Source organism: Mauremys reevesii, linkage group 15, assembly GCF_016161935.1.
Source record: "Mauremys reevesii isolate NIE-2019 linkage group 15, ASM1616193v1, whole genome shotgun sequence".
NCBI classification, from domain to species: Eukaryota; Metazoa; Chordata; order Testudines; family Geoemydidae; genus Mauremys; species Mauremys reevesii.
Window position 1 is genome coordinate 13668464 of NC_052637.1, and position 71683 is coordinate 13740146.

General features: G+C 44.6%; 4 protein-coding genes and 1 long non-coding RNA gene across 5 annotated transcripts in view; 2 read left to right on the forward strand and 3 right to left on the reverse strand.

The window, feature by feature from the left end:
- LOC120383050 (L-amino-acid oxidase-like) overlaps nt 1–2173 on the reverse strand; it is a 14307-nt gene extending 12134 nt beyond the window's left edge. The window contains exon 1 of the mRNA XM_039500686.1: nt 2161–2173. Coding sequence (XP_039356620.1) covers nt 2161–2173 — 13 coding nt within the window. The remainder of the gene's footprint in view (nt 1–2160) is intronic.
- Nucleotides 2174–14852: 12679 nt separating this feature from the next.
- On the reverse strand, nt 14853–30313 carry LOC120383048 (L-amino-acid oxidase-like). The gene is made up of 7 exons (XM_039500684.1): nt 30289–30313; nt 25681–25904; nt 23453–23559; nt 20865–21066; nt 17355–17408; nt 16375–16508; nt 14853–15666 (listed from the first exon to the last, which is right to left on the reverse strand). The coding sequence occupies exons 1-7, from the start codon at nt 30311–30313 to the stop codon at nt 14853–14855; spliced, it is 1560 nt and encodes a 519-aa protein (XP_039356618.1).
- A 4916-nt stretch (nt 30314–35229) lies between these two features.
- Nucleotides 35230–51547, forward strand: LOC120383054. The gene is made up of 4 exons (XR_005588344.1): nt 35230–35278; nt 43483–43587; nt 50837–50903; nt 51363–51547. It is a non-coding gene; the product is annotated as an uncharacterized LOC120383054 (long non-coding RNA).
- On the reverse strand, nt 48193–49128 carry LOC120383051 (olfactory receptor 5A2-like). Its single transcript, XM_039500687.1, has one exon. It carries the CDS (start codon nt 49126–49128, stop codon nt 48193–48195), a length of 936 nt encoding a protein of 311 aa, XP_039356621.1.
- Nucleotides 51548–70930: 19383 nt separating the features above from the next.
- Nucleotides 70931–71683, forward strand: part of LOC120383094 (olfactory receptor 2G3-like) — a 1481-nt gene continuing 728 nt past the window's right edge. The window contains exons 1-2 of the mRNA XM_039500723.1: nt 70931–70985; nt 71446–71683. The exon at nt 71446–71683 is cut by the window's right edge and continues 728 nt beyond it. Of these exons, the coding sequence (XP_039356657.1) occupies nt 71449–71683 (235 nt within the window). The 5' untranslated portion in view covers nt 70931–70985; nt 71446–71448. The remainder of the gene's footprint in view (nt 70986–71445) is intronic.

Consider the following 71683-nt stretch of genomic DNA (forward strand, 5'->3'; position numbering starts at 1 on the left):
GCATACCCTTCCCCCTGTGGATTTCCTGGGAAACTCCCTTAACTTTAAACATTCACATTGTTTCAAATAGTCCTTTGAAGATCATAACACTTATCAAAGTTTCATTCGCCATGTATCCTCCCTAGAAATGTTCCCTACAATCCCACAACACTGTATAAACATTTACATTTTTAATACAATGAACTCCTAAAATATTGTTGCTTAATTCCATAAGGTTTGTCCAGGAGATTGCTATATTAGTCACACCTAGGTTCTTCTTACTCTGCAATTATCAGCACCCTTTTTCTTATCTTTTGTATGCGATAGGACTGACATGGAGATGATTGGGCTGGAGAGAAAAGTTCTGATGCCAGCAATATATTTGCTATTACACTGCAGAACTAGAGATGTCTGCCAGAGCTAAACACCAACCAGAGATTATTTAGCAGAGGTTATATCCATCAACAGGCAAGCAGGAGTACTTGCCTTCAGAGCTCAGGTGGGAACATAAAAACAATGTGGATGGAATTCATCCTGGTGGAGAATAAAGTCCTACACACCATGTGAGTTCCATGTTCACTTGCTGCTGAAACGAACAGCCATCTTGGGGATGGAATGGAGCCCTCTACACCATAAGATCTTCCTGGAGGAAGGGACATAAGGATGCGTGGGTTGGGAATGGTCACCATAATTTCAGTTTTGCTTTACTGATGGATTTGAAATTAGTGTGCAGGCAAGTGAAGCAAGTAGAAGAGGAAAGGAAAACAAATATAATGGCTTCGTCAGACCGCTAAGCATCCAGCAGCAATCTTTGACCTAAGCAACCACCTGCAATTTCTTTTATTATTTTTTCCAGTCATGTCCATCTCAATTCCATTGTGGGCAGTGATATACTGCTGAACAATTCCTACGTTTGCTTTTCCCAACCTACCAAAGCTATTTCTCTCTTATCTGAAATGAACCTCAAGCAGATAATTCTCATAAATGCCTTGATCTCCCGCAAGCATTGGATCATCAGGTTCACTGCATTGTCAAGGGTCAAATGAAAGGATGATTATCATCAACACATTATCATCAGCAAGTCCTACAAGTGCTGTATGTTCTCCCACTCCTCTGTAACCGTACACCATGAGTCTCTAATTGTCACAGCCTAATCATCCCCTCCAACTAAGTCTATACAAGTAATCTGACTCAAAGTGTGGATCTGGCATTGACCCCTCCCAAATCTCATGGAAATGTTCTGTTTTACTGACCAAAAACCAAGCCAAACCCCATGAAAATAATCATTTTTCAGTTTTTCCAAAATATTTCAATTTTTGAAAACAAACAGAAAACCCCAAAATTCAGCATTCAGTCTTTATTAAAAATGACTTTCTAAACAAATAAAAAAAATCCATGAACATTTTTTATTTGGAAATCAAATCAATATTCTGCTGAGTAATTCTTCATATGATACAGTTTCATCAGCTGTAAAATTAATTTAGATTTCCACATTTGCATTCGCAACTCATTCCCCTTCCTTGGTCAAAATCAAATCTAAGGGCTTGTCTACCCTTACCAGGGGATTGACAAGCGGTGATCAATGCATCGACCTTAGATTGCTCTCCTATGAACTCCTGTACTCCACCGGATTGAGAAGAGTAGGAGGAGTCGATGGGAGCACATCTTACGTTGACATCGTGTAGTGTGGATCCCATGGTAAGTAAGTCTAAGCTATGTCGATTTGAGTTACGCTATTCAAGTAACTCAAATTGCATAGCTTAGATCAAATTTCCCTTGTAGTGTAGACAAGGACTAGAAAAACTGCCCCCTACCCCAGATACTTCCTCCACCTTCTGAAACAAAAAATGGTTCCCAGTTTGGACAGAGCAGAGCTATTACGCCAGCGTACCACAATACAACTGATTTTGCTGTGTAACTGAGGCCAAGTGCGACCAAAAATATACCATTAGTGCTGTTATCTGCCACACTTAAAGAGAAGTAAATGATAATCGGAGAAAGAAAGAAAGAAAGAAAGAAAGAAAGAAAGAAAGAAAGAAAGAAAGAAAGACACCATAACAAGAGAACGAGAAAGATGTGAAACAGAAAAGTTAATTGAATATCATTGGTAGAGTAAAATGTTCCCAAAACGACGATCTATCCCCATCCATCTGCAAAAGTTTTAAGAGAAGTTTCACTCACAGAACTTGTCCATGTCTCAAGTGGAAGCTCAAGTGATCAAGGGAGCCCTCTGATTTTATACATACAACTAGCCTGGCTGATAAATAGCCTCTAGGGAACTGATGGCTCCATGTCTAATAAAGCTTGGAGATCAAAGGGCTTCCTCCTGTGATGTATTCACCACAGCTTGTGGGTTGAGTCAGCACGTTCCAGGTACATGGGACTCAGGATCAAAGAATGTGTGGGTGTTGAGAGGCTCTGCCCTTTCCTCAAGTCCCTCTGAATCTGGTAGCCCTCCATTCTTACCTGGAAAGCACCTTCTTTCCCCTTCATCTTCTTCTGCCCCCCTCCATAGCATGCCCACTGAACCCAATAGTGTATGTGATACTTTATAGCTTTTTTCATAGTCATATACTTTAATCACCATGCAAATTATGGCTTTGACTAGACCCATAACAAAGACACAAACTCCCCAGTCTTTATTTAGGGTCCAGTCCTGCAAATTGCTCAGGACACTCAGAACCTCACTGGATCAGACCTTATGGTTCTGGGTAGTACCCAGTTCTCTGAATTTCAAACGGCTCAGGTGTTTCCATATTCCAATTTTACCGTGCACCCAGATAATGGAATTGGAGCAAATCCACGTAAATAACTAGGATTAGTACAAGGAATATGCAGTGCATTTGGTATCAGAGACAATTATACATGACACAAGGAGCAAAGCTAATTGTCTGAGACACATAGTTGTTATATCCTACAGAGAAAGGAAGATGTTTGGCTGGCATTCTTATTCAGGCAGAACTAAAGTCATTTTGGTGCTTTTTTTGAAAAGCACAACTTCAAATCTTTATTTCCTCAGTTTCATAGACTCATAGACTTTAATATCAGAAGGGCCCATCATCATCATCTAGTCTGACTTCCTGCACATCACAGGACACAGAACCTTGCCCACCCACTCCTGTAACTGAAGTCCTCAAATTTTGATTTCAAGATTTCAAATTACAGAGAATCCACAGTTGATTCTAATTCAAACCAGGAAGTGAGTGCCTCATGTTGAACAGTAAGGCAAGAGAAAAACAAACACCTCAGGATCTCTGCCACTCTGACCTGGAGGAAAATTCCTTCCTGGTCCCAAGTATGGTGTTCATTTAGACCCTAAGTATGTGGGCTAAAGTGGGAAAGAATTCTTTATACTAACAGAGAGCCCTCCCTCTTCAGCACCCTATCTTCAGCCATTGGAGATATTCACTAATAGCAGTCACAGATGGGCCATATGCCACTGTAGGACACCTTATCATACCATCCCCTCGATAAACATATCAAGCTCAGTCTTGAAACAAGTTAGTTTCCCTTCTCCCTAATACTTTCTTTGGAAGACTGTTCTTGAATTTCATTCATATGATAGTTGTCTAATTTCAGGCCTTAACTTGCTGATGGCCAATTTATATCCATTTGTTCTTGTGCCAACATTGGCCCTTAACTTAAAGAATTTCTCTTCATCTTTGGTGTTTGTCCCTCTGATGTATTTATAGAGAGCAGTCCTATCTCCCCTCAACTTTCATTTTGTTAAACAAGCCAAACTTCTTAAGTCTTCTGTCATAAGGCAGGTTCTCCATTCCCCTGATCATCCTAGTAGCCTTTCTCTGCATGTGTTCTAATATGAATTCATCTTTCTTAAACATGGGAGACCAGAATGGCTCACAGTATTCCAGATGAGGTCTCACCAGCGTGTTGTACAATGGAAAGAACACTCCCCTGTCTCTACTGGAAATACCTTGCTAATGCATCTTAGGACTGCATTAGCCTTTTTACACAACCACATCACATTGGTAGCTCATAGTCATTTTATGATCAACCAGCAGACCCAGGTCTTTCTCCTCCTTTGTCACTTCCAACTGGTAAGTCTCCAGGTTATAGAAAAAATGCTTATTGTTGGCCCAAATGTGCATGACCTTGCACTTTGAACTACTAAATTTCATCCCATTTCTATTACTCCAGTTTTCAAGGTAATCCAGATCTTCTTGTATGATCTTCCTGTCTTCATCCACATTAGCAATACCTCCCAACTTGATGTAATTTGCAAATTTTATTAACACATTTCCACTTTTTATGTTAATGTCATTGAGGTAAGGTTAAATAAGATTGATTCCAGGACTGATCCTTGAGGAACTCCACTTGTAACCTTCCTCCAGCCTGACAGTTCACCTTTCAATATGACCCGCTGTAGTCTCCCCTTTATCCAGAACCTTACTCACCTTTCAATTCTTTATTAATCCCCAGCTTCTTCAAGTTAATGAAAATTTTCTCATGTGTAACTGTATCAAATGCTTTACTGAAATCAAGTTAAATTAGATCTACTGCATTCCCTTTGTCTAGAAAATAATTCTCTTCTCAAAGGAAGAATTCAGGTTGGTCTAGCATGATCTGCCTTTTGTAAAACCATGTAAAACCATGTTGTATTTTGTCCCTATTGCTATTTATCTTTTAAGCCTTTAATTACTTTCTCTTTCAAAATTTGTTCTAAGACGGTTGTTCCCAAATGTTTTCCCTGCATGACCCCATTTTCGGATATATTACTTCCTGTGACCCCAGATAGCATGGAGGATACCATTCAAAAATAGCGGCCTCCATGCAGCTTGGCTTCTCACGCACTGTACGTGCAAGGTCATGCCACATGGAGGACACCATGTTGCTTTAGAAAAATGGCATCCTCCACACAGTGTGAGCTTGCACACATCGGGTGTGTGCAAGGTGATGCTGCATGTTTTACTAAATAGCATCTTTCGCATAGTTGAGATTGCCACAACCCCATCTGCTCATGGAGTGACTCCATGTGAGGTCATGACCCACAGTTTGGGAACCACTGTTCTACCACCATGCATACTACTGAGGTCAAACTAACAAGCCTGTCATTTGCTGGATCACTTTGTTTTTTTTCTTAAATATAGGTACTATATTTGCAATTCTCCAGTCATAGGATACAACCCCCGAATTTACAGATTCATTAATTATCCTTGCTATTGGGCTTTCAATTTTATGTGCCAGTTCCTTTCTTATTCTTCAATGGAGATTGTCACTCTGTCTGGAGTGTTTCAAGCTGTGCATGCCTACCTCAGGGCAGACTGTGAAAAACAGGAAAGACGCTCCAAACTGGTGTTATGGTCCATAATTACATTTAACAAGCCAATAACCAATGTGAATTCCTAGATCACTGTAGCAGTTTTACTATGGAGTCACAGACAGTCCCCTGAAACTCTCCAGTCTATCTTGTTACCTAGGCAAACTGGACTTCGTGATAACTGGTCACTTACACCAAAAATCACACCACGTTCAAGTTGCTTCTGGTCCCAAGAGACCAGTCACTTACTCCAGATCAATTGGTACTGTAGATCTGACACCAAAGACAACACCAGTAGCCAATTCTGTAAAAAACTTTCTGAAGGTTTATTAACTAGAAAAAAGAAATAAGAGCATTATTTACAGGTTAAATCAAGCAAACATACACACAAAATAAGCTGCAATCTAAATCCTAAGAAAGACAGAGTTGTAATGTTCTGTTATTTCAAAATGTCTTTCAGAGCAGACCCAGGAGGTAGCCTCTTTGTCTGGCTTCAGTTTGGTACCTCTGGCCCTGTGACAGACCAAACAGCAAAGAGATGGAAAATGTTCCTCTGTCTTTGTTTGATTTTCTTCCTTCAGCTTCCAAGTCCACAGAACGAGCTTCCTTGCACGTAGCATTTCCAAGGTGTGATAGGGCCATTAATCAATCCTTTGTATTGCTGTATTCCTAATGGCCCATTTGATTTTGATAGTTCCTCTGGATGGGGGCCAGGGGAACACTCTTTCCATCTGGATTCACAAGTTTAGAGTAAACATTTTCAAAGTTGTAAAGCAAAGCTAACATATTTCCTGATAGCATGAAATACAGACATTATAAATAAGATTAATGCATGCAGCAACTTACAAACATTCTATAGAGTTTAAACACTGAATACAGTCTTATAAGACTAATACTCATTTTTAGCAACACTAACACGCAAGAGAACTGGTCTGATCTTCAGCTATGAGTTTGTCAGTTCTTAGCTAATGCTTGCAGCCTTGGCAAGCACTAGCCTCTGGCGTGCCAGCATCACAGAAATTATCTGGGCCCCCTAGTTTGGTCCAAACACACTGTTTGAGTCTGTGTTCCACCTCATAAGTGGTAATTTCTACTTCCATATTCTTGTTCCCATGTGTCACTCTGACCCTGCCCCCAAGCTCCTCATTACCCTTATTAAAAACTTAGGCAAAGCATTTAGGTGTGAGCCATACCTCAATTATCTTTAATCTCCACCCATCTTCAATGTTTAGCAGTCCCACTTCTTCTTTCCTGCTTTCTTTTTACTTAAATAGCTAAATAACCTTTCTTATTTGTTTTAATTTCCTTTGCAAGGTCCACCTCTGCTTGGCTTTTGGCAGTTGTCATTTTATCCATCCAGGTAGCTTTCTTTGTTGATCCATCCCTTCTTCCATTCCTTGTAAGCTTTCTGATTTCTCTTAATCACCTGTTTGAGATGCTTGGCCATCCATTTCAAAATATTTGAAATTTTATGTCATTTTGAACTCTAATGGTCTTGAAAGGTAATATGCACTCAACAATGAATGGTGAAATTTGCCTCATGTCTCACATTTTGAATTTAAAAAAATCATTTTGGCTTGTTTTTTTACCCATGAAAGCTTATGCCCAAATAAATCGGTTAGTCTCTAAAGTGCCACCGGACTCCTTCTTTTGGAAACTGAAAAAAAAAGTTTTCCTCTTTCAGTTTTCATTATTTTCCCAGTCTAAAGGAGGAAAGATAAAACATATGAGTAAGTAGGTTGAGAATTACTCTTTGTATTACGTCTTTACTGTATTCCAAATATAAGATTTGTTAGTTAAAACATTATTTTACATATTTTGGTTTTTCACCCTTTTCCACTTGGTAATAAATATGTAAAAAATGTTATTTCCTCTATTTTCCATTACTTTCTAAAACTCCTCCCCCACCCCCACCAGATTTGGGAGTTTTCCCTACTTTCTTTCACTTTTGTTCCTTTCCTACAATTTTTCCATTGGAAGGAGAGAGAAAAGGAAAAAAAGGCAAAGAAAAGTTGAGAAAGTAACAATATTGCAATAAAACAAAGAGAGGATACTGACATCATTAATTTTCCAAAACCAGAAAAAGACCCTGACATTTGGAGTCAAATCCTTGAAATATAAAGAATAGGGCCATTAATCAATCCTTTGTATTGCTGTATTCCTAATGGCCCTAAAAGAGTTTGGTTGACACATTTTGACCAGCTTTAGATAAAGTTTCCTTCCTCAACTCAATCTGAGCTAATATTTTTGGTTAGGCTGGAGCTATCTTCTGACATTCTGACTCTACAAGGTGGCTGTTCATGTATATATGTATGTAATTTCAGTGGTAGTATGGGAACTCCTAGCATTACCAGGAAAGGCTGGATTAAAGACTTTGACATTCTTGATAATTACTCTGTTCTTTTTATGCTGCAATTATCTTCATCTCCTTGCAAATGTTTGTAAGTGATATGCTAACAGAGACGCAAGGATGACTGGTCTGGAGAGAGGAATTGCCACCACAGATATTTTTGCAATCACACTGCAAATGTGGAAACGTTCCCTGTAGATTAACTTCCATGGATCTGAACACCAAGCATGGATTCATTTGCAGAAATTATGTCCAGCAACAGACAGGCAGGAGTACTTAACTCCATCTCCCAGCTGGGAGCACAACAATGATTTAGGGTGAACTTAACGGAAGGTTATGGATAGATTTTTATACCTCCATGAGAATAACAGGAGGCCAAGGGCACAAACATGTCAGAACCATAGAAGACCGTCATCATGGTGATGTGTGAGGTGCATGTGGAGAAGGCCTTGGAACTCCCCTCAGCTGGACAGATCCACAAGATGGCCATTAGGATGAAAGCTTTAGAAACCAAGATCAAGGAGAACTGAATCAGGAGCAGTATCAGCCCCTCAGTGAAGTCTACCACCTCACTAACCCATATGTCCATGCAGGCCAGCTTCAAAATGGCCAGCACCTCACAGAAGAAGTAGTCGATCTTGTTTAGGCTGCAATAGACCAGACTCATGGTGTGAAGCTGATGTGCCTTGTGGCAAAGAGGAAACCTCACATGCATGAGCCAGTTGCCATCCTAGTATTGATCAGCCTGCTCGTGATAAGGGTACAGCACAGAGAGTGGCAATTGGCCGAGTACCAGTTTTAGGCCATCATAGCATGGAGGGCACACTCGCTTATCCCCAGGAAGAGGAAGATGTACATCTGGGTGAGGCAGCCAGCACAGGAGATACTCTTCCTTCTGGAGAGGAGGTAGAGCAGTATCTGGATCATAGTGGTAATGGTGTAGCTGATGTCCAGGAATGACTGGTTAGCCAGTAAGAAGTATGTGGAGATAGTGTGATGTTACTGACATAACCTGTCACTGTATAGATCATTGTTGCAGCCACTGTTATATATTTGCAGCAAATATTGTACAAAGGTTGTCATGTAAGGTGTCTATGGAAAGGTTATGATTTGCTGATTATGATTATGCTATCTGTATGTGTGTATCATTTTTGTAACTGAAGTTATGAATATTGGCTAGGTACTTTTATCTCAATAAGTTTTGATTCTAAGGGCTTGGCTACACTTGAGAGATACAGCGCTGGTGGTGGCTTTACAGCGCTGTAACTTACTCCCCGTCCACACTTGCAAGGCTCATACAGCGCTGTATCTCCCTGGCTACAGCGCTGGCTGTACTCCACCTCGACGTGAGGAATAAAGAGAACAGCACTGCTCTTGCAGTGCTGGGGTGCCAGTGTAAACAGTGATTAATCTTACTATGCTGTAACTGACCTCTGGAACCTTCCCATAATGCTTTTTAAGTAAAGATAACACTCTTTGTTTTGTTGTGATGCCTCTCTTTGTTTTGTTGTGAACTCGGGGCTCCCAGAGCTGCTTATCTAAAAAACAAACATAGCTACTGTTTGCTATGAATGAGGCAGGCAGGAGGATGAATGTCCACAGCTAGTGTTTGCTTGACGAAAGAAGCAGCCTGGGGGGGGGTCCGTTTTGGAGCAGCTGCTTATCTGGTCTGAAGGCTATTTGCATTTAGTGAATGAAAGAGGGGTGGGGAAGGGGTTGAAACTTTTAAAATGATTGAAGGTTGGTGCTGTGTGTCTTCAAGTCCTTAGAACTTGCAAGGCAGGGAGCTGACACAGTGTCAGCTCCAAAAATCCACTCTCTCTGTCTCCCCCATGCTCCCTGTCACACTCCACCCCACCCACTTCTTTTGAAAAGCACATTGCAGCCACTTGAATGCTGGGATAGCTGCCCATAATGCACCACTTCCAACACCGCTGCAAATACTGCAAATGTGGCCACACTGCATCGCTGGTAGCTGTCATTGTGCTCACACTGCAGCGCTTTCCCTATGCAGCTGTACGAAGACAGCTTTAACTCCCAGCGCTGTACAGCTGCAAGTGTAACCAAACCCTAAGTAGCCTCAGTGAAGCATTTGGTCAGCTTCTTGAGAAGGGACTATTCTCAGTAAGTGCCCAATCAAGAAACACTTAACAGACAATGGACTTTGGAAGATGCCAATCCACATCTGAGCTCTCTGCTTGCTGTAATTTTCCACAGTAAGAACAAAGGTGTCCTACCACCTGGAAGGGACTATAAAAGGCAGCTGACTCATCTCCATCTTGTCTTCAATCCTGCTTCTTACTTCTGGAGGAACATTGCTACAAACTTCGGAGTAGTAGCCGTGTTAGTCTGTATCAGCAAAAAGAACGAGGAGTCCTTGTGGCACCTTAGAGACTAACATCCCCACCAAATTTGGGGTTTTCCCTACTCTCTTTCACTTTTGTACCTTTCCTACAATTTTTCCATTGGAAAGAAGAGATGTATGCATCCGATGACGTGGGGTTTAGCCCTGACATCTTATGCCCTAATAAATTTGTTAGTCTCTAAAAGGTGCCACAAGGACTCCTCGTTCTTATTGATACAAACTTAAGCTCTTCTCTGTTTGGCTGGTTTGGTTTGCCTTGGTGTGCAAAGGAACCCCAGCCTTGGGCTGTAACTGCCCAGCTTTAAGCAATTTGTCTTGAATTGATAGTCTCAGTTGGGTCCCACCAAAGCCAGCATCGTTATAGATGGGAGTCCCAAGGAGGTTCTTCAGGATGATGGCCTGGAAGTCCACAAACAGCAGCAGCTCCATCCTCCTATAGATGGAAAGAATCCCAGAAGGCTAAAATCTGACATGGAGCTTTTGCACTTGGAGCTGGCATCCAGGCAGGGTCTACATGGCTGTGCAGAAGGGCATGGAAAGCCGTACTTAGCTGCAGGGACAATATGAGCTATCTGATTATCCCATTGGAGGCTAAGTTTCTCTTGTCTGAGAACTCCAGGATATGGGATTAATGTCTCTGGCCAAACTCCTTCCTTTTGTACTCCCCAGAATAGGTGGGGTGAGCATTTGCAAGAACTTATTGACAAGGTCCATGGGTGGTGGGTGATGCTTCCCTTTGGGGAGGCTAGCCTCAGCTGGGACCACGGTGGAGCTCTCTGCCCTGCCTGGGGCACACCCATTTTGCCCTCAGCCCCATCCATGGTCCCACCACATTCTGGCCCCCACTTCGCCTCTCCCACCCAAGGCCTCTTCCCTGTGTGCCCCTTACCTCCTCCCCCGCTGTGACCCCCCAGACCGGAAAAGCTCTGTGCCCCTGAAGTGGCTTCAAAGCCATGATGGGGAGCGAGATCTCCTCCAGCTCTGGGACTTTGGTGGGGGAGATTTTTCAGGATGCCCCAAATCTGCTACTTCCCCTTTCCTCCCCAGTGTCATGGGGTTTGTGGAGGCTTAGCATCCCCGGCCTCCATTATGTGCTGCCCGTGACGAGGTCCCGCTGTCTATTTGCCAAGGGGCCTTTTGCAAGAGTCTCTACTGGTGTAAGCATAAATGGGGGTCAACTTTTATAAATTTGCCAGGTGCCCATTCAATTTTAAAGCCCAAATGTAACAAATAAGATTTGCCTCTTTGGGTAAATATTATAGCTCATATGTTTATGAAATTTAATAAAGCCCCCCCGCTAAATCCAGGGATGGTTCCCTTACTAATTTTCATGATAGGATCATCTCAGGACAACTTTTACCTTGGACAGTTCTTCTCGAATCAGGACATTTTGCAATTTTTTAAGCAAGAAAACAGTTTTATTAATTCACCATCAAGTCTATGGGTATACAGCCAACAGTTTAAAGAAGGATTGTAGATTAAGTTTGGATGCTAGCAGTTCCATGCGCTTCCTGAATACAACATACAGTTCTGAAAGCAATTGATATAGGCTAATGCTGGGGCCAAGCACAGAACACTCAAATTGTCTACAGTTCTTTCTTAAAACGGTTACTGTATAATAATCAGTTATCAATTCTTTAGAACTTCTAATACAATTAACGTATATAATATAACTTTTAAGGGAATGAAAGTTGCACTTTGTCTCCTGCTTTTGATGAATGTGCTTAATTCCTGCTGATTAGTTTGAGAGGGACTAGTTTAAAACATCAGAAGGAATCATATAAAAGTAGACCTACATGGGAATGGAATTTTCCATTTCATAATAAATCTTGTAAGAGTTCAGAAATGGTAGGTGGTTTTCCTGGCTGGCCAGGGGTCTCCGAGGCAGTCAGCCATACAGGTTGCTTCAGAACCAGGAGTCTCTGAGACCCTGACAGCTCACCTAGCATTTAGCTGGCTGGTGGGTGAGCTAGTTTTTGACCTATGTGTCTGCTATCATAGAAAATGGCAATGGAAGTAATACATTCCTGCAGAACATAGGTGCTGACTATGTAGGTACTCTGGGGCTGTAGCATCCATGGAAAAAAATAGTGGGTGCTCAGCACGCAACGGTGGCCCAACTGATCATCTCCTCTCCCTCCTCCCAGCTCCTCCTGCCCACTCAAAACCTCACCAATCAGCTCCTACTCCTTCCTCCCACTGCCTCCCCACTGCCGTGATCAGCTGTTCAGTGGCATGTAGAAGGCAGTGGGGGAAGGGGGAGGAGCAAGGGCAGGGCACGCTCAGGGGAGGGAGTGGAATGGGGTGGGAGGAGGGGAAGCAGGGGTGGAGGGCGAGTGGGGTCTGGAGAGCGGGGATCAGGCATCCCCGGGCAAATGAGGAAGCCAGCACCTATGCTGCAAAACATCTTGATTCCTTTGAACCAACATTTTCTGATAGAAATCTGTGCTGACCTACCCTGCCTAAAAGTTATTCTTTGAGATTTCCCAGTTTGGACATGTAAAGAATAAACCAGCATGTAGCATTACTCAATCAAAATCCTAAAATCCAGTTCTTCTAGGCGTAGTTAGAGAGCACAGACTCAGTGCAGCTAACTTTACAAGTACTTATATTTAATAAAGTAAAGAGAAATATAGTCTCTTGCCACTTCCTCTTAGTCCTGGTAACCATGGGAGGAGGAGAGAGGTTGTCCACACTGGTTGGTCTGAAGTATCCAGTCACATTTTTGGGGATGAGCAGCTATTTGGTGCATTCAGGAACTCAGACATTCCACTCAATGGTCTCATGTTTCATGCCCTTTCCTGCGGTCTTTGGAGAATGATGATCATCTTATTTTTATATGAAACTTACCATTGTTCTCTCACATTACAGCTCCTCCAGTTTCTCTGCTACTTCCTTCAGTAGCTGGAAGAAGGCATTCATGGCACTTATTAGATTTTTTTCTTGTCAAAAATTTTGTTTAGGTTTTATTCATTTCAGAGATTGTATTTCTCTGTTAGCCCCCACTATTATTTAGAATTTCCCCTTTTAAGTAATTCTTCTTAATAGTCAAAAGCCAACCATGTGAAGTATTTACATCTTTCACTGTTTGCTTTTCTTCTTCTTCTTCCGCACAATTCATAGATAATTTTTTTACATTTTTTGATTATATTTGATACATTTCCTTTCACCTTCTCTTAGGGTTTACAACAAAATAAAAGACATACTATTGGAGGAATAAAACAGATTAATCACCTGTAGAGAGATGGTATATCAATTTCATAAGGCAGAAAAACAGAGTACAAGTTTTCAGGATTTAATTTGTGGTGAAAGGCAGGTGGTTCATATTCTGGGGGTATCAAGACCTTCATCCTTCAGTTTTTTGGGGATGAACAACAAGGGTTTTTGTTTTTTGTTTTGTTTCCCTAGTTAGTTCAATCATGCAGTTTCCACTCACATATCTGGGACTTGATTCAATCAGTGGATGCAATGGGCCAATCTGTTTAGAAAATAAGGTTCTTACCCTTATTTTTCAATTTTTCAGGAGGGTGCTTCAGATAGCAATTTCAAATTGGGGTGGATTCCTTAGATAATGCGATTCATACCTTGAGATGTGGATTGATGTTCTCCTATAGTTTTAATTTTCTAGCTGGAGTTAAAAGTGGCAAGGCATGATTTTGGGGTAAACAGAACTGTGTGTAAGATTTTCCTGTGGCATTGAGAGGAAAATGAATTTGGATTTTACTCTTGCAAACTACAATGGCGTGTAGTTATTAACAATCTATCCAAGGGATAGTCAACATCTATATACATTACACCAGCTTCCATCCAAGTAGACCATTGAATGACCACGACTGTAATCAAGGCTGAAGATGAGCTAAATGGTTTCCCACTAGGCACCACATATCACCGATGGACAGATTGTGTCTTTGAGGCACAGACCTGAATGGCGTGGGGTGCAGCTCTATCTATCCCATCTCAGGTGGAGCCCTACGAGACAATTTTTCCTCAGGGATCTTCAATGCCATGCAGCAACTTTGCCACCCATTTGGAGATGAAGACTGCTCTGTGCAGCCATTCACTTCTGCACCTTGTCCACTTTGGGGAGTGCCGGGTGGGCTGATGGGATCGGCAAGGGTGCTGGAATTGTTGCTGGCTCCAGAAGTGGGAGGCAGAACAACCAGTTTCCATACAACCTAGACAGGAGGTTAGAATGTGGTTCAGATTATGTGCCTGATCAGGGAAAGCGGAGGGAGTAGAAACACCCTTTACACTCCTACATGGGCTACCCAGACCTTGGAGTAGGACACCTAGGAGTAACTGAGGGTACTTGCTCACAAATTGCGTTCCTGGAGCACGGGGGAGTTAGGGGACTGGGCACAACCTGGGTTTCACCCTTTGGTGGCTGAGCACAGTGACTGAGGCAGTGCAGAAGTGTGAGTGTAGGGGTATGTATACATTACCCACCGGATCAGCAGGTAGTGATTGATCTATCGGGGATGGATGTATCGCATCTTGTCTAGACGCGATACATTGATCCCCGAACGCACTACCCATTGACTCCGAAACTCCACCAGGGCAAAAGGCGGAAGCAGAGTCAATGGGGGAGCAGTGGCAAGGACGCAAAGTAAGTCAATCTAAGTCATTCTAAGATACGTCAACTTCAGCTATGCTATTCTCATAGCTGAAGTTGCGTATCTTAGATCGATCCCCCCGCCACCTAGTGTAGACCAGGCCTAGCAGTCTATTCCTGGTGCAGGAATCTTATGCACCCCTACTTCAGGGCTGCACATAAAGTCACAATCTAGTAATGCCTGGTGATTTGCGGTGCAATTTCTAATTCCCCAGTCAGTAGCTGATGCATCCCCAATCATCCTTATTATAATTATTATTACTATTAATTACAATTCATTTTCTTTCAGTTTCTTCTCCTGTTGCCAGGGCAATGCATTTATAGCACCATGGATGTTCCTGGCTGCTCTCACAGCAGATTTCATAGACGTTTCGATCCAGGCGTGAGGCTGGGCGGTGTGTTCTCCTGAAAAATGGACCCTCCCTTCATTCTGAAACAAAGCTTTAGAGTAGTCAACAAACTGGTACGGGGTGAAAGAAACATATCCTCCCATTGTATATTTGTCCAGGCCCCATTTCTTGATCACGTGTTTTTTGCAGATCTTCTGGATATAATTCTTGGGCACCTGGTGGATTTCTGCCAGGTCCTCCAGCACTACATCAACACACTTTTCGTCATCGAGGGGAATGAAAAATTCAGCATCATCCACCCAGGTGTAGGAAGCCAGGATCACCGCCGCCCCACTGGAGAAATTGTGGCTGGGGTAGTAGATGACTCTAGATGGGCGATCAGTGATTGACCTCCCATTATAGATGCCATCCTTCTGCCAAAATTTTTCAGAACAGATCAAAAATATCTTAGTGGCTCTTGCATAGTGAATGGAGCGCAGGGCATGCGTCTTCTTAGCAGAAAGAGGTGGAGAAAATTTAATGAGCCGTGTGGCTTTTGCCGTGGCTGTGACAAGGACATAGTCGGCTGTCACAGATAAGGGGAGTGAGGAGTGTGGTCTGCGGTAAAACACTTTCACTTGGTCATTGTCTTGTAGTATCTTCACTACTGGGGAGTTAAATGTAATGCTCCTGTGAATATCCTGGTAGAAAGCCTGTGGAAGCTGATCGAATCCCCCCGTGATCTCATCATAACTGAAAGAAAGGTGGGGAAAAGATGATAGTCAAACAGTTACAGCATCTGACCACAGTTATCTGAGAGAATGCCACAAGAGTAATAGGCAGAGCTTGCATAATAGGAGAGAGAATCTAGCCTCCATTGACTGTACAACTCTAGCTTGTTTTATTAGAGTGGAATGCTAGCTCTGCGGTAATTAAGCTTAAGGCTAGCTTTCAGTTTAAAGCTTGTTTCTTCTAAACCCTCTAAAATCCCCTTCTCAGATTGCCTTGGAAGTAGGTGTGCCTCATGGAGGTGCTGGGTGGAATTAGTGTGCCATGATTTGGGATCGTTTGACCAAGGGCTACAACACAGCTATGGTCCAATATGCCCCTAGCACATACTCACACTATTGAGTTAATTATTGAATGCCATCAGAACTCACTCGGTTAGTAGCTGTGTACACTTTCAGTAAAGCCAAACTCATTTCCTGTGAAAGTGTCCCCAGCCTTTCATGGCTATAAATCTATAGTAATGAGCACCTATGACAATTCAGACCATCAGTGCCTACTTCAGAGAAGGCAGCTAGCTGTACTGCTAAATGAGATGACAAAAGGATGAGATAGGCCGAGGTTGATAGACAGATGCATGTACTGAATAACGGATGGATACCTAGACAGGTCCTACCATAGACACATTGTGCTTCCACATACAAAGCAAGTAAATAAAGATGGTTTTCTACTCACGTCTTCTCAGAGAAGGTGGAAAAGACCATGACAGAGTAAAGAAATGACATGTGGAATAGACCATCTTCATTCATCACGTCACCAATCATGTCAATGGCTCCTCTACTTAAATTTCCTTCTTTAATCAAATACTCCTGGGTGGGGAAGAGCGGAGACGTGCATATTATATCCCCATTGAGAAATGACAGTCAAAGGGATATTTAATTTCAAATGAACACAGGAATTATTCAACATCAGTGAGGCAGGGGAGGTGTCAAACCCATTCACTACCCTCCAGTGTGATTTGTCTTCTTCCTCATTACCAATCCCTCATCCCTTTTGAGTCACCGGGTTAAAGCCTGACCCGAGTGAAGTCAATCAGAGCTTTGCCATTGACTTCAAAGGGGCCAGGATTTCACTCAAAGTGTCCCTATTGAGATATCATTGTCTTTGATTAAAGAACCATGGTCCAGCCCAAAATCACCTGTGGGGTCAAAATAATGATGGGTAGGGCCACAGAGGAAGGTTATCTGATAGAAATAACTGTGGATGAAGATTCATAGCTGGATGTCACACAGAAAGCTGGGGTGGGAAGAAGAGATGCCAAGCTGGTTGCACAGGACTGGAATAGGGTCATGTCTTCATGACACACACACTGGGAGTATGGGAGCACTGAGACCACTCACTTTCTATGGGTTGGAGTTTTGGGTAGGGAAACAGAGATAACATGGATCCATGTCCCTGCCCTCCTCATGCCACAAATCAGACCCAGGAAGACCCAAGGGGGAAGTATGCGGTGTCCCAGGAAGACCCATGAAGTGAGCATACAAACTCTGCCCAGCCAGGATCTTTAGGAGGGTTCTGATGTATTATCTCCTACCATGGACTGTGTACACCTGGCAAGATCTATCCCACGAGGAGTTCCATTGGCTAATGTGAGGAAAGATTTAGAAAATTGGCACCTTTAGATTTAAAGCTACTGGAATACCAACTTCAATTACCTTGGTGGAAAAGGAGTCATATTTCTCTTTCAGAGCACTGCAGTTTGTTGTCACCTGGGGAGCAAACAAGAAAACAGTTGTTTGTTTCATGCTGATGGCTTTACCTTTAAAGTTTATTATTTTCCCTGTATGTTACAATGTACTTATAGGCCATATCCTAGGGCACAGGCACAAGGGGGCAGGACATGACATGACTGCTCAGGTGAAAGAGCTGTTAACAAAATCTTTTTAATAGTGCTCTTGTTTTCCGCTCCTACAATTCTCCAGTTGACTGAACTGCTTTCGCTGAGACAGTCCAAACAACAAAAATAAATAGACTAAATGTAAAATTTTCAAAAGTGAATATAAGGCCTAACTCCCATTTCCAGAAGTGACTTAGGTACTTAAGGGCCAGATTTTCAAAGGTATTTAAACATCTAAAGATGCAGATAGGCAGCTACATGGATTTCCAAAGAACCTAAGTGCCTAAATCTCATGGAATATTATGGGCTAGGTTCACAATGGGACTTAGGAGTTGCAACACTAAGCATCACAACGTCTAACTTTCTTTGCCTGGAAAACTGCTGGGATTCACAAAGCCTGAGTCATGTGCTCAGGCTCTCTACAATCAATAGCGTGCTCTAAGCGCTGAAGAACAGAATCCACAAAAGCCAGCACACAGAACCACCTAAGCCAGCCAATGGGAGACACCAAGGAAAGTGATGTGTCTTAAGCCACACCCCCTCCATTTTAGGGAGTTCAGCACCTATCTCCGCTTTGGATTCTAAGCTGTAAACTCATAGCTTTTACCCCAGTGGTTAGGGGATTTCCACAATGTGGGAGACCACCAGTTCATGTTCCCCATCTAGCTGATAAGGAGGAGTCTCCCACCTCACAGGTGAGTGTCTCATGGGGGCCTCCCTTAGTCTCTCCTGTTAAAGCTGTTCCAGTTTGGATAAATAATCAGTGGAGCAGGGGGACTGGATTTGGGGTCTCCCACATGAATGTCCTACCCACTAGACCAGTGGCTCTTAACTTTTCCAGACTACCCTAGGTGCTGTGGGTGCTGCTGCACTCCCTGGCTTGAAATGGTTTCCATTATATAGAGGGTTTACAGTTTGGTTCTCATCCATCCATCTCCACAGAGGCTAGGAGAGGCTAGGACACCATTCTTACCCAATAGCCATTTATGGACTTAGCCACCATGAATTTAATTTATCCAGTCCAGTTACTTTCTAACAGTCTCTCCTTCCCCCCTCTCAGGTAGTAGTTCCAAGAAGTTGACTGCGTCTGCGTGAAGAAGAGAACTTTTTTTTTTTTTGTTTACCTGTTTTTCATTAATTTCATTTTGACCCTACCCCTAGTTCTTGTATTATGAGTATAAATATCCTTACCACTTTCTCAACATCACTCATGATTTCATGATTTTATATATGTCCCCCATCCCCCCCTCTTCTCTCTCTTTTCCCTGAAGAAGAGTCCTAGCCTCTTCCTTCTCATATACCCTCCTCCTCCTCTCTAAAACCCCTAATCATTTTTTTTGCTTTTCTTTCTTTTCTAGTAATATCTTTTTTTTTTTAGGAGGAGAGATCTGTATACCACACATTTCGAGGTGTGGGCGTGTACCCATTTCTATATAAGGGCAATATATATATTTCTCTCTATTCTCTCTATCCTTTTTAATGATTCCTAACATCCTGTTTTTTTTTTTGACCGCCTCTGCACACTGTGGGGCATCTCTTCAGAGAACTACGATAACTCACAAGATCTTTCTTTGACTCGTTTTTGCTAAATTAGCCCCCCATCATGTTGTATGTATAGTTGGAGTTATTTTTCCAATGTGCACAATGGCTCTCAGCACCCCCACTATACAAATTGTCCCAGCAACCCTGACTGTACTCCTTGCAGGAGGCTGATTTTTCTTGCATACCCCCACGTTTCACCTCACTTGAAAACAACTTGCTTACAAAATCAGACCTAAAAATACAAACGTGTCACAGCCACTATTACTGAACAAATGCTGACTTTCTCATTTTACCCAATAATTATAAAATAAATCAATTGAAATACAAATATTGCACTTACATTTCAGTGTGCAGTACATAGAGCAATATAAAAAAGTCATTGTCTGTATGAAATTTTAGTTTGTTCTGACTTTGCTAGTGCTTTTTATGTAGCCTGTTGTAAAACTAGGCAAATATTTAGATGAGTTGATGTGCCCTCTGGAAGACCTCTGCTTTCCCCCAGGGGTACATGTACCTAGGGTGGCCAGATAGCAAGTGTGAAAAATTGAGACGGGGGTGGGGGCTAATAAGCACCTGTATAAGACAAAGCCCCAAATATCAGGACTGTACCTTTAAAATTGAGACATCTGGTCACCCTAGTGCCCCTGGTTGAGAACCACTGCACTAGACTACAGAGTCATTCTCACTCTATCACTCTGGTGTAGGCTGACCAGATAGCAAGTGTGAAAAATCGGGACAGGTGTTGGGGGGTAATAGGAGAAGAAAAAAAACCCCAAATATTGGGACTGTCCCTATAAAATCAGGACATCTGGTCGCCCTACTCTGGTGGCATCTATGTCCCTTTGTGAATCTAGCCCCAGGTGCCTCTCTGCATTCTTTAGATGGTAAATACCTTTGAAAATTTGTCCTTTAGGAGTATGTCTACACTGCATTAAAACACCGGCAACTGGCCCGTATCAGCTGACTTGGGCTCACGTTGTTCAGGCTGCTGGGCTATAAAATTGCAGTGTAGATTTTTGGTCTTGGGTTAGAGCCTGGGCTCTGGGAACACATAATGCGGGAGGGTTCCCAGAGCCCAGGCTCCAGCCCAAGCCCAAAAATCTACACTGCAATTTTATATCTCCATGAGCCCAAGTCAGCAGACACTGGTGTTTTATTGCAGTGTAGACACACCCTGAGAGCCCAAGTCTCATGCATACAACTATAATTTAGCAATGTTGTGTGTGTGTGTAAATCAACAAAGAAAACTAGCGAAACTCCCAGAAGCGGGAAGCCACCACCTATTCAAATTAACAGTTCTCTAACAGTGGCTAACTTCAAATTTTCAACAACCAAAAAAATCGGCATCTGGTTAGCCTACCATGGGCATGAGCTGCCACACTCCAAAGACAAGGGACTGTCCCCTCAATGGTGCTACGTTCACCCATGTGTGTGCTAGGACTTTCAGAGGCTTGTTCCATGGTTTTCTGTGGTGCAGTAGGCAAAGCCACTTTATATTTCATCCCTGGAACTTGTTTGTCCTCCTGAGCACCAACACTCTGGGGGAATTGTGGGAAGGCACTGGAGGCCTATCAGCACTCAAGGGTTTTATCCTCCATCTTCACTGCACAGTAGGTGGGTTACTAGTGCAAGTGAAAGCAAAGTCCAGGCTCCAATGTGCCAGTGAGCTTGGGCTGAAAAGACCACTAAGTTTGAGGGGTTTAGGGCCAACACCCAAGAGACAATCCATTTAACACTTTAATGAGAACATACCCACATTCACGAATCCTTTCCACAACACACATACCTTAACCAGTGTCTGATTATAAAGCTGACTGGCAGATTTTCCTCTTTCTGTGGGAAGCACAGGGTATTGCAAGATATCAGGGTTTCGTTCTACCTCTCCAGCTCTTGCCTTGACATTGTTTACGAAATACCAGCCCTTGTCATTACTATTATAGAACGGGTTCAGTTTCAGTTTCAGTTTTTTAATAAATTCACGCACAAGCCTAAAGAAAAAGGAAAGGGGGGGGAAAGAGAAAATTTAAAAAATGTGAAAGAAAGTTATATGCTTGCATATGATCCTCTAACACAAATCCCACAATCCTACCTATGTAACTGAAATAATTTCTGTGTAATGACTCCAGATCCACACTTTACCAAAAGTCAATCATGCAACTAGTGCTGGTCACTTTTTTTAATTGTGAAAACCTTTTGAAATATGGAAGTTATTTCAGTTTGGCATCATTTGCATCAGACCCATTTTCACAAGCTTTTTAATACAAAATATCAAAAAGTTTATTTACTGCAAACCATGTTTTGCAGAAAATGAACCATGTTGGTAACCATTTCAGTAATGACTGTAAGTATGTTTACAATTTTAGTGAATACAAATTTTAGTGAAATGAAAAATTTTGCTCAAAACTGAAAAAAAGTTGAAAATTCACAAAATGATTTACATTTTGGAAAAATGTCATTTTTTTCAATGAAAACTACTTTTTGCTTGAGAAATTTAGACCATCTCTCCCAACATTGTCTGCTCCCTGAACAGTCCTATCAACTTCCAGGATAATCCATGATCAAGTATTACTTCTACGAATTGTAAAATCAGACTTTTCCTTGATTATTACAAGAGACATGATAGCAAAAGCTGCCCATTCCTAAAATTCTTAACAGGAAACAAACAAACAAACAGGCTGGTGATACAGATGCATCTTTAACAATGCTCCTAGTTAGTATAAATGCACAGACTGAATTTAGGGACCTGTGGATTTAAAACAAACCCCACTAGTACTTGTGCTAAAGAACCAGATGGAGCTGTCTGAAGGTAGTAGTAGAGTCATGTATAGAACTGATTGGACAAATGGGCATTTTATCCTGTGGGAAATGTCAAAATAACAGATTTTGACATTATTTCCTCCCCAAAGTGGAATGAAAAATGCCAAACAATGTCTATTTGGAAATGTCAAAACATATTTGTCTGAGTGGAGTTGTGACCTGGCTCATGGGGTTGCAGGGTCACTCACTCAGATTTGGCCTAATTGGACTCCCGTCGTCATGACAGCTGTACCAAACCTGAGTGGCACTGGGACCCCAGAGGTTGCAGTGTCTGGAGCAGGGAGGTGAGGTCAACCAGCCCCATGGGACAGGAGCTGCTACTTGACTTTTTGAAACATTCAAAAATGGTCTGGAACTTCAAGGTACATATACACCTCTTTCCTTTGACAATACACATGGGTGAATTCGGAACCAGATCTCCTCATATCACAGCCACAGCTCTATGATGCTTGTGAAACAAATCCCTCGGCCTTCTCAGGTCGCAATCACTACTTTTCCAACCTGCTCCAACATATTCCTCCACCATTGTGATACAGCTACACCTAACACAGTGAATGCAGCTGGCGTGAATGCAGGTACTGCCCAGTAAGTATTGCCAGTGGACAAGTTAAGTTTCTGTGGGCATTTACTTTGACTCTGTATTTTCTGGTTTCTAGATGGTTTTAGTTTTGTGGAACTCAATGTTTTGGGAGGGCATGAGCAATCACAGGGCAACGTCGATGCTGTGTTAACAAAACTTTTTGCTGTTTATTTCTAAAACTTATCCTGTGTCCCATTTTTTTCAATAAGCAACATGGGCCCAGAAAATTGGAGGACCTATGTGGTTACCAGCTGGTCAGTCTGAAACCCTGACTAGCTCCAACTAATAAATATTCAGAAAGCCCTTTGAAAAAATCCATAGTACAAAACCAGTACATTTACAAAGAAGGTATGAAAAAAATTGTGGCTGGAAGGTGGCAGGCTGGGGTCTCCATGGGGCCAGAGCATTGGTGGCTTGGTATTTTATATGATAAGGTCCAAACCTTCCAATATGTAGGTGGGGGGGTTTGTAAGCTCAACCTTAATTGTTGATTTCCTGGGTTATAAACAGTTGTTTTGCTGACTGAAGTGTTCTAGGTGGAGTTTTCCCTTTCATTTACTGATACATGCTCCCAGTCGTAACTTCACTTTAACGCTCCATTGTGGTGTAGTTGCATCGTCCAAGAACATACCTGAGACCTAATTATGAATCTAATATCCAGTTCCCCATTTGCTGTGGGGGTGGGGTGGGGAATTAATCTGGTCCAGACCTAAACCCTGTGTCATCTAGGCTGATTTAGCTACTTCTGCTCACCTGCTCTCAGCCCACTTATGCAGGAAAAGTGACAACTCCATGGATATTTCTTTCCCCTCTGCACACAGACTGACAACTTGATGTCATGGTAGTAAAGAGACATTTTAGCCTATTCAAATTTGAGCTTTTAATGAGTTCCCCACGCCCCCAGGAATTATGATAAAAGTTTTCAAAATAGGGCTTCCCCTATTCTGAACAAGATTAGTGGCTGAGGGGGGTATTACCTGTGATGTCCTGGCAAACGCATGGCTCCCAACTCCACATACCAATCTTGTTCTCTGTGGGTCAAGATGCGTCCTCCCAAGCGGTTACTGGCTTCCAGTATGAGAACCTGGGAACGAAATACATATTATGATTTTCAATCCCTTGCTGGTATCTGGTGACTGTATCAGAGGTTCTCAAACTGGGGGTCATGCACGGGCAGCGGGTATCATAGGCTGGGGGAGGCTGTGCCTCCCCAAACAGGTTGGTGTGGCCCCGTCCACCTTCCACCTCCAGTCCCCCTTCTGCAGTTCCCAGTGCTCTGCCCCAGCCCACACTGGCTGGGACTGGGGCTTGCTGGCCTGCCATGGGGACTCGGGGTGGCTGGCGTTGGGGCCGAGCTGGCTGCCTGGTGCTTGGACTGCGCTGTCCAGTGCTTCGGGGCTGGGGGTGCTGCTACCACATCACCTGGCCGCCCCAGGGCTGTGGTGGGGGTGCTCTGGGCTCCTGCTGGGGAGGTGGGCAAAAAAAGGAGGGGCAGGGCCTTGGACAGAAGGGTAGGAGCCGGGGCTAGCCTCCCCCAATGGCCAGGTCGCCAGCTGCCCATGGGGTCATGACCCTTCAGCGGGTCGCAAGGTGGTTACATGGAGGTTGCAAGCTGTCAGCTCTGTGGGGCTAACAGCCCCGAGCCCCATTAAATTAAATTAACCCCCTGTTTTTAAATTATAAGGGGAGGTCACACTCAGAGTCTTGATGTGCGAAAGGAGTCACAAATACAAAAAGTTTGAAAACCTCTACTGTATATTGCTCTCTTGAACAATGACGATTGATTTATCCCCTGTCATTTCTATTGCAAACAGTCACCACACAAAGAAAATCTTTATTTTATAAAAGTAATTTTGGACAATTTATGGACACACTCTATCCTTGATTTGGAAACCCGCATAAGCATGTGCTTAAGATGAATCTGAACTCCATGGGACTGAAGGATGTGCTTAAAGTTAAGAATGTACTCAAGCATTCTTCCTGAATAGAGATATATTCCAGAACTGGGATCTCAAGAAGCAGATTCTAATATGGAAGATATTATCCTTTCCCGTGTATTACAGAAAACAGGTTTTCAATGAGCGAGTCTTTAATGCAACAACTAAGCCCTTCTCATATAAGTGCCCAAACGATCTCTGTTGACTTTTGCAGCTCTGGGGGTTGTATTTCTTAGGTGATAGTGAGAGGGGAAGTAGCAGATATATGGGGTATGGGTAGGGATAACGGGTTCCAGACTTTCTCAAGGCCCACAGGCAAACCAAGAGAGTAGCACCTTTGATGGAAAAACAAAATAAAGAAAAAGAGCAAAGGGCAAAGTTAAGGTTGTTGTGAGATTGTGAATATGAATTTTCATGCATATAGAATTTTGTCAGAAATACATGAACCTTTGAGAATATTCCCTTAACTAATCACCATTTCCATTAAATGTAGGGATTGGGATTTTTTTTACCTGCAGCATTTTTGGTATTTAAGTTTTCTTATGGTAATGTTATTAATATTCTGACAACCTTAACTTTAAGTTAATTTTTTTCCCGTGGAAATGGCAATAATATACTGCACTATGCTTTCATGATTCCTTCCTTTCACAGTTAACTTACTTAAGTTCACCTTGTTTTATTCTTCAGCATTGTCTACTCTATGAAAAAGAAGTAATAAGACCATTTCAAGGGAGCACTTACTCCCTGGCCTGTCTCTGGTTCCTCTCAGTTAATAGAATTACCTGTGAGCAGTGGGTGAAGCTTCCTCTTGGGGAGGCTAGCCCCTGCCCCACCTTTTCTGGTTGAGGCCACAACCCCAGTCACTGCCTTTAACCCCCCCCGGCAGGGGTGGGGAGCAGCTCAGAGCTCAGCCCCAGCCAGGGTCAAGCTCTCAGCCCCAGCCAGGACTTCCTCTTCCCCCACAGCTCTGCCCCCACTCTGCGTCTTCCCCCGAGGGCCTGCACCCACTTGCTCCTTTCCGCATCCCCCAACCCCCTGTGATCCTGAGACCAAAAAAGCTCTGTGCTGCAGCGGGGAGCAAGAGCTTCTCCAGCCCTGGGGTTGTGGTGGGGGAAATTTTTCCAGTGGCCCTAAATTGGTTGGGGGCCCCTGGGCATGGGCCCTGTGGACCCATGTGGCAATCCACCGCTGCCCTCCCCCCCAATGATGCGAGGTTTGGGGAGTTTTAGCCTTTCCCAGCCTCCATTACATGCCGCCCATGGAATTACCTTACAACCAGCATCTTTCAACAGTTTGGCAGCTGTGAGTCCACTTATTCCTGCCCCAACGATCACCACCTTCTTTGAACGACACCCAGTTTCCAGTCCATTTTTGGCAATAGCCACCAGTTCTTCATAGTCAGGGTCAATGAAGCATTCTTCCCAACTCGTCTCTCTGCCAGGGAGAATCTGTAAACTTGGGACTACCACCAGGAGGAAGATCTGGAGGAGGACTAGAGAGAAAGAGATGGAAGGAAAACAGATGGCACAAATGGTGAAGCAAACTCATTCTCTGAGACCACAGAGCTCAGTAATGTCATTGATATGATCCATCTGAGCTGTAGAGAGAGGCTAAGAGTCTCAGCTGTGGAGCTCAGGTATATTAACAAGGAGTTTTATTATGATCAAATGCAGTGAGCATATAAATTGAAAGCAGCGAAGTGAATACTCAGATCCTCACAGTTGTCTTATAAACTGTAAAATATCATATGAACTGTTCAAACCACAATCTACCATTAAGGGTCCTGGCCCCACCCTCTCAGATGCACTTAGATCTGTGTTACCACAGGGATCTAACAGTCTGGGAGCTGGCCATTCTCAGAGGGAATGGTGCAGGAGAAAATCATGTATAGTGGACAATGTGACTCTGAATGAGGTCTTCAAGATTTGGCCTCATGAGCTGAATTGAGGGACCTAACCAGAGTCTGCTTTATGTCATTCAAAAACTCAGGTATGTTGCTCCTTTCCATTAGTCAAGAAAACTTTTTGTTTTTTCCATGATTCTCCCCTCATTGAGTGTGAAGGTGCTGTCTCTTCTGTTGAGCACAACTATGGAAGTGTCACATGAAGAACCATGTTGGTTCATCACATACTCAATTCCCACTCCACTTAGAGCTTTAAATGATCAATTTAACCATCTAAATTCTATTGTATGGTTCAGAGCAACCTTAGCAGCACCCACATCACCCTTCCTTCCCATGCTGACATGTAGCATTGCCTGGCAAAAAGGGGGTTAACTTTATATCCCGGAGATCTCTGACTTCCTCTGTGGGCCACTGGCTGCTGAAATAAATATATCTTGCAAGACATGGCATGAAATAGCTTGATTTTTGTAAGGCTTTTCACACAGTCCTACGTGACATTCTCATAAGAAAACTAGGGAAATGTGGTTTAGGAGAAATGAATATAAGGTGGGTGCACAACTGGTTAAAAAAACCCTATTCAAAGATCAGAGGGATAGCTGTGTTAGTCTGGATCTGTAAAAGCAACAAAGAGTCCTGTGGCACCTTATAGACTAACAGACGTATTGGAGCATGAAGTGAATACCCACTTCGTCGGATGCCGCATCCAATGAAGTGGGTATTCACTCACGAAAGCTCATGCTCCAATACGTCTGTTAGTCTATAAGGTGCCACAGGACTCTTTGCTGCTTTTACCTATTCAAAGAGTAGTTTATCAATGGTTTGATGTCAGTCTGAGAGGATGTATCTAGTGGTATCCGACAGAGGTCTATCCTGGGTCTAGTACTATGTAATATTTTCATCAAAGGTTTGTATGATGGAGTAGAGCATGTGGTTATGAAATTTGCAGGTGTCACTAAGCTGGGAGGGGTTGCAAGCACTTTGAGGACAGGATTGGAAACTGAAAATGATTTTGATAAATTGGAGAACTGGTCCAACATGAATAACAAGAATTCAACAAAGACAAATGCAAAGGAAACTTAGGAAGGAAAAATCAAATGCACAAACACAAAATGACTGACTAGGAAGTAGTCTTTCTTAAAAGGATCTGGGGGCTAATAGTGGATCATAAATTGTATGAGTCAACCATACCTGGTCCCAAGCCCGGCTGAAAAAGGAGGACAGTTAGTGTCATGCTGGCAGCTGGCATTAAAAACATGGCATAAATTGACAAGAAGGATAGGACTCGGAGAGCTGACCCTATTTGAAGGGACTATTGCAAGGAAAAAGAAGAATGTGATGCTGATGTGAAAAGGCAAATGCCATTAACTGGAGTGTTGCATGTGTGACACGGGAGGCAACTCCTCTGCTCTACTTGGCTCTGTGTCCTCAGCTGGAGTATGGTGTCCAGTCTGAGGTATTACACTCCATAGGAGAGCAATAACAATGATAAGAGGTTTAGGAAACATGAGCAAAGAACATAAAAATGGCCAGACTGGGTCATACCAAAGTTCCATCTAGCCCCATGGCCTGTTTTCTGACAGTGGCCAATGCCAGGTGGCCCGGAGGGAATGAACAGAGCAGGTGATCATCAAGTGATCCATCCCCTGTCACCCATTCCCAGCTCCTGGCAAATAGAGGCTAGGGACACCATCCCAGCCCATCCTGGCTAAGAGCCATTGATGGGACCTATCCTCCATGAACTTATCTAGTTCTTTTTTGAATCCTGTTATAGTCTTGGCCTTCACAACATCCTCTGGCAAGGAGTTCCACTGGTTGACTAGCTAAGAGGAAAGGTTGAAGGAATTGGGCATCTTTAGTCTAGAGACCAGAAGGCTGAAGGGGGACATGATAACCATCTTCAAATATGTAAAAGATTGTTATGAAGGGGATGATGAGCCATTGTTCTCCATGTCCACCAAGGGAAGAACAAGAAGTAATTAGCTTAATTTGTAGCAACTGAGATTTAGCTTAGATATTTGGGAAAATGTAACTGTAAGGATAGTTAAGAACTGGAACAGGTTAACTATGTGGAATCTCTGTCATTGGAGGTTTTTAAGAACAAGTTAGACAAACACCTGTCAGGGATGGTCTAGGTTTATTTGTTCCTGCCTCAGCACAGGAGGATGGACTAGATGACCTCTTGAGATCCCTTTCAGCCCTACTGTTCTATGATTTCTATGATAAAGTAGAGCATCTCTGAGCCTCCTTTAATTTGCACCAGTGACTGGTCTGGCAGACAGAGAGCCCCCAGATCAGGGACGCAAAATCTCCTTTTTCTCACACCCCTGACCAAGCTACACTCAATCCAAGCTTTGACTCAGTCCAAAAACTGAGCGCTAATGATATGGAGGCCTATGTTCCAAGTTAGGGGATATATTTCAGGTCCCATTTCCAGTACAAACAGATCTGGGAACAGATGTATTCTAACTTTGTTCCCAACATGGGAGTAACTGTAGTGTAGACACAGCCTTGTAGGTTGAGGGGAGAAATCCAAATTCCAAGAACCTTTCTGGAGAAATGAAATAATTTAAAAAGTACAAATTGTAATTTTTCCTGCTGTTGGAAGAATAAGACATTATTTTTTCCCTAAAATCCAGTACTGTCTGCCCTTTAAATTCCCAACTCTATCTGAGTCCAAAGCCATATATTTCAGAATCACTGAAAGTAACCTGAGTGCAATACTCATCCCATCTTTTGAAATCAGAAATTGTTTATGATCACCGCAACCAGAAATATGTTTATGTAATGCATTTTCATAGGTGAAACCAGGAAGGTGTAAATTGAAGGCATTGATGTTCTCAATAATTACTATGTTCTTCCTCTGTAATTAGCTACATCTTTAGCATGTTCTGTACGTGATATGCTAAGATTTCCAAAGAGATGCGTGGGCTGGAGATAGGAGTTGCCACACTTGCTGTTTTTGCAATTAAACTACAGAACAGGAAATACTGTCTATAGGTTAATTTCCATGGAGCTACATGCCAAATAGAGATTAATTTGCAGACGGTAGATCTAGCAACAGGCTAGCAAGGGTAATTACTTCCAAAGCTCATCTGGGGGCATGAAAACAATTAAGGGTGGAATTCATCCTGGTCAGAAAAGGTCCTACACACCACATGAGTTCCATGCTCCTGGTTCAGTTCCTGAAAACTACAGCTGTGTTGTAAAGGGTGTGGAACTCTCTGTACTGCATGGAACTTCTGCAGGAATCATAGACATGTAGGACTGGAAAGTGGCCTCAAGAGATCTTTTAGTCCAGTCCCCTGCACTCAAGGCAGGACTAAGTATTATCTAGACCATCCCTGAGAGGTGTTTGTCTAACCTGCTCTTAAAAATCTCCAATGATGGAGATTCTGCAACCTCCCTAGGCAATTTATTCTAGTGCTTAACCACCCTGACAGATAGGAAGTTTTTCCTAATATCCCACCTAAACAGCCCTTACTGCAATTTAAGACCATTGCTTCTTGTCCTATCCTCAGCAGTTAAAGAGAACATTTTTTCTCCCTCTCCCTTACAACAACTTTTGATGTACTTGGGATGTATGTTATACATTCATTTGGGATTTACTGATGGATTTGAAATTAATTTGCAGGCAAGTGGGAATGCTCACCCAAAGATGGAAAGAAATTTGTATCATGGTGATGGCTTCCTCCTGAGCACCCAGCAGCAATCTTTGATCAAACCAAACCCCCTAAAATTTATTTCAAATCATGCTCAGCCCCACACAATTGTGGTGGCTGATGTATGGCTCAGTAATTCTTCAAATTGCTTTCTCCAATCTACCAACATTATTTTGCTCATCTGAAGTGAATCTCAAGCAGCTAATCCTCATAAATTCCCTGCTCTCCAGCAAGCATTGGATGTTCAGTTCTACTACATTGCGAGGGGTAAATCAGAATTTTGACAAAGAACAAGATACTAGCACACTAAATACCTTGCAGCTCTTGCAGTCTCCCCATGTTCTTCCTCTCTAGTCTCCTTCATAACCATACATTGTGAGTCTCTCATTAACCAGCCCCACCAGCTAAATCCATGCAGTGTGGGTTTGGCATCAGTCCCATCCAAATTCCATGCCATGAAGTCATGTATTTTGGACTATGGAAGAGTAACAGAAAAAGTCATTTGACTGCTAGAATCTTCCATCTAACATACGTGAAGGCTTTGCAAGATAAAAATTCCCCAGTGAAGAAATAAAATGAACTAATACTGGACACAAAATGGTATTTGCCTTTTATTTTTTTTAAATGCACAGATTTCATTTTTTCCAAAAATTCTCATTTAAATTTTCTGTTTTATTGACTAAAAAGCAAGCAAAAAGTAACAAAAAACAAAAAGAAGACCCACAAATAATCATTTTTCTGCTGTTTACAAAATATTTCAGTTTTTGGAAAAAAAATCAGTACTCGTTTTTTTCATTAAAAATGATTTTTATAGAAATAAAAATTTTTCCATTAAAATCAATTTTCCCATGAATCATTTTTCATATGATACATTTACAGCACTGTAAAATTAACTTAGATTTCCACCTTCAGATTCTCAACCAGTTCCTCTCTATTAGTCTGAAGCAAATCTAAAACAGCTGCCCCACAAGTAACTTCGTCCATCTCCTGAAATCCTAATTTGTCCCCAACACATTCTCTGTACTGGAGCATTGGACAATAAAATTGATCTTAATGTGTAGCTGAATCCAAGTACAAACAAAAATACACCATTGGTGTTGTGTTTGCCAAATTACACACTTAAAAAGGAGTGAAGGATTCTGGGAGAAAATCAACTGTAAAAGAGGGAGACAAAGAAAAAGACAACGATGGTAATGAGAGGGAGAGAAAGATGTGAAATAATAAAGCTAATTGGATATCATTAGCTAACTGATAAAGTAAGATGGGCCCAAAAGGGCAAACTGTCCCATCCTTCTGTGTCCAGAATTGCAACCCATCCCATCCCACTGCAAAAGTTCTAAGACAAGAAGTTTCACTCACAGAACCTGTCCATGTTTCAGCTGGCAGCTCAAGTCATCAGTGAGCCCTGTCACTTTATACACTCCGCTAGTTCCTGGTAGGAACTGTTGGCTCTGAGCCTAATGACACTGAGATAGCTGTCATATGCACTCATAGGGCCGCTTCTTATGAGTTGCTCAGCACAGCTTGTGGGTTACTCTGGATTGAATCAGGACATTGGCCTCAGGAAAAAAAGATATGTTGGTATTGGGAGGCTCTGCCTCTGCAATCTTTTGCTACTGCACTCTGAATCTGATAGCTTCCCCCACATTGGAGGAACTGGAATTACTGGTGCAGGAGATCAGAGTTGATATTACAGGGATCATAGGAACATAGTGTAATAGCACTCAGGACTGGAATACAATATGAAAGTAAAATAAATTATATTGTAAAAATAAGAATGGATTAAAGAAATGCTGTATGCATTTAAGCAGAAATAAATGTGGAAATACAGGTGTCAGGAAAAGAAACATTAAGACAAACAATGAATCCACATGCTGAAACATTAGTTGGAGATTGGTAAAAGTTAGCAAGGAAATTAACTATGTGTGTCTAGCCTCCGGTGAACTTGTCAGTTCTGCTCCCTTTGCTATCTTGTCAAGTTTGCTCCTTTTTTAACTGTATAAATTGAGGTAGTGTGGCTATTGCATGGTGCTCACATTATCTGGGTGTTATTAGCAGAGTGCTGTGCTAATAAAACAGAGTGGTCTGACAAACTGTGAGTCCTGAGTCTAACTTTGACAACAGGCATTGAAGGGTGTGTGCTGTTTAGGAGAAATAGCAATAAAGGCAAAGTTGGTGGGATGACATTGTACATCCATGAAATGGTAAAATGTAAAGAAATACAAAATGATAGTGTGGACAAAACAGAAACTGTTTGGATCAAAACCTTTTTCTTGAAGGATTGTAAAAGAGGTTCTGTTGGGATAGCATTATGAGTTGGCTATAGAAGCCTGACTTGAAGTTGGTCCAATAAAGGATATTACCTTGCCCACCTTAAATCTCTTAGAACTCATGGGTCAGATTCCAATATGAATAGTGATCTCTTTAATATAATTAGAACAATAAATACTTTTTGGAATTGTGTCATAATGGGAAACTTTAACTTCCTAGATATAGATTGGAAAATACATCCAACTAATAATGGTAAGGCTCAGTTATTCCTGGATGTGACAGAGGACAGCTCTCTTCATCAAATTATCACTAAACCAACAAGACATGATGCAATTTTAGACTTCATTTTGGTGAGTAGTGAGTACATCACAGAAGAGCTGCCCATTGGAAATAACCTTGGATAAAGTACTCACAGGTTGATTCAGTTTAAATTAAATGGAAGGATAATCAAAGCCAGGTCATCAACTATGGTTTTTTATTTGGAAAGGGCAGATTTCAGGAAATTGAAGGTATTAGTCAAGAAAGCCAGCTGGCCTGAAGAGCTCAAGGACTTAACTGTGGAGAAGGCTTGGAATTTCTTTAAATTAGCTATTGTGCATCCCAGAAAGGGGGAAAAAACTTATAGGGAAAGGCCCAAGACCCATACGGATGAATAACCATCTCAAAAAAGTATCAGAGGGGTAGCCGTGTTAGTCTGGATCTGTAAAAGCAGCAAAGAGTCTTGTGGTACCTTATAGACTAACAGACGTATTGGAGCATGAGCTTTCATGGGTCAATACCCACTTTGTTGGATGCATATTGTAGTAAGAGGAGGCCCTGGGATATAAACCTTGGTATCAAGGCCCGGTATGAGGCCTAAGGCCTAAACTAAAGTAATGGTCAAGACTTTGCTAACATAAAGCAAAGTTAAGCTGTGAGCCAGAGGTAGGCCCTGCTCACAGAAGCTGGCAAGGAAAGGGCTGATGCTGCAAAAAGATACGTACCTAAAAGGTACTGAACACTAGATATCAGAACATTCACATACTTGCACATTCCACACAGATAACAAAGAACAGGCTGGCCCAGCCCAATGACAGAGGCAAAAGGGTAATATGATGGATAGAGTTGTTTTGATTGAACCAACATGTACAAGGTGAGAGGCGGCACCTTACTATGTAGAGGGGTTGTACCTTGTTACGTGGAAGGGCTGCACCTCAATACGTCTGGTGTGATGTGTAACTTGTTTGTACCTGTGTATAAGAATGCATCCCTGGGGCGGTGTCTTTGTCCAGCAGAGGGGGCAGTGGAAAGTCCCGAAACTGACTGAGCTGAGTCCATTGCCAAGAGGCACTTTCTCATAGTATGCCCTGAGTTAGGCTAAGAAACCTACAGGGAACTGCAATTGTGTCCAAGGTCGCAATAAACCTAGTCAATGTGACTTTGCATCTTACTAGATTCTGTGGTTACTGGGGGGTTCTCGTCGGGTCTGCTGTGTCAGCTATCTTCGAAGAGCTGGGGCAGCACACAGAGGAAACACACGCACGCAGCTGAGTGATATCAACATTGGAGAAAGCAGAGCACCACACCGGTAGCACTCTAATACATATCATGCTCCAATACGTCTGTTAGTCTATAAGGTGCCACAAGACTCTTTGCTGCATCTCAGAAAAATTATTAGGAGTAAGCAGAGTGCCTCAAGGGACTGGAAAAGGGGGTTGACCAGCAAAGAAAGCCACATCATGGATGTTATAAAATGTAGGCACAAAGTGAGAATTGCTATAAGCCATGCTGAATTTGCTCTTGCCAAGGAAATTAAAGTAAATAATAATAAGTTATTTAGTTATGTAAATAAAAAAAAAGAATAAGGAAGGATGAAGGTCGAGGTGCTATGCAGTATGGATGGGAAGGAGATTAAAGATATTCTAGAAATGGTCCAAAAACCAAATGAATACTTTGCCTTGGTTTTCAATAATATGGAAAATGTGCATGAAGGCAGTATGGCTGTTGGAAATGAGTGCCTACAACTGGACATGACCATATCTGAGATGCAAGAAAACCTTAAAGAGCTTAATGTGCTCAAATGGAGGGCAATGGATAATTTCCATGTTGGAATACTGAAAGAACTGGCACATGAATCTGGCAGCAAGGATGTTTAATAAATCTATCTATTCGGGGGCTGTATCTTATGACTGGACAATAGCTAACACTGTGCCTATGTAAGCAGAGTCAGGATGAGTTCTACCCTGACATCTGGTGGTGAATTATGGCGAGTGTGGAAAAGAATTTCAGGGGCTGATCTTGTTTGCATAGGCACACCCACCCCGCCTAGCATGAGTCCATGGCAGCCCAAAATGTTCACTTTGGCAGCTGTGGGATCCCCAATTTCTCTGTTATTGGGGCAGGAGGAATAAAGTGTAGTTACCCTGATTATGTGAATGAAGGACTATGAAACTGTTTTATGACAGAGGGTCTCACCATCAACTAAGTAGCACTTGATAGACAAGGGACATGGGTTCCGAAACCCAGTGAATTGAGAGAGGTTGGGGACTGTTTTTTTGAGGGCCTTGAACACCAATTGCACCTCGTCCTCTCTCCACTGTTGAAAAGCCGAGCTAATTTTGATTCCGTTAGGAATCCATCTAGAGGCTGCTGAGCTGAATTCACTTTGGGCCAATGGTGCACTAGCACTGGGGCTCCCCTACTACAAGCTGAAATCACTGAAAGAGCTAAAAGAGCTGAACTTACTGAGCTGAGTGCTGTGTTAACTAGGGGGGAAGCCTGAAGTTATATTGCTAAGCAGCTGGCAGAGCAAAGCAGTTTGCAGGACAGTTGGGCCAGCCCACAGAACAGTGAGTGGAGTTGAGCAGAGCTGAGCAGTTTGTGGGACGGTTGGCGTGGCCCACGGAACAGTGAGCGAGCAGAGCGGTTTGCGGGTACGGCTGGAGTGGCTCACAGGTTGGCTGGAGGAGCAGAGCGGCTGGTGGAGTGGAGCCATTCGTGGTGAAGGCTGCAGCAGAACTCCACGGAGAGTGGGGTCAGTCGGCCTCGGACCATGTAAGGTGCCCCTTAACACCCTGTGTGCCTCCTCCCATTTCCACCCAGGCTGTGGGGGGTAAAACTCTGCAGATAAACTTTTGAACTCTGGGGCGGCACAGACCAGGGACAGAGATTTTTGGGTTGTTGGACTTTAGGGTGATTGGACTTAAGACCCTAAGGGGAAAAGGACATTGCCAAAACTTACTTGGTGGGTCTTTTGCTCATGGTTTATGTTATGAATCTTGTTTGTGGTGTTTCCCCAATATGATGCCACATTGTTTCCTTCCTTTATTAAAAGGATTTTGCTACACTCAGACTCTGTGCTTACGAGAAGAGAAGTATTGCGTCCTAGAGGCACCCAGGAGGTGTATGTGTGTGGTATGTAATTGTCTCAGGTCACTGGGTGGGGGCTCAAGCCGGTTTTGCATTGAGTTATTGAAACAGAACCCCTGGATACTGAACCCGGCTCTTGTTGCTGCCAACTCAGAGGGGCAGAAGGGTTACACCTATATTTAAGAAAAGGAAAAAAAAGATCTAGACAGTTACAGACCTGTTAGTTTGAGCTCAGTAGTATGCAATTTTGAAGGACCAACTGTGAAGGAAAGAATAATTAAATTCATAGAGGTAAAGGGATGTAACACAACATGGGTTTAGAAAATGTAGACTAACCTAATTTCTTTCTTTGAGAAAATAACTGATTTTTTAGACAGGGAAGTGCAGTAGATCTAACATACTTGGACATCAGTAAAGCTTTTGACACTGTACTACATGGGAAATTATTAGTTAGGGAAAATGGAGATTAGTATAAGAATTGTAAGTAGGATAAGGAATTGATTAAAGGGGAGAAATGAACGGATTGTGTTGAAACGTGAATTATTGGACTGGAGGGGGGTTACTAGTGGAGTTCTTCAGGGATCTGTCTTTGGACCAGTCTTATCCCAAATGTTTGTTAATGACCTTGGCACAAAAAGTAGGAGTGTGCTAATGAAATTTGCTGGTGATGTATATTGGGAGGCATCATCAGTTCAGAGCAGAATCAGACTATTATACAGGAAGATTTGGATGACCCTGAAGACTGGAGTGACAGAAGTGGGCTGAAATTCAATAGTACAAAGTGTGAGCTCATGCACTTAGGCCTAATAATAAGATCATCCATTGGAAGTGACAGTGGAGGAGAGAGACTGGGTACATGGGCTGATCACAGAATGACTGTGAGCCCCCAGTGAGGTGGCTATGAAAAGGCAGATGCGGTCCTAGGATGCATTAGAGGAGGCATTTTCAGGAGAGAGAGAGAGAGAAAGAGAGAGAGAGGTATTAATGCCATTGTACAAAACACTGGCAAGACCTCATTTGGAATATAGTGTATAGTTCTAGTCATACATGTTCAACTTAAACTAGAACAGGTGCAGAGAAGATTTACTAGGATGATCAGGGGAATGGCAGGCCTATTTTATGAGACAAGACTGGAAGAGCTTGGCTTGTTTAGTCTAGCAAAAAGAGGGCTGAGAGGGCATGATTACTCTCTCTCTATATATATATTGGGGGATGGGGAAGGTAAATACCGGGGAGGGTGAAGAGTTATTTAAGCTAAAGGATGAAGAACAAATACATATCAATTGATCATGAAGAAATGCAGACTTGTAATAGAAGAAGGTTTCTAAATATCAAAGGGGTGAGGTTCTGGAACAGCCTCCCAATAGAAGTTGTGGGGGCAAACAATTTAACTGGTTTTAAGTGAGATCTGGCCAAATTTAAGAGTGCAGTTGTATGATGGGGTTGCATGTGATGGTGGGAGGCAGGGCTCAGCAAACCCAGGACTCGCTTCTGGTTTATGTCTTCTATTCCCAAAGCTCATGCTTCAGGGTTTCAGATGGCCACTGGCAGGGGTCAGGAAGAGACTTTTAAAAATCTCCTTCCTCTGAAGAATCAGAGATGGCCATGGCTGGAGATGAGGCCTTGAGTGGAGTGGGCCAGGGATCTGAATTGGCACTGAGCATTGTCTCTCTCTCAGGTGCTTGGCTGGCTGGTTCTTGTGAACAGGCTCAAGGTCTAACTGATCGCCATATGTGGGGTTGGAAAAGAATTTTCCCCCAGGTCAGGTTGGCAGAGACCCTGGGGTTTTTTCCACCTTCCTCGATAGCATGTGGGTGTGGGTCATAACCCAGGGTTACCAGAGTGTATCTCAATCATTTCCCTGCCTTTGCATTGGTGCACCTTGGTCCCTTTATTCTTTGCCTGTGGCACATAATAGTCAGGGGCGGCTCTAGCTTTTTGGCCGCCCCAAGCAGTCATGCGCGGGAGGCGCCCCGGAGCCGCGGGAGCAGCGGACCTCCCGCGGGCATGACTGCAGAGGTACCGCTGGTCCCGCATGGCTCGGCTGGAACTCCCGCGGCTGCGGACGGCTCGCGGGTCCGGTGGCTCCGCTTGAGCTGCCGCAGTCATGCCTGCGGGAGGTCCAGCCGAGCCGCGGGACAAGCGCCCCCTCCGCAGTCATGCCTGCGGGAGGTCCACTCGTCCCGGGGCTCCGGTGGACCTCCCGGAGGCATAACTGCGGCAGGTCCGCCGGCCCAGCCTGACGCCCCCCCCCGGCCGCAGGGGACGCCCCCTAGATTTTGCCGCCCTAGGCACCAGCTTGTTTTGGTGGTGCCTAGAGCCGCCCCTGATAATAGTCTAGTCTCCTGATGGCTGTAATACTTTGGTGTCATTTTGGTTGTTGGGGTTTAATGTGCGGGGGTAGGGTAGTGTTGGTGGCCTGAGATATACAGGAGGTCAGACTAGCTGATCTTGTGGGCCCGCCTGGCTTTAAATGCTGTAACTCTATGATTCTTCCCTGGAAATCACTCACATTTCCTGCCATCTCTTCCTACACCAATAGCCTCTCTGTCCTGCAAGTCATGCCTTCTTAACTGAATAGTGATTGTGGTGTTTTACAGCCTTCTTCACAGTACACACCATACAAATTACTGCTCAGACAAGCAGCATAACAAAGGCACACACTAAGTTTTATTTTGTTTCCTGTTGTACTCTAATGTTCTGGAAAGGTAATATGCAAGAACCATGAATGGTGAATTTTGAATAATGTACCACATTTTTGATTAAAATATAATTTTGTTTTGGATTTTGGAAACTGACCAAAAAAAATCCCCTTTCTCTCTTTTTTTTCCATTTTTTCAAAAGGAAGGACATGTTTAAAAAAATAGGTCAAAATACATCTACATCTTTACTGTTTTCCAAGTGAAAAGATGCGAATTTGTTTTTAATTTGTCGTCTTTTAAACCTTATTTAACTTATTATTTAAAAAATAACCTTTTTCATTTTTCCAATTGATAAAAAGAAAATGCTAAATGTATTTAAACCACTTTCTTATATTTTAAAAAAAATGTTTTCCAGACATTTGGGTTTATTCTTCCCTCTCTATTGTTTGTATTTTTTCCACAATCTTTCCATGGAGGGAGAGGGGAAGCAAGCAAGCAATTTAAAATCCAATCAAAACAAAGACAGAAAACTGAAAATTTTAGTTCCTAAAAGCCAAAACAAACTGAGAATTTAATCTAAATTCTTGAAATATTAAAAATGTTGACATGTTTAAAATGCCAATTGGAAATTAAAAGATATTTTTGTTTCATTCCATTTTGAATTTTTCAAAGGAAAAGTTGAAATATTTAGTAAAAAATGATAAACTTCATTTTCACCAAGCCCTTCTTTTTCCAGAGGGTTAACAAATTTTGACCATCCCAGTTTTAATTTGCAGCTCCATCTCAGTTTGAGTTCCATGCCAATATTTTTGTTCGTGCTGCAGCTACTGCAGGCAACTGGGCACAATGATGAATGTATGTTATGTATACGCAGTGGCACTGTGAGAACTCCAAGCAATTGAAGTAAAGGCTTTGATGTTCTCGACAATTACTGTCTTCTACTTACACTCTAATTATCTAAATCGTCTTGCATACCTTTGTACGTAATGTGCCAAGACTGACATGGGGATGTGTTGTAATAAATGCGTCTACACATTTACGGTGATTGTGAGCTCAACTGTGGAAAAGTGGATACAATTTTCCAAAATGTTCCAATCACATACATGTAGATGGAAAACAGTGTAAAAAGGGAGATGGAATGACTGAACTAGTCCAAATGAAAAGGCATACTGATACAACTCAAGAACTGTGTTAAGATCATTTCTGGTACACAAGAGAAATTTGGGACAGGAAATCAATGAACCAAAATTGGGGTGTCGGAAATTAGGCCCAATTGATGGATAAAGTAATGAGCTATTCCATCCACCATTCGCCTTCGGGGTCCTTAGAAAAAGAGACATTGGGAGGAAAACTAGAAGACAGGGTCTGGGATGCTGGTTGATTGAAAGATGTAACATCACTGGGCCACTGTCAGTCAGATCCTGTGAGATGTCCTGACCAGACTAGATTAGGGAGAGGGACCCAGATGACACCAACACTCTACCAGCTCCTGATAAATCCTGAAAACCATCTGTGTTTCCCCCACCAACAAAGTGGATATTTTCTGTAATATTTTTTATTAATCCTAGACATGCCTCAGTTTCCCCTGTGTTTTGCATGGTTTGCCTCAGTTTCCCCTGTGTTTTGCATGGTTTGCTCTCAGGACAGACTAAGAGACATAGGTATGAACGAGGCCTAGCTGTCTGAGACTGAAAGAATCATTGCAAAGGACTGGCCAAGGCCAACCCCGTGCCAATGGAGAATCTGAAAAGACAATGGCAAAGCCAGTCACCAGGACATTGACACTTTGCAGCCAAGGACCCAGAAGGAGATGGATTTCCCCACCTTTCAGCAAGGAAATGGAGCAACATCCCTCAGCTCAAGAACTGGGAGGGTGTGAGGTGAGAGGATGAATTGTCTGCTGGAAGGAGTTGGGGCTCTCCCCTGGGATCTGACCAAGGAGGTCAGACGAAGAGACAGACAGAGTTTGAAAAATGGGGTTCGCTACAGCTTGTCTGGGCTCTGAGTTAACCAGAATGGACTATGCTTTAATCAGTGCTTCATCTGTAATGAAAGAGGTGCCAGGACTCAAGCAATTTTTTTAAATTCATAACTGATGCAGCAATGCCAGTGGAGCCGGGGATATCAACTGCTAATCCGAGAGCTGCTGGGGCTCAGCAGGATAGGTCCATCAATGGCTATTAGCCAGGATGAGCAGGGATGGTGTCCCTAGTCTCTGTTTGCCAGAAGGTGGGAATGGTTGAAAGGGGATGGATCACTTGATAACCTCCCTGTTCTGTTCATTCCCACTGAAGCACCCAGCATTGGCCTCTCTCGAAAGAAAGGATATTGGGCTAGATGGACCTTTGATCTGACCAAGTATGGCCGTTCTTATGTTCTTCTTAGGTTCAGCCTTGGCACAAATTAAGCACTGGCTTAATTAATCTACGGACTTCCTAGGCTGTGTTCTAGTTTATTAATAAACCCGACTGTTTTGACACCACTGTGTGAGTGTCACTGCAAATGCTGGATGATGTGCATTAACCCCCAAAGAGTGGACAGGTCTCCATGAGGAGTCTGTCTCAGTTGGACTCACTGTACAGAGCTCACAGTGGGAAGCAGGAGGGCTGAAAATCAGAGGTTCTGTCAAGGGGGTAGTGAGGCTGCATGGCCTCCCCTGTGTGGGAGGAGTGAGAACCCTTTGGGGTCTGGCATACTGAAGGGATTCCTCCTAGAGACTGTTCCAAAGCTGGGGGTGTAGCACCAATCCTGTGGAACCATGACCACCCTCACTCCCGTGTGTCCTTTACCTTCTCCACCTCATTTCTTCTTTTTCCTACTCAGCTTTGGTCTCCTGTTTATAAAAAGTCTGGTTTAGCTGGCTTAGACAATATATTTTGCAATACTGCTGTCAAAAGTTAAAAGGCTGTTTAATAGTGTGTTTGCCATGGTGCTAAGCAAACTGAGGTCTTTATATACCAAACCCCAGACCTTGTTTGAAGCTGTTTAAAGTTGGACAGTTTTAGGGTCATGTTGACACCTTTGGCTCTTTGGATCCATTTATTCCATCGTCATTAATACAACAGGGGCCAGGTGCAGTGTACGTGCGATTTGGGAACAAACGTAGTGTAGGTGTTCCTACAAGGAAGTCCTAGTTGTGTGTCTGATGAAATATGGGGAATTGGCTGACACATTGAATCATTGGCATTATTTTAGGATGTGCTGAGCACAGGCCCGGGCTCGCTCTGAGTGGAGTCAACAACTTCCTGACACATGGGACTTGGGAACAAGGAAGTACGGGTGTGTGATGAATGTGGAAATGTTGGCAATATTTTTGTGAATTGTGTGACTCAGTTTCCTTCGGTGATTTTTACGGCTATGCACTGAGTGCAAAGGGAGGGGACAAGGTTGGACAGCTGATTGGAGACCAGAATAATCAGAAACCATAATATACGTCCATCTAGCTTGGCTGGACTTGCTGTAAAGAGACACAGAGGGAGACCTGGTGCAGCCATGACAGGTGTTGGGAGGCCCTGCCTCTTTCATCTGCCATCAGACACATCTGAATCTGGGTGCCCTCTATTCTTCCTTGAAAAGCATTCACTTTCCCCACCATTTCCTCATGCCCTCTAGTCTTTTACACCATTTTTGCTGAATTGAGTAATGATCATGGTGCTTTACGGCTTTTTTCTTAGCCCTAGTCTACAATATGGATTTATCTCGGTATAACCACATTGCTCAGGGGTGTGGATGCAGTTATACCTACCAAACTCCTGATGTAGACTGCACTAGGTCTGTGGGAGGGCTTCTCCCATCAACACAGCTATTGCCTCTCAGGGTCTGTCCTGGAGTTTCCAGGAATTAAAGGTGAAGCTTTAATTAAAGATAATGTCATGTGATGAAACCTCCAGGAATATGTCCAACCTAAATTGGTCAATCTAGGGAGGTGACATATGGGAGAAGCTCTCTTGTCTGCATAGTTAGCATCTTCACTAACCATTACAGTGACGCAGCTGAACCAGTGCAGCGCTGTACGTGTAGACAAGCTCACAGACATTGACAGTACACAGCATACAAGTGATTGCTTAGACAAGCAGCATAACAAAGGCACACACTACCCAGTCCTTATTAAAGTATCTGTCCTGCAAGGTGCTCATGACACAAAGTACCTCATTGCATCACACCTGGCACTGTGCTTCCAATTGTCTAAATGTCATATGAGGAAAAGCTAGATTGGCTCCACATACTGCTGATAATTCAGATCATGAAAGTGGAGCAAGTGCATGTAAATAACAAAGATTAGTGCAGTGAACATGCAGTACATTCAGCATGAGACAAGTTTATATTAAACAAGTAGCAAAGCCAATTTTCTGTTATACATACATTTTATATTCTACAAAGAAGAGAATGTAATCAGCAGGCATTTCTAGTGGGTCAGAATTTAGACAGTTTGGGTGCCTTGTTGGAGAAACACGACTTTAAAACTGCATTTCCTGAGTTTCTAAATATTTGATATTTTTTATTTTATTGTTAGCACGCATATTCTTGAAAGAGAATATGTGCTCCGCTGTGAATTTTGAATAATGTCCTACATTCTAAATTTGGAATTAAAAATATCATTTCATTTTGACTTTTGGAACCTGCCAAATTTTTGTTTTCTGTTTTCAGATTTTGAATTTTCATTTAATACAAGAACTAGGGGTCACCAAATGAAATTAATAGGTAGCAGGTTTAAAACAAATAAAAGGAAGTTCTTCACGCAGCGCACAGTCAACTTGTAGAACTCCTTACCTGAGGAGGTTGTGAAGGCTAGGACTATAATAGCGTTTGAAAGGGAACTGGATAAATTCCTAGTGGTTAAGTCCATAAATGGCTATTAGCCAGGATGGTTAAGGAATGGTGTCCCTAGCCTCTGTTCATGAGAGGATGGAGATGGATGGCAGGAGAGAGATCACTTGATTATTGCCTGTTAGGTTCACTCTCTCTGAGGCACCTGGCATTGGCCACTGTCAGTAGACAGGATACTGGGCTAGATGGACCTTTGGTCTCACCTGGTACGGCCGTTCTTATGTTCTTATTTTCCCCAAGCTCCTACCTTGCTTTTTTTTATTTCTTCAAAAGATAGAATATATAAAATATGTAAGAAAGTAGATCAACCATACTCCTTCACACTTTTATTTGTTCCAAATGGTAAATTGTAAAAAAGAAAAAAAATGGGTTACGTTTAAATTTTAAAAAAATATATTTTATTTTTCATATTGTGCTCAGACCCAGATGTCAGTGACTCAAGTAAACTCTGCAGTACAGATATGCCTGGGGAGAGATTTGAAGGGAGATCAGGAATTTTGAAGAAAATTTAAATGGAATTATTTGGTAAGTGTGGTGATAAATCAAAATTGTCCATCACTAGTAAATACTTGCAAAGTCATCTAATGTATTGAGCACTGAACTTAGTTTCAACAGCCATGGGTTCATAGAATCATAGAATCATAGAATCTCAGGGTTGGAAGGGACCTCAGGAGGTCATCTAGTCCAACCCCCTGCTCAAAGCAGGACTAAACCCAACTAAATCATCCCAGCCAGGGCTTTGTCAAGCCTGACCTTAAAAACCTCTAAGGAAGGAGATTCCACCACCTCCCTAGGTAACCCATTCCAGTTCTTCACCACCCTACTAGTGAAAAAGTTTTTCCTAATGTCCAACCTAAACCACCCCCTCTGCAACTTGAGACCATTACTCCTTGTTCTGTCATCTTCTACCACTGAGAACAGTCTAGATCCATCCTCTTTGGAACCCCCTTTCAGGTAGTTGAAAGCAGCTATCAAATCCCCCCTCATTCTTCTCTTCTGCAGACTAAACAATCCCAGTTCCCTCAGCCTCTCCTCATAAGTCATGTGTTCGAGCCCCCTAATCATTTTTGTTGCCCTCCGCTGGACTCTCTCCAATTTATCCACATCCTTCTTGTAGTGTGGGGCCCAAAACTGGACACAGTACTCCAGATGAGGCCTCACCAGTGCTGAATAGAGGGGAATGATCACATTCCTCGATCTGCTGGAAATGCCCCTACTTATACAACCCAAAATGCCATTAGCCTTCTTGGCAACAAGGGCACACTGTTGACTCATATTCAGCTTTTCGTCCACCGTAACCCCTAGATCCTTTTCTGCAGAACTGCTGCCCAGCCATTCGGTCCCTAGTCTGTAGCAGTGCATGGGATTCTTCCGTCCTAAGTGCAGGACTCTGCACTTGTCCTTGTTGAACCTCATCATATTTCTTTTGGCCCAATCCTCTAATTTGTCTAGGACCCTCTGTATCCTATCCCTACCCTCCAGCGTATCAACAACTCCTCCCAGTTTAGTATCATCTGCAAACTTGCTAAGGGTGCAGTCCACACCATCCTCCAGATCGTTAATGAAGATATTGAATAAAACCAGCCCCAGCACCGACCCTTGGGGCACCCCACTTGATACCAGCTGCCAACTAGACATGGAACCATTGATCACTACCCGTTGAGCCTGACCATCTAGCCAGTTTTCTATCCACCTTACCGTCCATTCATCCAGCCCAGACTTCTTTAACTTGCTGGCAAAATACTGTGGGAGACTGTATCATAAGCTTTGCTAAAGTCCAGAAATAGCACATCCACTGCTTTCCCCTCATCCACAGACCCGGTTATCTCATCATAGAAGGCAATTAGGTTAGTCAGGCATGACTTGCCCTTGGTGAATCCATGCTGACTGTTCCTGATCACTTTCCCCTCCTTTAAGTGGTTCAGAATTGATTCCTTGAAGACCTGTTCCATGATTTTTCCAGGGACTAAGGTGAGACTGACTGGCCTGTAGTTCCCTGGATCTTCCTTCTTCCCTTTTTTAAAGATGGGCACCACATTAGCCTTTTTCCAGTCATCCGGGACCTTCCCCGATCGCCATGATTTTTCAAAGATAATGGCCAATGGCTCTGCAATCTCATCGGCCAACTCCTTTAGCACCCTCGGATGCAGCGCATCCCACCCCATGGATTTGTGCTCGTCCAGCTTTTCTAAATAGTCCTGAACTACTTCTTTCCCCACAGAGAGCTGGTCACCTCCTCCCCATACCGTGTTGCAGAGTGCAGCTGTCTGGGAGCTGACCTTGTCTGTGAAGACAGAGGCAAAAAAAGCATTGAGTACACTAGCTTTCTCCACATCCTCTGTCACTAGGTTCCCTCCCTCATTCAGCAAGGGGCCCACACTTTCCTTGACTTTCTTCTTGTTGCTAACATACCTGAAGAAACCCTTTGTTCCTGCAACCTCAATAAGGTTTCTTTAAAATACAGCCAGCTTCCCTCGACTCCTTTCCCTGTCATGTATCAGAGGGGTAGCCGTGTTAGTCTGGATCTGTAAAAGCAACAAAGAATCCTGTGGCACCTTATAGACTAACAGACGTTCTGCAGCATGAGCTTTCGTGGGTGAATACCCACTTCTTCAGATGCAAGTGGTGAAATTTCCAGGGGCAGGTTTATATATGCAAGCAAGAAGCAAGCTAGAGATAACAAGGTTAGTTCAATCAGGGAGGATGAGGCCCTGTTCTAGCAGTTGAGGTGTGAAAACCAAGGGAGGAGAAACTGGTTCTGTAATTGGCAAGCCATTCACAGTCTTTGTTTAATCCTGAGCTGATGGTGTCAAATTTGCAGATGAACCGGAGCTCAGCAGTTTCTCTTTGAAGTCTGGTCCTGAAGTTTTTTTGCTGCAGGATGGCCACCTTAAGATCTGCTATTGTGTGGCCAGGGAGGTTGAAGTGTTCTCCTACAGGTTTTTTTATATTGCCATTCCTAATATCTGATTTGTGTCCATTTATCCTTTTCCTTAGAGACTGTCCAGTTTGGCCGATGTACATAGCAGAGGGGCATTGCTGGCATATGATGGCATATATTACATTGGTGGACGTGCAGGTGAATGAACCGGTGATGGTGTGGCTGATCTGGTTAGGTCCTGTGATGGTGTTACTGGTGTAGCTATGTGGGCAGAGTTGGCATCGAGGTTTGTTGCATGGGTTGGTTCCTGAGCTAGAGTTACTATGGTGCGGTGTGCAGTTACTGGTGAGAATATGCTTCAGGTTGGCAGGTTGTCTGTGAGCGAGGACTGGCCTGCCACCCAAGGCCTGTGAAAGTGTGGGATCATTCTCCAGGATGGGTTGTAGATCCCTGATGATGCGCTGGAGGGGTCAATCCTCCCTGATTGAACTAACCTCGTTATCTCTAGCTTGCTTCTTGCTTGCATATATAAACCTGCCCCTGGAAATTTCCGCCACTTGCATCTGAAGAAGTGGGTATTCACCCACGAAAGCTCATGCTGCAGAACGTCTGTTAGTCTATAAGGTGCCACAGGATTCTTTGTTGCTTTTCCCTGTCATGTTATTCTCCCAGGGGACCTTGCCCATCAGTTCCCTGAGGGAGTCGAAGTCTGCTTTTCTGAAGTCCAGGGTCTCTGTTCTACTGCTCTCCTTTCTTCCTTGTGTCAGGATCCTGAACTCGACCATCTCATGGTCACTGCCTCCCAGGTTCCCATCCACTATTGCTTCCTCTACTATTTCTTCCCTGTTTGTGAGCAGCTGGTCAAGAGCTTTTCCCCTAGTTGGTTCCTCCAGCACTTGCACCAGGAAATTGTCCCCTACTCTTCCAGAAACTTCCTGGATTGCCTGTGCACTGCTGTATTGCTCTCCCAGCAGATATCGGGGTGATTAAAGTCACCCATGAGAACCAGGGCTTGTGATCTAGCAACTTCTGTTAGTTGCTGGAAGAAAGCCTCATCCACCTCATCCCCCTGGTCCGGTGGTCTGTAGCAGACTCCCACCACGACAACACCCTTGTTGTTCATACTTCTAAATTTAATCCAGTTCTATTCCTGGCTATAGGACTGGTTGGTGGATTTGCCTATAGCTAGATACTGCAGGACCCTGTGCCTTCATTTTCCCATCTGTAAAAGGTGGCTAATAATAATTACCTGCTTTGACATGTAGGGATGAAAAAAAATCCCTATTGGAGCTAGTCATTGATATTAATTAATTACTTTTATTTATATAAAGTGTCTCAGTCTCTATATGCATATTTAACAAAAACATACAAACCAACAAACATAAGCTGGATTGGTCCATTGTTAATGAATGTGTCCCTGCCCATGCAATCCAGCCCTACTAATAACTGGCCCACTTATCCTCCACAAAATCAACCTTTTCCCAATGATTTGGGCTGAAACTCACAGACAAGCAAAGGACCAGGAAAATACCCATGCACCATTTATGTCCTATTTTGAGAGTTGAAGTTCAATGATGCTCTGATTGGCACATACTTTAATGAAGCATTTACTTCTGCAACTTTGTGTATTGACACCATTCTATTAAGTATACATCTGCCTTATAAACCAACATCAATGTGTCCACACAGGTATTTGCACCAGTTTTAAACCAATGCAAATTCTGATCTTTCATAGGTCTTCTGCTGGATCTTTACACAGGAGTGAATTTCATCTTAGGGAATAGATACACCTTGTATTGCCTTAAACCATCTAAGGATGTCAATCCACATGCAATGGATGGAGCAGTGATTTCAATAGTTAAGGAGCCTTCACTTAAAATGTAATAGAGGGCAGCTCTATTAACTTAAACAACTCAAAATTGAAAGGCAGTATGGCAGGCAGTCAGGGAGAGTCCTGGGTTTTGAACACAGCTCATTCCCTTTCTCTGTGCCTTACTTTCCCAGTGTCACACACTTTCCCAGTTATTCTGGACCACAGCCAGGGATAGAAATCAGGACTTGTGATACCTAGTGCCCACTGTTCTAACTCACTAAATCCCACTTCCCTCCCGGAATGGTGAATAGAACCCAGGAGTCCTGAGTCCCAGCCCTTCCCTGCTCCAGCCACTGAACACTTCTCCCCTCCTAAAGCTGGGGAAAGAACCCAGGAGTCCTGAACCACATGACAATTCTTCTTCCCCCTTGAAGGGTCATTTTTTACCCATCAATTTGACCAGAGTTCCTTTGACATCCTTGTTTCTCAGGCTGTAGATGAGAGGATTCAGGAGGGCAGACACCACACTGTAAAAGAAAGAGAAGTATTTGTCCCTCTCGGGTGAGTAGCTGGAGGCAGGACGCATGTACATGAACATGGCAGCGCCATAGAAGAGTGTCACCATGGTGATGTGTGCAGTGCAGGTGGAGAAGGCCTTTAACCTCCCCTCAGCTGAGGAGATCCTCAAGATGGCCACTAGGATGAACACGTAAGAAACCAGGATCAAGAAGACTGGGGTCATAAGCAGTATCACTCCCATCATGAAGACCACCACCTCGGTGACCCGTGTGTCTGCACAAGCCAGCTTCAAAATGGCTGGCACCTCACAGAAGAAGTGGTTGATCTCGTTTGGGCCACAGTAGGGCAGCCTCATGGCGACGCCGGTGTGCACCATGGCAAAAAAGAAACCACCCACCCAAGAGCTGGCAGCCATCTTGACACAGATCGACCTGCTCATGATGAGGGTGTAGTGCAGCGGGTGGCAAATGGCCACGTACCGGTCATAGGCCATCACAGCATAGAGGATGCACTCAGTTATCCCCAGGGAGAGGAAGATGTACATCTGGGTGATGCAGCCGATGTAAGAGATGTTCTTCTTTTTGGAGAGGAGGTGGAGCAGCATCTGTGGCACAGTGGTGGTGGTGTAGCTGATGTCCAGGAAAGAGAGGTTGGCCAGGAAAAAGTACATGGGCATGTGGAGATGAGAGTCGATCCTGATAAGGACAAAAATTAGGCTGTTTCCAAAGAGGATGGCTAGGTAGATGCCCAGGAAGACCGCAAAGAGCAGCAGCTGCATCCCAGGCTGGCTGGAGAATCCCAGCAGGATAAATTCTGACACGGAGCTTCTGTTCTCCCATGGAAGATTTCTCATCATGTCTTACATGACAGGGGTGGGGGTGGGAAGAGGTAAATGATAAAAACCACATTCAAGGGGGATAAAGCACAGAAGGTTCAGAGGTTCCATCTATCTCCACACATATGTGATCGTCATCACAGCAGTCAGCAATGGATTTTAGCCTCATGACACCCCTGTGCATGAAGGAAGCAGACACTATCTCCAATTTACAGTTGGGCAACAGGTAGATTAAGTCATTTTCTCAAGGACATCTTTTCTTTAACCAGATAACATCAGGGCAGCATCATACTAGGCTCCTTTTGGTACGTGTAACCCTTCTACCAGGTGGAGTTGGCAGCAATATCTAGCGGTTCCTCTTAACAATACAAAACAGCCCCCACCCAGTAATCTGAGACAACTAAACACCACCCCAGGGCACTTCTAAAAGGCAATAACTGCCCCACTAGCAAGCGATGAGTCTGTATGTAACAAAAGAGAACCTTTATTACAAGGGAAAGGGAACCTGATGTTAATTTTGGGAAACACCCACAACCACGATTCCAAAGCATGTAACCCTAAGCAAACACCCACCTCGCTGTGCATCGGGCAGTGTCCTCTGCCTCAGATTCCCACCGTGTGGAGAGAAAATCTGATGAATGAAAGTCCCTTTAACACGCCACTCCCTTTCCCTCCACTGCACCCCACTTACGGTTGGCTGTCCTTGGTCAGCAAAGATCCGGAGGTGTGTTCACCTCTCAGCCCTGAAAATGAGAAGGGAAGGACATTGACCAATGCTGATGATGCTGTAGTCTGGTGCCACTTGACATCGCTGCCATCGCTGTTATCTCTGCAGTCATTAGCTGCCTGCTGTTACCCCCTGTAGGCTCTCTAGTGTAGCCATAGACCCAACCCAAATCTCCCCTGCCGCAAGCTGAGGCTTTGGCTACACTTGCACTTCAAAGCGCTGCCTTATCTAGTCCTCCCCTCATTCTGGATTTAACCAGTAGTCCATTTATTCCAGTCTCTTAATTTGTATTTCTATGAACACAGGCATTTCTAGACTGTATCAAACTACTTGTCCATCTCATTCAATCACCTACCTACAGCTGTGGCCACTATCAGCTTTGAACTAAAGGAAAGTGTAAGGAGCCCCCTAGTGGTTAATTGTGTAATTACCAGCCCACAAGGAAAGTTTCCCTCCTAAACCCCAATACTTAGACGTTAGTTTAGGCTCCAAAGTTTGAGAGTTTATATCTTTTCCAATCATTTGGTTATTAATTCTCAACAATATATATACAAATTCCTCAGTGTGGTTATTTTCATCACCACAACATTCATTATAAAATCCACTTACCTTCATTTGTGAGGGAACAGCATAGTGTCTTCAGTTGTAAAAGTATAGGATCTGGATTTATGAATCAAAAGGATCACTTAAGCTAATACCTCAGGCAAAGTTGCAGAACAGTGCCAGGTATTGTAGAAGACTAGGGTACCTCTCACTGGCTCCAGGTGTGGGGAAACAAACGAATAAAACAAACATAAATTAAATTGCCAGTGTATGATACATTTAATAAAAATGTGTTTGTAACGGAACTGAAACTCATATGATACAGGAGGCATGAATTTACAATTCTACATTGTTACAGATTTTCACTAGGTTACACTATAAATGGGCTGGAATTGTTGTGAACCATAGTTTTGGTCGTGTGTGTAAGCATAGCTATTGTTCATATATTTTCTTCAGCAGATTACAGAGTATTTGCAGTTTGTCCCGTGATGTGAATCTGATTCACTGTCCCAAGTTAAAAAAGGTAAACACAATACACTGGAAATAAGCAAAGGCTAAAAGAATAATAATGTCCATACAAGACTGTGGGGAAAATATCAATCAACTACAAGAAAAAGGGTTAAGAGTGATTCGTTCACTTCTTAGGTGCACTGCCCTTTCAATAAACCCAAAGGTTCCAAGGGTTGCCTGCAAAAAGGTTTGAGATATTTCAAAGATGGCTTTAAATCCCAGGCTTTTCTTTTGTTTGTTTTTAAATAAACTCAACAAAGGCAAAAACAACTTGTTATTATTCAGGTCTCTCAGGGGTTTTGTCCTCTAGCCATTCAATTAAAACAAACTTGTTAGCTGAAAATATACACAATGTCAAAAGTTACTTATCTGCATCCCATGTCCCCAGCATATGACTGCTTAAAACATATTAATGTGTTTATTTTCACCATTACCTGATCGGTAAGTAAAGATTATTATCCACATTTTACAGATGGGGGAAACTGAGGCACAGGATGACGGTGGAACAGGGTTCTTTTTCAACAACAAGCCCCCATTGTAGAAGCCACTGCGCAAACCCAGCTGATGATGATGCTGAGCAGCGTCCCTGTGTTGGGAAACTACAGTTTAATATGCAGAACAGACAAAAAGTGGGAGAGGAGAAAAGGTTGAAGGATGAAATTAAATTATGATACCACTCAAGAGTATTGTCCGGTTACCATTTATTATATGGATTATTGTAACACCTAAAGGCACACTGGGCTGGGCCCTGCTTTAGTCTCTGCCCTGAAGATCTCAGTCTACACAGACAAGACAAAGAAAAGGCAGGAAAAGAGATGGCTATTATCCTCACCTTACAGATGGGGAGATGGGGCACAAAGAGATGAAGGAACTTGCTCAGTGTAGCACAGGGATTTGGAGGCAGAGAGGATGCAGGAGTGGATAGACCATGCATCTCACTCAGTGTAGCAGTTCTTACATTCCTTACTGAAACCAGCTTTATTGCGTTCCAGCCCAGTGTCTTAACCAAAAGACCATCCTGCTTCAAAGGGTTTTTTCTTTAATCTACTTTTACTTACTTTTATTCTGGATTCTTATTAATTAATTTCAGTTGCCAAGAAATTATGGGGACAGATATTACAAAAATGTAAGCAATCTCATCTCCCATTACTGCCAGCATTTCACAACAGATGCTTGCCAAAAGGCCAGAGAGATGGCATGATAGCAATCTGGTGATAGACACAGGCAACATTTTTCAGACAAAACTCTTTTTCACTAAAAAAACAACCAAACAATTTGGATCAAGTGAAACAGTTTGCATATTCATGTCAATTTTGCCAAATTGTTTCACTCAAAAACACAAAAACTAGACTACAAAATTGAGATAAAAATTGAATAAAAATCAAGTTCTGTTTTGATGGTTTCAAAATGATTTTTTGATTCAAAATGAGATTTTGTTTCAAAGATCCCTTCAAAAAATTTTAGTGTTAAAAAATAAGACCAGAATTAAAACAAAACATTTTGGGTTTGGGGTCAGATGAAATAATTTGCTTGACCCAAAATAATTTTTTTGATTTTATTTTGCCAGTTTTTTTAAAATATCATTTTGGGATGATCCAAAATCATTTTGGGATGATCCCCCCAATCTTTCAAAATGATCAATGAACCAAAACAAACAAACAAACAAAAAACAGTTACTCACAGCTCTCACTGGAATTGCTTCATGCACAGGGATCCCCAGGTGGCATCATGCACAGGGATCCCCAGGTGGCATCATGCCAAATGGACCAACTCTGAACCATCCTCTCCTGCTCTTCCCCACCATAGTGGGGACAAATTAGGCAAATTAGAGGATTGGGCCAAGAAAAAACTTGATGAGGATCAACAACGACAAGTGCAGAGTCCTGCACTTAGGACGGAAGAATCCCATTCACTGTTACAGACTAGGGACCGAATGGCTGGGTAGCAGTTCTGCAGAAAAGGACCTAGGGGTTACAGCGGATGAGAAACTGGATATGAGTCAACAGTGTGTGCTTGAGGTTGCAGGAACAAACCATCCCGATGTGTAGGAAGAAAAGTAAATATGGCAGGCGACCAGCTTGGCTTAACAGTGAAATCCTTGCTCGTCTTAAACACAAAAAAGCAGTTTACAAGAAGTGGAAGATTGGACAAATAACCAGGGAGGAGTATAAAAGTATTGCAGCATGAGCTTTCGTGGGTGAATACCCACTTCTTCGTATTCACCCACGAAAGCTCATGCTGCAAAACGTCTGTTAGTCTATAAGGTGCCACAGGATTCTTTGTTGCTTTTACAGATCCAGACTAACACGGCTACCCCTCTGATACTTGATATAAAAGTATTGCTCAGGCATGCAGGTGTGAAATTAGGAAGGCCAAATCACACTTGGAGTTGCAGCTAGCCGGAGATGTTAGGAGTAACAAGAAGGGTTTCTTCAGGTATGTTAGCAACAGGAAGAAAGTCAAGGAAAGTGTGGGCCCCTTGCTGAATGAGGGAAGGAACCTAGTGACAGAGGATGTGGAGAAAGCTAGTGTACTCAATGCTTTTTTTGCCTCTGTCTTCACAAACAAGGTCAGCTCCCAGACAGCTGCACTCTGCAGCACAGTATGGGGAGAAGGTTACCAGCTCTCTGTGGAGGAAGAAGTAGTTCGGGACTATTTAGATAAGCTGGACGAGCACAAGTCCATGGGGCCGGATGCGCTGCATCCAAGGGTGCTAAAGGAGTTGGCCGATGAGATTGCAGAGCCATTGGCCATTATCTTTGAAAAATCATGGCGATCGGGGGAGGTCCCGGATGACTGGAAAAAAGCTAATGTAGTGCCCATCTTTAAAAAAGGGAAGAAGGAAGATCCAGGGAATTACAGGCCAGTCAGTCTCACCTCAGTCCCTGGAAAAATCATGGAACAGGTCCTCAAGGAATCCATTCTGAACCATTTAAAGGAGGGGAAAGTGATCAGGAACAGTCAGCATGGATTCACCAAGGGCAAGTCATGCCTGACTAACCTAATTGCCTTCTATGATGAGATAACCGGCTCTGTGGATGAGGGGAAAGCAGTGGATGTGCTATTTCTGGACTTTAGCAAAGCTTTTGATACAGTTTCCCACAGTATTCTTGCCAGCAAGTTAAAGAAGTATGGGCTGGATGAATGGACGGTAAGGTGGATAGAACTCTGGCTAGATGGTCGGGCTCAACGGGTAGTGATCAATGGTTCCATGTCTAGTTGGCAGCCGGTATCAAGTGGAGTGCCCCAAGGGTCGGTGCTGGGGCTGGTTTTGTTCAATATCTTCATTAACGATCTGGATGATGGTGTGGACTGCACCCTTAGCAAGTTTGCAGATGAGTGCTGCAGTAGGGGGATTGCGCTGGTGAGTATCTGAGTGTCTGTTGGTGGGGCAGTTTGGCAGTTTGACTGTGTGCTTGATTGTTTGATTGCTTGTTTGACCAGTTTGATTTGGGAGTGCTTTGTTCCAGCTGGGCCTGACTGTTATAAAAAGGCAGTCAGCTGCGAACCAGCTGAGCAGCGAACAGCAGAGAGGCAAACAGAAGGAGTTTGCCTGGGATCCCTCTGAGCAGAGGTACGCTAAGTGCTGCAGTAGGGGGACTGCGCTGGTGAGTATCTGAGTGTCTGTTGGGGGGGCAGTTTGGCAGTTTGACTGTGTGCTTGATTGTTTGATTGCTTGTTTGACCAGTTTGATTTGGGAGTGCTTTGTTCCAGCTGGGCCTGACTGTTATAAAAAGGCAGTCAGCTGTAAACCAGCTGAGCAGCGAACAGCAGAGAGGCAAACAGAAGGACTTTGCCTGGGAGTTCGCCTAGAGATAGCTCTTAGAAGGAAGAGACCATGGATGCTGAGCAATCCGCCGTTGTGACCTGCATAGGATGCATCATGTTTGTCTTCCTTCCACAGGATAGAAGCGTCTTTGTCTGTACAAAGTGCAAGCTGATCTCCATCTTGGAAGAGAAGATTCAAGGTCTGGAGAAACGAATAACAACCCTGAGTTCCATAAAAGAAAATGAGGATTTCCTGGATAGATGTCAGGATCAGCTTCAGCGGCCACAATGTTCTGAAGATTCAGAGCAGGCTATGCAGCGGGGACAGAAGGCCAGCGAGGATAATTGGTGGTATGTGATTTCCAGAAGGGGAAAGAGTACCAGAAATTTCCATGTACCAGTAACACAGATACAGGTGAGCAACCGTTTTCATGTTCTCTCCGCAGGTACTAGCGCAGAGTGGAGTGGATGATACATCTGAGGGAACAGAGCAGAAGGAGACTCCACTGATTGGAAGGCATGAGATGCACTGTCCTAGGGATGGGGGTTCCACGACCACCACTCCCAAGAGGAGGAGGAGGAGGGTGGTGGTGGTGGGGGACTCTCTCCTCAGGGGTCTGAGTCATCTATCTGCCGCCCTGACCGGGAAAACTGAGAGGTGTGCTGCTTGCCAGGGGCTAGGATTCACGATGTGATGGAGAGACTGCCGAGACTCATCAAGCCCTCGGATCGCTACCCCTTCCTGCTTCTCCATGTGGGCACCAATGATACTGCCTTGAATGACCTTGAGCGTATCACTGCAGACTAAGTGGCTCTGGGAAGAAGGATAAAGGAGTTTGAGGCGCAAGTGGTGTTCTTGTCTATCCTCCCTGTGGCAGGAAAAGGCCAGGGTAGAGACCGTCGAATCGTGGAAATCAACGAATGGCTACGCAGATGGTGTCGGAGAGAAGGGTTTGGATTCTTTGACAATGGGATGGTCTTCCAAGATGAAGGATTGCTAGGCAGAAATGGGCTCCACCTCACGAAGAGAGGGAAGAGCATCTTTGCAAGCAGGCTGGCTAACCTAGTGAGGAGGGCTTTAAACTAGGTTCACCAGGGGAAGGAGACCAAAGCCCCGAGGTAAGTGGGGAAGTGGGATACCGGGAGGAAGCACAAGCAGGAGACTGCAAGAGGGGAGGACTCCTGTCTCAGACCGAGAAAGTGGGACAATCAGCGAGTTATCTTAAGTGCCTATACACAAATGCAAGAAGCCTGGGGAACAAGCAGGGAGAACTAGAAGTCCTGGCACAGTCAGGGAATCATGATGTAAATGGAATAACAGAGACTTGGTGGGATAACTCACATGATTGGAGTACTGTCACGGATGGATATAAACTGTTCAGGAAGGACAGGCAGGGCAGAAAAGGTGGGGGAGTTGCGTTGTACGTAAGAGAGCAGTATGACTGCTCAGAGCTCCAGTATGAAACTGCTTAAAAACCTGAGTGTCTCTGGATTAAATTTAGAAGTATGAACAACAAGGGTAATGTCGTGGTGGGAGTCTGCTACAGACCACCGGACCAGGGGGATGAGGTGGACGAGGCTTTCTTCCAGCAACTAACAGAAGTTGCTAGATCACAGGCCCTGGTTCTAATGGGTGACTTTAATCACCCCGATATCTGCTGGGAGAGCAATACAGCAGTGCACAGACAATCTAGGAAGTTTCTGGAAAGTGTAGGGGACAATTTCCTGGTGCAAGTGCTGGAGGAACCAACTAGGGGAAAAGCTCTTCTTGACCTGCTGCTCACAAACAGGGAAGAAATAGTAGAGGAAGCAATAGTGCATGGGAACCTGGGAGGCAGTGACCATGAGATGGTCGAGTTCAGGATCCTGACACAAGGAAATAGGGAAAGCAGTAGAACAGAGACCCTGGACTTCAGAAAAGCAGACTTCGACTCCCTCGGGGAACTGATGGGCAAGGTCCCCTGGGAGAATAACATGACGGGGAAAGGAGTCGAGGAAAGCTGGCTGTATTTCAAAGAAACCTTATTGAGGTTGCAGGAACAAACCATCCCGATGTGTAGGAAGAAAAGTAAATATGGCAGGCGACCAGCTTGGCTTAACAGTGAAATCCTTGCTCGTCTTAAACACAAAAGAACAGGTTACAAGAAGTGGAAGATTGGACAAATAACCAGGGAGGAGTATAAAAGTATTGTTCAGGCATGCAGGTGTGAAATTAGGAAGGCCAAACCACTAGCCGGAGATGTTAGGAGTAACAAGAAGGGTTTCTTTAGGTATGTTAGCAACAGGAAGAAAGTCAAGGAAAGCGTGGGCCCCTTGCTGAATGAGGGAAGGAACCTAGTGACAGAGGATGTGGAGAAAGCTAGTGTACTCAATGCTTTTTTTGCCTCTGTCTTCACAGACAAGGTCAGCTCCCAGACAGCTGCACTCTGCAGCACGGTATGGGGAGGAGGTGACCAGCTCTCTGTGGAGAAAGAAGTAGTTCGGGGCTATTTAGGAAAGCTGGATGAGCACAAGTCCATGGGGCCGGATGCGCTGCATCCGAGGGTGCTAAAGGAGTTGGCCGATGAGATTGCAGAGCCATTGGCCATTATCTTTGAAAAATCATGGCGATCGGGGGAGGTCCCGGATGACTGGAAAAAAGCTAATGTAGTGCCCATCTTTAAAAAAGGGAAGAAGGAAGATCCAGGGAACTACAGGCCAGTCAGTCTCACCTCAGTCCCTGGAAAAATCATGGAACAGGTCCTCAAGGAATCAATCCTGAACCACTTAAAGGAGGGGAATGTGATCAGGAACAGTCAGCATGGATTCACCAAGGGCAAGTCATGCCTGATTAACCTAATTGCCTTCTATGATGAGATAACCGGCTCTGTGGATGAGGGGAAAGCAGAGGATGTGCTATTTCTTGACTTTAGCAAAGCTTTTGATACAGTCTCCCACAGTATTCTTGCCAGCAAGTTAAAGAAGTATGGGCTGGATGAATGGACGGTAAGGTGGATAGAACTCTGGCTAGATGGTCGGGCTCAACGGGTAGTGATCAATGGTTCCATGTCTAGTTGGCAGCCGGTATCAAGTGGAGTGCCCCAAGGGTCGGTGCTGGGGCCGGTTTTGTTCAATATCTTCATTAACGATCTGGAGGATGGTGTGGACTGCACCCTTAGCAAGTTTGCAGATGACACTAAACTGGGAGGAGTGGTTGATACGTTGGAGGGTAGGGATAGGATACAGAGGGACCTAGACAAATTAGAGGATTGGGCCAAAAGAAGTATGATGAGGTTCAACAAGAACATGTGCAGAGTCCTGCACTTAGGACGGAAGAATCCCATGCACTGTTACAGACTAGGGACCGAATGGCTGGGCAGCAGTTCTGCAGAAAAGAACCTAGGGGTTACGGTGGACAAAAAGCTGAATATGAGTCAACAGTGTGCCCTTGTTGCCAAGAAGGCTAATGGCATTTTGGATTGTATAAGTAGGGGCATTTCCAGCAGATCGAGGGATGTGATCATTCCCCTCTACTCAGCACTGGTGAGGCCTCATTTGGAGTACTGTGTCCAGTTTTGGGCCCCACACTACAAGAAAGATGTGGATAAATTGGAGAGAGTCCAGCGGAGGACAACAAAAATGATTAGGGGGCTGGAGCACATGACTTATGAGGAGAGGCTGAGGGAACTGGGATTGTTTAGTCTGCAGAAGAGAAGAATGAGCGGGGATTTGATAGCTGCTTTCAACTACCTGAAAGGGGGTTCCAAAGTGGATGGATCTAGACTGTTCTCAGTGGTACCTGATGACAGAACGAGAAGTAATGGTCTCAAGTTGCAGTGTGGAAGGTTTAGGTTGGATATTAGGAACAACTTTTTCACTAGGAGGGCGATGAAGCACTGGAATTCGTTACCTAGGGAAGTGGTGGAATCTCCTTCCTTAGAGGTTTTTAAGGTCATACTTGACAAAGGCCTGGGTGGGATGATTTAGTTGGGAATTGGTCCTGCTTTGAGCAGGGAGTTGGACTAGATGACCGCCCGAGGTCCCTTCCAACTCTGATATTCTATGATTCTACAATATTCTAGGATTAAGAGGTCTCAGGTATGGAATGCTTTGTTTTCTGGTGACCTTGGCCATTAGAATGCCTTCCCCAGCCCCTTGGAGCATAGCAGGTGGCATAGGTTAGAGTAGACCTGAAGTCGCTGCTGTAATAAGCTTAATATCATATTACCTCTGTATAAATCCCTGGTACTCCCACATCTTGAATACTGTGTGCAGATCTGGTTGCCCACCTCTCAAATACATATATATTGGTGTTGGAAAAGGCTCAGAAAAGGGAAACAAATTTCTTAGGGATATGGAACAGCTTTCATATGAGGAGAGATGAATAAAGTTGGGATGAATAAGACGAGTAAGGGGGGATATGACAGAGATCTATAAAATCATGACTGGTGTGGAGAAAGGAAATAAGAAAGTGTTATTTACTCCTTCGCATAATACAAGAACTAGGGGTCACCAAATGAAATGAATAGGCAGCAGGTTTAAAACAAACAAAAGGAAGTATTTTTTTCACATGACACACAGTCAACCTGTGGAACTCTTTGCCAGAGGATGAAGTGAAGGCCAAGACTATAACAGGGTTCAAAAAAGAATTAGATAAGTTCATGAAGGATAGGTCCGTCAATGGCTATTAGCCAGGATGGGCAGGGATAGTGTCCCTAGCCTCAGTTTGCCAGAAGCTGGGAGTGAACAACAGGGGATGGATCACTGGATGATTGCCTGTGCTGTTCATTCCCTCTGAAGCATCTGCCATTGACCACTGTTGGAAGACAGGCTATGGTGCCAGGTGGACCTTTGGTCTTGACCCAGTAAGGCCATTCTTATGTTTTTATTTTAATTTATGCCTCTGGGATGGAGAAGCAGGAAGGCAGAATAAATAGTAGAAGGGGAGCTAATCTACTCAGGGACAGTCTGACCAGAGTTGTCAGGAAGGTGCTAAACTAATAACTAAAGGGGAGGGTTAAACGAGGCCATTTTTATATTAAGATGGCTTGTTTTTTTCTGAAAGCTCTGCTCTGGGAATGATTTGGGGAAGTTCTCTGGCCTGTGCAAAACAGGAAGTCCGACTAAATCAGTGTTCCACAGGAAGCGGCTAGGTGGGTCATGCATGCACCCGGGGCAGTCCCCTGTTCCCCTGCTCTCTCAGTTTCCCTGGGAAGCAGGAAGTAGTGCTCTACCCCGTGCCCCACTCTGCTGCCTGCTGCATGTGAATCGGGGCGGGGGGGAAGCACCACTGGGGCACATGCACAGCGGGACTGTCTACTGATTGTCCGCTCACTGGCTCTGGCTGCCTTGAACCCCACTCTCACCTCCCCTGGGCATCAGGCACTGCAGCGGGGAGCGGAATCTGCCGCAGTGTGGAGGAAGTGGCTGGAGTCAGTCACGTGGACAGTTGGCAGCCTCAGGGCTGGCGTTAGGCCTATTCCACCAATTCCCCCGAATCGGGCCCCGCACCTAAGAGGGCCCCACACCCAGTGAGAATCCCTTCCCTGGCTAGAGGCGCCTTTTTAATTTTTACTCACTTGGCGGCGCTCTGGGTCTTCGGCAGCACTTCAGCGGTGGGTCTTTCGCTTGCTGTGGGTCTTCGGCGGCGGGTCCTTCTCTGCCTCCGAGAACCTGGAGCGAGTGAAGGACCCGTCGCCGAAGTGCCGCTGAAGACTCGGCGCACCGCCCAGTGAGTACAAGCTCCACATGTATTTTTACATGAGGTTTTTGTTTTTGTTTTTTAGTTATCCCCATCGAAACTGTTTGAATTGGGCCCCGCACTTCCCAAAGCTGGCCCCGGCTGCAGGGAATACATCACATCTCTCTATGTGAGACAGATGCATGTATATCTATCATTCTCTATAGAGATAGAAAGATAGTCATGTACCTTTATTTGCTATTTTTCTCACTGTCTCTGATACTATGGGATAGTATTAAAATGGAAAAAAGTCAATGATGGTTATGAAGGAGATTAGAGAGATACAATGTCAGATAGTAAACAGTCAGTATGAAAGTTTTAGAGTTCACTTAAATAGCTGAAAGCTAAGAAATAAAAATGATGACACAAGATGACAACGTGCCAGGTTTAATTTTTACAGCAAATTTTACTTAACATTTTCTACTGATGCCCAGGCAAATTTCCGTCCATGCAGAGCCCTTCCCTTCTATGATGACAGTAAATACATGATGTCAAGTAATACACAGACTGAAACAATGTTAATGTCAGCGTTTGCCTTTTGGCCCTCTCCCGTTCTCCCAGCCAGAGCCCCACAACCCCGGGGCCCCGCTCCCGCTGCCGGAGGGCGGCAAGTCCCGCGGCCCCGCTCCCCAGGCCGAAGCCCCGCAACCCCGAGGTCCCGATCCCCCGGCCAGAGCCCCGCAACCCCGCGGTCACACTACCCCGACCGGAGCCCCACAGCCCCGAGGCCCCTTTCCCCCAGCCCGAGAGTGGCAACTGCGGCTGCCCCGTTCCCGCGGCCGGAGCTCCGCAACCCCGCGGCCGGAGCTCCGCAACCCCGTGGCGGGGCTCCGGCCGGGGGAGCGCGACTGCGGGGTTGCGGGGCTCTGGCCGGGAGAGTAGGGCTGCGGCGTTGTGGGGCTCTGGCCGCGGGAGCGGGGCAGCTGCACTTGCCACTCTCGGGCCGGGGGACTGGGGCCATGGCGTTGTGGGGCTCCGGCCAAAGGAGTGGGGATGTGGGGTTTCGGAGCTCCAGCCAGGGGAGCAGGACCTCGGGGATGCGGGGATCCGGCCGGGGGAGCGGGGCTGCGGGGTTGTGGGGCTGTGGCCGAGGTAGCAGGGCCGCGGGACTTGCTGCCCTCCAGCTGGGGTGTCATAAACAGATAGTTAAGGGTTAAAGTCTGTGTTACCTGTAAAGGGTTAACATGCAGTACCTGGTGACCACCTGACCAAAGGACCAATCAGAGACGAGATAATTTCAAATCTCTGTGGAGGGAAGCCTTTGTCTGTGTTCTTTGTGAGAACTCTTTTTGAATCTAAGAGAGACAGTCATGTCTCCAAGTTCTCCTGGAGTAGTTTCTACTAATTAATAGTGAGTATTAATTAGAAAGGCGAATTAGTCTTATGATTTGTTTTCTACATTTGCAATTGTGTGTTTGCTAAAGGAAATGCTTTATTCCTGTTTGCTGATTTTGCTTTGACTGAGAAAGGGGGGAGGGGGAATTCTCTCCAGAGATTGATAAGGTTAGACCCTATGAGTGTCCAGCTTGGGCTCATAGAGATTCTGTATTTTCTTTTTGTTCTCTTAATAAATTCTTTTCTTTTCTTTGGACTTGGGTAATTCCTTCCCTTGGGGAAATTCAGGGGAAGGGGAGGGGGAAGTGGGCTGCTTCCCTGTGTGTAGAGATTCAAGGCGTTTGAATCCAGGTATCCCTCTTCAGAGCAGGCTGGAGAGAGGGAAGAGGGGGGAGGGGGAAGGTTCCTCCTCTGTGAATTGATCTGTGTTCCCAAGGGGGGAAACAGGGGTGTCCCGGCCCATGGAATTGACCGGGTGGTGGCAGCCGAAGGGGAGACCTACCCTAGGATTTTGGGGTGGGGGGAAGACATGCTGGTCCTCACTTTGAAACCGCCCAGTTTCAAGTGAGGGTTCAGACCAGGACATGGGGGATCGGGACCGCGGGGTTGCGGGGCTCTGGCCAGGAGAGCGGGGCTACACGGTTGCCGGGTTGCAAGGCTCCAGCCGGGGACCAAGACCACGGAGTTGTGGGGCTCCGACTGGGAGAGTGGGGTTTTGGGGCTCCGGCCGAGGGAGTGGGGCCGCGGAGTTACGGGGCTCCGGCTGGGAGAACGGGAGCGGGGCCAAAAGGCAAACGCTGACATTAGCCCTTGTAGCAGAGGCCTGGTATGAGGCCTGAAGCCCGAGCTAAAGTAGTGGTCCAAGCTTGCTGATATCAAGCAAAGCCAGGCTGTGAGCAAGAGGCAGGCCCTACTCACAGAGTCTGTCAAGAACAGGGCTGATATTGCAGAAACACACACTCCTAAGAGGTGCTAGGCACAAAACACAGATGCAAACACATTCCAGGAGGTCGATACTAGAACACCTCAATACCAATACATTCCCCAAAGAGAACAGGCGCATCCTGCCCCATCCTAAAGAAAAGGTCAGGATGACAGTGTGATTGATAGAGATGTTTTGATCAAACCAACTTGTACAAAGTAATGGGTGTCACCTAAATACGTCTGAGGGTGGCACCTTGCCACGGCAGAGGAGCAAAATGTAACTTGTTTGTACTGGTGTATAAAGAGGGGTCTCAGAGGGAGTGTCTTTGGCCAGCCGAGGGAGAAATGGAAAGTCCTATCATTCACTGAGCTGGATCCATAGTCCTGAGCATACATGTCTTAGTATCCCTGTAGAGTCTTCAGGATATTTATACCATGCTTCATCAACAATAAACCTGGCTGCGTGCCTTCGTACCTTAATGGATCTTGTCGTCATTGGGCGGTTCACTCGAGGCCTACTGTGCCAGCAGCCTGTGCAGAGCTGGGACGGCACATAGAGAGAACACACACACACCAAACATCTGATGACAGGGAGAGGGGGAGTAGAATGGTCCACTGGAATTGCGGCACGGCAGGGCACCGATCCATCATGAAACTTTGGAGATCTTTCCCTCTGTTTGACATATCACCTCTCCACACTCCCCCACCATGGACAGCATCCCAAATGGGAGAGTAATGAGTCCACAGGACAGCACTTCTCTGCAGATGTCTGTGTTATCGCAGGTTTGGGGAACGCTGATTTTGAAGGATTAAGGCAAAGGTACCTTATGAGAGCAGCAAAGTCACTGGACAGTAGGAGAAGGTTGCAGTGTCCAAGGACAGATTCTGCAGAGTTTCTCAGCCATGTGGGTCATGACCAAAAACTGGCTTTCCAGAACATGCCAAAGGATAGCATGGGGAGCTGGAGAGAGGGCCCGATCTGCACTGACCCCACAGCAGCAGCAGCTCCTGCAGCTCCCATCCCACAGTGCTGACTGGTCTCGACTCCCCAATCCAGGCCTTGAAAAATGGTACATGGGGGTCACAGTGCAGCTCAGGTTGGGCCTACCCACCACTGAGACATGTTCCAACCCTGGAGATCACAGTGCCTGGGGCGGGGAGCTGAGACCAGCCAGCCCCATGGGATGGGAGCCGCAGGAGCTGCTGCGATGGTACTCATAGAAACACAGAATCATTGGGTTAGAAGGGACCACCAGGGTCATCTAGTCTAACCCACTGCCAAGAAGCAGGGCTTGTTGTGTCTAAACCAGTGATACTCAGACTGAGGCTCATGAGCCACAAGCGATTGTTCAGCGTGTCTCCTGCGGCTCTTTGCAGCATGATATTAAAAGCACTGTGTGATTGAATTATTAAACAATCTAAGTTATTAACCAACCAGGATGATTTTACTATGTTATTAGCCAATGGTAGCTGATTAAATAATAATATTTGTTCAATCGTTTTGCTATGAGATGTTAGACAGGTGTCTAGCCAGCTTCCTTTAGATAACATCCAGTGAAGGAGCGTCCACAACTTCCTGAGGCATCTGTTCCATTGGCCTATTGCTCTTACAGTTAGGGTACATCTTCACTGCCCACCGGATCGGTGGGTAGCAATCGAATTCTCGGAGTTTGGTATATCGCGTCTCATCTAGACGCGATATATAGAACTCCGAACGCGCTCCCGTCGACTCCGGAACTCCACCACCCCGAACGGCGGTGGCGGAGTCAACGGGGGAGCCGCGGACGTCGATCCCGCGCCGTGAGGACGGGTAAGTAACTCGAACTAAGGTAGTTTGACTTCAGCTACGCTATTCGCGTAGCTGAAGTTGCGTACCTTAGTTCGACACCCCCCCCCCCAGTGTAGACCAGGCCTTAGGAAGTTTTTCCTCAGATTTACTCTAAATCTGCTATGCTGGAGTTTGATCCCATTGTCTCCTGTCCTGCCCTCTGTGGCAAGAGACAACAACTTTTCTCCATCTTTTTTCTGGCAGCCTTTCAAGTATTTGAAGACGGCCATCATGTACTCATGGTTAAGGCTGTGATTTAGTCATGGAGATCACAGCAGTCATGGATTCCATGGCTTTGCCGGACCTCCATGACTTCTAGGGATTCAGGAGGAGGAGGCAGGACTGTGCACCCTGCCCTGCAATAGGGCCTGACTGGAATAAGGACCCTGCAGCCCCAGCCTGTGGCTTCCTCCAGGGGCTGCAGCCAGGCCAGAGGCTGTAGCCGGGGCTGAGCACCCCAGCCTTGTGGCTTTCTCTGGAGGCTGCAGCTGTGGCCACGCTGAAGACCTGCAGCTAGACCCAGAGCAAGTGAAGGACCCGCCGCCGAAGTGCCGCCGAAGACCCAGAGCACCGAAGACCCAGGTGAGTAAAAATTAAAAAGGCATCTCTAGCCAGGGAAGGGATTCTCACTGGGTGTGGGGCCGTCTTAGGGGCGGGGCCCGATTCGGGGGAATTGGTGGAATAGGCCTAAAGCCGGCCCTGCTGCCATCCTATCTCCTGAGTTAGTCTCTTTTGTTAAAGACAGGAAACCAACAGTCACAGCCATCAGTTGAACTAAAACCCTTTCTTTCCCACCATGAGGGATTGTCTGAAAAAGAAGAGAGTCTAATTGCTATCCTCTCTGAAAAGGGCTTTTGAAAAGTTTGGGTTACATTTGGGTCTCAGTTGAAGCCAATGGCAGATTCAAACTGATGTATTTCTTCTGCTGAAATTCTTTTTCCACTGGTGCATCTGATTTAATACATTTCCAGACTTTGGCATGAATTTTCTAGTGTTTTGCCCATGGCATTGAGCTGACTGAGGTCTCTGTCCTCAAAACCCTGAACCAGGTTTGACTGCTTAATGTTGTATAAGTGACAGGATCATGCTAACACCTGTGATCTCTGGGCCCCCTTATTCCACTGGAAATTAACACAAAAGCTCTCCCGCTGCTCATGGAGCTTGCTCGAGTTTGACTCCCTTTGGATTCACTTTGATTCCCTTCTTAATCTGAAGCAGAAAACTTTTTAGTGGCCCCACAAGGGGACTCATCAGAGGCCATGTCACAAATAGCACGTTTTTAATAAGTCCCAAATGCTGGATCCCCCAGCTGGACCTAGGAGCCAAGACTCTAACGATGCCCAGCACGTCACATTCTGAAGCCTAATGAGGGCACTTACTCTGCCAGGAACAATTGGCACCAGTCCCAGACTTTCCTCTGTCACAGACAGGGGCTGAATATCTTGGCACCAGATCCTTGGCCAGCCAGACTGATACTACATATCCTTCTGCATCAGGTCATTGTCCAGTTACTCCAGTACCACATACCCTTCTGTACCAGGTAACCGTCCAGTTATTCCAGTACCCCATTCCCTTCTGCAAAAGGTCATTGTCAAGTTTCTGTAATGTGTAGAACAAGCCTATTCATCAGGTGTAAATGCAGGTATCCAAAGGTTGAAAAGACTTGTTCTATGCTGTTGGACACTGATGCAATTCTTTTTTCAAGGTTCTGGGTACAAACCAGGGTTAAGCTGTTGTTTACCAGCCTCCTGGCCTGACATAACTTTCCCCACAAAACTGTCAACCCTAGTCCCTGGGGCTCCGCAAACATCACCAGCTGAGTGCCAGACCCTTGGGGACGATGCAGGGAGGAAACTCTCCCCACACTCTCCATCTCTGACAACCTAAAGGTTTGTGTCCCTCCCTGCACACGACCCTTAGGAGTCTGGGACAGAGATCCTGAGCCATGTGGGAGGAGACAGCTGCAGTCTCAGAGACATGGGGCCCTTCCTGGCTGTGCTTTGGACCTCGGACCACCCAGACAAATAGAGATACCATCCCCGTAAGCTTGGAGACACAAGGACGGCTGTAGAGGGTTCTGGCTAGCCAGCCGTCCTTCTAGCCATCCACTGTACATTTCTGCATGTATCCAGCTCTCTCCTCTTCTGTCCATCTCTCTCTTTCTTTATTGTCCTCTGCCTTTCTCTGTCCTTGTACCAATTCACTTCTGACTTCCTCTCTTTCTCCATATCCATCCTTCTCTCTATCTGACTCCCACTCTCTATTTCCACCCACCCATGCCTAGCCTCCGTCAGCCCACACACACTCAGTAACTCTCTCTCTCTCTCTCTCTCTCTCATCTCTGCCTTTTCTAATGTTCCCAGCACTGCAGTAGCTGGGCTTTCAGGAGTCTCCTTCCCACTGAGACAGGCTTTGGGCATCCCTACCCGGCTGGGCCATATGTAGTAGGAGGCTCCGGCTCACCTCCAGACCCCTCACTCACATACTGAGCAGGTTTGGCTGCCCAGAAGGGGGACCCCATTACCATGCAACACTGACTCAGAGTGTCTGGCCAATGATCACATTTGCCCCATTCTCCTCCCAGTAAGACCCCCTGGGACCCAGCAGCAGGTCGGATGACACCTGCATCCTCTGTTTTCAGAGCCAGAGGTGGGTGTGCTGCCCACACAGCAGGTGGACAGAGTTAGCTGGTTTCCTTACCCCCCTCCTCCCAAACCCCGTAGACATTCAGCCCCTCGGCCTGGGGTGCCTCATCTCCGGGCTCCGCAAGCACAGAGCAGGTTTCAGTGAAGGGGAGCAGGGATTGCAGCTAAGACTCTGCCCTGGTATCGGAGCATCTGAACAGCACGGAGCTGTTCAGGCAGGAGCAGTCTGGGGAGACCAAGCCGGAGGTGAATGAAGGTGAGTCGGGGTGGAGGTTATTTGAAATAGGCAGAGCGAAAGAGTGGGGAAGGGAACAGCACAATGAATGGAGACAGTCAGGCAGACAGACTGACCAGGGGATTATGATGATTGGGATGGTTGGATGGAGGTTTACTGCCACATCTCCAAAATCAGGGTTGTTACCAGCATAGGCTTATCACTGGCATAGATGCTGTGGCCCCAATCTGAACTGGCTGGACAGAGCCTTGGTGGGAGTCCAGCGGGTGCATGGACCTCCAGTGGTGGATCTCACTGGAGTATCAGGAGCAGTTCTCTTTTTAACCAACCCTCTGTCCCACCTTACTTTCCTCCTAAAGTTTTCTTTCTCCCTCAGTCTCTCTCTGGAGCAGATCCTCAGTGGGTACCAACAAGTTATATTACAGTTGAACATAGAAGGTCCCACACAGGTGGGGTCCCCATCATGCCAGGCACTGCCTGGGCACACAGTGAGAGGCAGCTCCTGCCCCAGATGTGATCAGGGCCCTGTTCTTTTGGATGATACACAGATTCTCAGTAAATGAGGGACACACAATCCATGCCCCAATCTAAGTAGACAAGACAGATAAATGGAGGGTGAAAAGGAAGATTTTTGTTCTCAATTTAGAGATGGGACACCACACTCAGAGAGTAGAAGTCACTATCCCAAAATCACGCAGTGACTCTGTGTCAGTGCTGGGTACTGAAGCCAGCTCTCCGGAGTCCTCAGTCAGGACTTATCCCCTGGACCGTTCATCGGGATAAGATCCTCCCCTCTCACTCACGTTAATGTCTTCTAGACTTTTCCCATAGAATCATAGAAGATTAGTGTTGGAAGGGACCTCGGAAGGTCATCTAGTCCAACCCCCTACTCAAAGCAGGGCCAATCTCCATGTTATCATTTCAATCGTACTCCCATCACCCCATGGCCATCACCACATTGTGTGGGACTGCAGGTAAATTGGGCAGAAAGTAATAGCCAGAGTCACTTTTTTATACTGTTTTTCCATCAATCCCACAGCCCCTCTCCCGGTTCATCCCAGCTTTTTTTTTAAACAATAGCCAATGACCCAGCGAGTTTAACTAACGCCTGTCAAATGTGCTACTGAGGAGTCTGTTTCCTTTCAACTCATCTGCACTCCTTGGCTTCATCTTTCTGGCCACAGGTCATTTTTGAAAGAATGGCCAAACAGCATTGCTCTCTGACAACCATCACCACCTCTATCTTCCTCCCTATCTCCTTTTTCAGTCAGATTTCTCTTTCCCCCTTCCAAGTCTCACATGCATAGATGTACTTATTCGAAGCTATAAGAGCCTCAGTAGGTGCCCATGTTCCTGTCAGGGAGTCCAAAGTATTTGTAACATTCTTAGCCCTTTTGGGTGACTCTGATAGAGTTAGAGGAGGGAAGGAGAGAGGTGGAAGAACAGGAATGAAGATGAAAGTGAGGATGGGGAGAAAGTTGAAAATGTACAACCTGGGAGGAGAACAGATTGAATGAGGATGTTATGAACGCTAGATATGTACAGTGTTTGGTATCATATAGACCACTGTCTTAGAAATGCAGAGAGACAAGGTGGGTCAGCTGATATCTATTATTGGAGGGACTTCTGTTGGTGAGAGAGACAAGGTTTTGAGCTTACACGGAGCAGGGAAAGGTACTCCGAGTGTCACAGCTAAGTACAAACAAGAATAGAAACCGAAATAGTTAACACATATTTGAAGGGATCATTCAAGGTAAAGTTGCCAGTGAACTTGTCTCCCGTCATAGAGGGGAATGGGCAGGGGGGAGAACCTGGAAGAGGAGGCTCAGTGGGTCACAGATTGTTATAATAAGCCATATATCCATCCACTCTGTTCAATTTGTGATTTGAGTGTCTAGCAATGTTATGAATTTACAACACATACTTGATGGGGTCCACATCCTGAGCCCCTTCTTCTAGCATTCAAACAACTCCCCAAGCTCACCATGCTCAGCATCACAAACAAGCTCCCCAGAGAGCAGGACAAACTAACTCAAAGTGGTATCAGACCCTGCCAGAACAACAGACAAAAAACCCGCAGCCATATTTCCATTTCTATGATGACCAACACCATTCACAACACGGATTTCAAGATCCATTACTCTAAAACACACCAATCACAACATGTGGTGTATCTCCTCCAGTGCACTAAATGCCCGAACAACAAATATGTGGGTGAAGCCAGACAATCACTGTACTCTTGAATGAACTCACACAGGAAAATGATAGAAGATAAAAATACCCTATCACTGGTGGGTGAAAAATTGACACAAATAGATCTCTGTATTTATGACCTATCAATCCTCATCCTGAAAGGAAACGTGCAGAAAACCTTGAAAAGACCAGCCTGGGAGCTTAAATTCATAACTTTGCTGGACACTAAAAATCATGGACTGAACAGAGACAAAATCTATATCCCACTAACCCCAACCCCATCAGCTTATTTTTCCCCCTCCTTTTCCCTCTATGACTGGAAGCATGTTACAGACCACTTCACCATGAACGGTCCATTGAAATATGTTTTAAGTACTTGTACTGAAAAATCTGCTTCACTTTGCATTTAGCTGTGACACTCTGAGTACATTTCCCAGACCTGCAGAAATGCTCTGTGTGAGCTCAAAAGCTTCTCTCTCTCTCACCAATGGAAGCTTGTCTGTTACCCTAGATTTGATGACTGTGTGTACCCCAGAATGCAATCAAGGTAATTGCAACCATATTCTGTGCATTGAGACATCATGAATTAATAAAATGGAACACCAGATAGTTAAGAGTTAATTGGAAAACAGCTTTTAGAGGCAAGGTGAAAACTAGCTTGGAGTTTCTGCTAATCAGAACAGGAGGAGGGGAAAGAAAGGTCAACAAGGGAGATTGAAAACCTTGGTGGATGGAAGACTTGGAGTCTGGGCACCTCTGATAGAAGTTTATTGAATGTTAGGTAATGTGCTGATTTTGTAAAGGTTATTGTGACCTATGTGTTTTGTAGAAGTTAGTTATAAAAGATCAGTGAATACAGTGGATTCTGGAGCAGTCCTCTGAAGCCATTTAGAGAGATGTTTTTCTTGACATCTTTTCTCCCTGGTAGGTGAGCAACTGTCCACTCACAATCTGTTGCTAATTACTCAATACCGATCCAGTTCTTAGGTAAATATCTGGGATGCTTTAAATCTATTGCTTATGTCTGTGTGTGCTTAAATCTAATAAAATGCAGGTTTAGATAGTGTCTTTCATAAGGCAGAATTGCTGTGTTCCCATTGATTTATCCCTGACAACACCTGGAGTGAAACAGTTAAGTTGCCCCTGCTGTGCGTTCTGAAAACCCTTGGTAACGGGTCCAATCATAGAATCATAGAATCATAGAATTCAATATCAGAAGGGACCATTATGATCATCTAGTCTGACCTCCTGCAAGATGCAGGCCACATAAGCCGATCCACCCACTCCTTAGCAAGCGACCTCTGCCCCATGCTTCGGAGGAAGGCGAAAAACCTCCAGGGCCATTGCCAATCTTCCCTGGAGGAAAATTCCTTCCCGACCCCAAATATGGCGGTCAGCTGAACCCCGAGAATGCGGGCAAGACTCTCCAGCCAAACCCTCTGGAAAAGGTTATATCATACCATTGACCCATTGTACTATTTACCAGTGTGGCACTTAACTGACCTATTGACTAAGCCCGTTATCCTATCATACCATCTCCTCCATAAACTTATCTAGCTTAATCTTAAAGTCATGGAGGTCCTTGACCTTTTATCTTCCAATAAAAGATATTACCTCATCCGCTTCATCTCCCCAATATCCTGGGACTGACCCTACTACAGCAACACTCCAGACAGACAGATGAAAGATTTCCCTGAGCTTTACATAAATGTATGCAGTGCTGCAGATGGGTCATTCCCTGATAGATTCCAGCCTTTCCCTAACCCATTCACTTAACACTTACCTGTCTCCTAGGACTCAAGGCTACCATTCCAAAAATACCCACCGTCAATCCCAGCACTAGCACTAGTATCACAAATCTGCTTGCTGCAGGATATTTTTCACCTTTACTCTTTCTGGCCCCTACAGGTGATGTATGGCAAAAGGGCAGGGGAAGATGGAAACCAAAGCTCCTTGGGGGAATTCATCCTGTTAGGGGTGTCTGACCGGCCACGGTTGGAGCTGCTGCTCTTTGTGCTCATTTTAATCTTCTACACCATGACCTTGCTTGGAAACACCACCATCATCATGGTCTCATGGCTAGACCTCCATCTCCACACGCCCATGTATTTCTTCCTCAGCAACCTCTCTTTCCTGGACCTCTGCT

Coding starts and splice junctions, on each gene's coding strand:
- LOC120383048 (XM_039500684.1), bottom strand. CDS start 30,313: ATGGGGAGACTGCAAGAGCTGCAAG. Junction 16,509..17,354: donor ATGACTCCTTTTCCACCAAG/GTAATTGAAGTT, acceptor TTCCCCACCCAG/GAGTATTTGATTAAAGAAGG. Junction 15,667..16,374: donor TCCACCTTCTCTGAGAAGAC/GTGAGTAGAAAA, acceptor CCTTTCTTTCAG/TTATGATGAGATCACGGGGG.
- LOC120383051 (XM_039500687.1), bottom strand. CDS start 49,128: ATGAGAAATCTTCCATGGGAGAACAGAAGCTCCGTGTCAGAATTTATC.